Consider the following 72,089-nt stretch of genomic DNA (forward strand, 5'->3'; position numbering starts at 1 on the left):
CCTGGACTAAGTATTAGCGTGGTTAACGATCGTGGCCGACTCCCTCGCTGGGCTTCCGCTTGAAGGTTGCCGAGGTGCATGACGTGCACATGGCGATAAGTGGCGAGAGCGTGTATGAAGAAGTACACCCGTGCAGGGTTATGATCTATTCGAATAGCCGCGTCCGCGGATATGGACTACTTGGAAACATATGTTCTTCATAGATAACTATAATGGCTACTCATAAAATTGCCAAGATAAGCGTGAGTGTCGTGGACGGCTTTTCCGTAAGGAGATGGAACGATTCCACGATGGAGTATTGTTGTGGTGTTAGTGGACTCGTGTGCGACAAATATAGTTGTTAAAACTATTTAAAACTGCAAGTTGTCTAGCCAAGAGTCAAATGCTGGCTTTCCGCATGAAACCCCACACTTCCTTATTGATACATTGCATGAGTAGATAGATTATCCTAAAGTCTTGCTGAGTACTTTTGTACTCATGTTTGCTTAATAATTTGTTGCAGAGGTTGTTAATGACCCTAATGGAGGGTTCTATCTAGACGACAACGAAGACGAGTAGCTGGTATCCCAGCTATGATCTAGCCCTAGGTTGGGTCTGTAGATAGTCAGGCCATGTGCCTTTATCTTTCTATTTGTCTGTACTCAGACAGTTTTAAATCTTCCACTGGCTTGTAAGACTAGTGTGTATGAATTGTGATGATGGGTCGTGAGACCCCTATCTGTGTAATATTATGTGTGTGGTTCTTCCGAGCCTTGTAAATAAAGTTGTATGCTTATGGTTATGTTGTGATCCATCGATGTATCTATACATATCGGTATGCCATGCGTATGTGTGTTGTACTTGATATGTATGGGGTTTGGATACCTAGTCGTATGCCTTAGTAGCACTCCTTACGGGGAAATGCCCCTTTGTGATTCCATCGAGCCATGGTAGTTCACTACTGCCCTGGACACATTGGTTGATCGGCATGTGTCCTTCTTAGCTGCTGTGTCTATCCCTTTGGGGAAATGTCACGCGTATGTAATGGAGTCCTTGTAGCTTGCTACGACTCATCTACATTCGCTGATGTCTGACACCTGCTTTGCTGGGTCACGTATCCCTGTCCCTGTACGGAACTGCCGCTTGAGCTTATGACTAGACATGTCGATCCGGATTCTTTGACATTGGATTGCTAGCGACACAATTGCATACGCGAGTCAAAAGGCGCAAACGGTCCCGGCTAAGGTAAGGCTGCAGCCGTGGGGATAACCGTGCATGAGACCGCAAAGAGATGCGATGTGTTACAGGCTGGATTCCTATGGCTTAGGATCGGGGTCCCGACAACGTTGGTATCAGAGCCTAACTAACTGTAGGATTACTAAGCCAAACTGGTCGAAGTTGACTCTAGAATTGCTTTAGTTATACATAAGGGAATTGTTTGTGGAAGGGAACGTAAGACTCTTGCTTCTCTTCTGAAATTATTCTATTCTGGTCATCCTCGTTTTTTCTGCGGGGATTAAGAACTAGGTTACTTATCTTCTCTTAGGCTCGTGTTTTACTGATCGGTAGATTATAGGACAACGAGTAGAGAGTTACTTCGGGTTTCTTTAATTCCAAGGAAAAGAAAGTAAGTTTTGATGACCATGGAATTGAACTTGGTAGTTGAGTGGTTATGCTATCCTATTTTTATGGGTTGTCTCAAAATTGTTTTTGAGCATTTACACCCGTTATGCTGCCCAATTTTGTCTTCAGAGCTCTAATGCTTTTGCATTACTCTCAATTTTCAGATGCCTGGTCGTCCTTCTCGTCAGGTGGTCCGTCTAACTAGGTGCATTGATGTGCCGGGTCACACGAACATGCTAGTCAGGATGATGTCAGTATCCGGTTACCGCTGGTACCCAGAGTACACAGTAGAGGAGCAGTACCGGGATTTTAATCATAGTCAGTACCTCTGCACTGTTAGGGTATTCCCAGATTACCCTGGAGCTGAGGAGCCGATCCATTGGTCTTATGGATTGGGGGTCACTGTTGACATGGCAGTACAAGATGCTGCCGATTCAATGCTGACCATCATGAGGGCTAGACATGCACTGCTGCAGAATTCAGAGTTCTGCTATGTTCCTGCCTCTCAGCAAGGAGAAGAAGGATACCTCAGTGGGGTCTACTTTGATTCCTCTATGGAGGATCCGCTGCTGCAGTCCACCGCCGAGATGCTAGAGAATAGAGACACGGATGCTCGTGCCCTTCGTATGGAGCTCTATGCTACACGTGCCCGTCTGTGGACGGCTTTGACGCAGCTGGCACCTGTAGTCCAGACAGGGTATGGAGATATGGAGATGCTGAACCCTGTTAGGACCCATCTTCCGGCTCATGTTGACTGGCCTGCTATAGGAGGAGTCACCCCTCTTCGGGGACCCCTACTACCACCAGTCAGGGGACGAAGGCCACATCCGTGTCCTTACGGTTCCCAGGGGTCTCAGGCTGGAGTATTTCCTGATCCGCAGGTCGAGCTCCCAAGCCATGGAGGCAATCTTTATGAGATGTTCTATGTGGATGCCTGAACCCGTGAGTGGAAGGATAGTATGGTAGTAGTTATACTTCCACAATTCTGTGTGTCTTGTGGAGTATGCTTGTGTCGTGAGATAAATTCCGGAGGCATAGATAAATAATGTATAGGAAGCTTGGAAGCCTCCCATGAGTAGTTTCATGTTTTCAGTAGTTTGCTCTTCGGTTAAGGTTCTAATGAACTATGTAATGGTGTGTATGAACCATGGTGTATATATAGCAGTTGCTTGTTACCATGTTGTTCGGATGTTCATTTCCGCATTCCATGTGTTCAGTGCATTCTTAATCCATAGTTAGTGTTGATGTTGATATTGGTCTAAGCTGTGAGTTTGTTTGTCAGGATGGTGTTCACCAGGTTGAACCGTGCCCCTGCTCATGATTAGGGAGAAGGTAGTCAAGCATCGTAGGTGGAACTGCCTCACCCGCCCTCTCTGGTGGAAGTTATGCTTGAGGCAGAGAGAAACAAAAGAGAGACCAACCGTCTGTTAGAGCGTATTGAGCAAAAGACGGCTCGTCAGCCTAGGAATGCTGCAGTGTCCCTCAATGACTTCGTGAAGCTGAATCCTCCGAAGTTCCATCACTCCGTCGATCCCCTTGACGCTGATGACTGGTTGTGCAGTATATCGCGCAAGATTCACTCTGCAAATGTTTCTGAGGCCGACAAGGTGACCTTTGCGGCGTACTTTCTGGAAGGACCCGCCAATCTGTGGTGGGAGAACTTCGAAGCTATGCGTCCTGCTGCACCAGCAGCCACATGGGTAGACTTTAGTGCAGCCTTTCGTGTGCACCATATTCCAAAGGGCCTGATGGAAAGAAAGATAGGAGTTCTGTGCATTCACCCAGGGGAAATTGGCTGTGGATGCCTATAGCCACGATTTCGGTAACCTCGCCCGCTATGCAACTGAGGAGGTGTCTATTGACACCAAGAAGAAAGCAAGATTCCGTAAGGGTCTGAGCCCTGAACTTCGTCATGATTTGCGCCTCCATGAGTGTACAAGCTTTCAAGCTCTTGTCAACAGGGCGATCAGTGCCGAGACTGGTCATACTGATTATGAAGCCACAAAGAAGCACTCCCGTGACTCTGGCTCGTCATCTGGTTCTGCGTTCCCAAAACGTAGGTTGTGGGTTCCAAACAGTTCTCTGCTGCCAAGATACACCCCGAGGCCATCTTATGTAGCGCCTTAGACGAATCAGACCAACCCTCCAGCAAAAACCTATGGTGGTCCAGCTAGCAATGCTGCACCACGAGCCTATCAGGTGATCTGTTACAAGTGTGGAGAACCGGGGCACTATTCCCGAGAGTGTCCTCAGAATATGGGTGCCAAGCAACCCGGAAAGTCCGTTGGGAAAGGCAAGTCGGGCAAAGCTTACTATGTGAAGCCAACTCCTGCACGTGGCCGTGTGAACTATGTTTCAGCAGAAGAAGCTGCAGAGGATCCCGACGTCTTACTAGGTACGCTCCTTGTTAATCATCACCCAGCGTCTGTTCTTTTTGACACCGGATCATCTCATTCCTTCGTTTCAAAAAGTTATGCACAGTTGCATAACACGTTTTTCTATGATATGCCAATCCCATTGGTTGTCCAAACCCCTGGTAGTAAGTAGCAAACCTCCAGGATAACCTATGACAATGAAATTCTAGTAGACAGGCTAGTTTTTCTAGCATCTTTGATAGCTCTGACATCTTCGGATATCAATATCATCTTGGGTATGGACTGGATGTCAGCTCATTATGCCAAGATTGATACTCATGCTAGAAATGTTCAGCTTACCCATCCCTCGGGTGAGATAGTCAATGTCTCTACTCGAGTTGCCAAATGCCAACTCTATTCCCTCAATGCGAACCCTCTTTCGAAACTTGAAGACATTCCGGTAGTCCGTGATTTCCCGGATGTTTCTCCAGAGGAACTGCCAGGAATTCCACCTGACAGAGATGTAGAGTTTGTGATAGACCTTGTTCCGGGAACCGTTCCAATAGCCAGAAGACCTTATAAGATGGAACCCTTGGAGCTAGCCGAACTTAATAAGCAACTAGATGAGGCCTTGAATAAAGGTTTCATTCGTCCTAGCTCTTCTCCTTGGGCTTGTCCCGTCCTCTTCGTCAAGAAGAAAGACGGAACGGATAGGATGGTTGTAGATTACCCACCAGTTAACCTGGTCACCATAAAGAACAAGTATCCGCTCCCCAGGATCAACGACCTGTATGATTAGCTCGCTGGATCCTCAGTCTTATCCAAAATGGATTTTAGGTTGGGATACCATCAAATCAAGATCAAGAACGGGGACATTCCAAAAATGGCTTTTGTCACTCGTTATGGCCAATACGAGTACACCATCATGTCCTTCGGTTTAACCAATGCCCCAGCCACCTTCTCTCGCTTGATGAATTCAATCTTCATGGATTATTTGGATAAATTCGTCGTAGTATAACTCGATGATATTCTCATCTACTCGAAGAACGAACAAGAACATGCCGAGCATCTAAGGCTGGTATTGATGAAACTTCGAGAGCATCGCCTTTATGCCAAGTTTTCAAAATGTGAATTTCGGTTACCAGAAGTGACCTATCTTGGTCACGTAATCTCTGGTAAGGGTATTGTTGTCAATCCCGAGAGAGTTCAAGTTGTCCTTTATTGGACTCAACCTGAATCGGTTAAGCAAGTTAGGAGTTTTCTTGGTCTAGCGAGCTATTATCGCCGCTTTGTCGAGAATTTCTCCAAGGCTGCAAAGCCTCTAACTGAACTCCTCAAGAAAGATAAAAAGTTCGAGTGCACACCACAGTGTGAGCATAGTTTTCAGGAACTAAAAAGATGCCTGACTTCCGCACCTGTGTTGCTACCACGAGATTTCTCTAAGGACTTTGTTATCTACTGCGACGCCTCGCGACAAGGATTAGGTTGCATTCCCATGCAGGATCGTCATGTGATTGCATACGCATCTCGACAATTGCGTCCACATGAGGATAATTATCCCACACATGATCTTGAGCTTGCGGCAGTAGTCTATGCACTTAAAACCTGGCGACATTACCTTCTTGGTAATCGTTGCAAAATATTCACTGATCACCAAAGTCTGAAATATATCTTCACCCAGCCGGATTTGAATCTCAGGCTAAGACGGTGGGCTGAGTTGATCACGGATTACGACTTAGGGATAACTTAAACCCCGGGTAAGGCCAATGTTATGGCAGATGCACTAAGTCGTAAGTCTTATTGTAACAACCTGATGCTACAACGAGGTCAACCACATCTCTATGAGGAATTTCGGAAGTTAAATCTTCACATTGTTCCTCAAGGATTCCTTTCTAACCTGGTGGCGAACCCTACTCTTAGGGATCAAATGATAGCTGGCCAGAAGCGTGATAAGGGTATATCACGGATCAAGGAGAATATTATTAGCGGAAACGCTAAGGAATTCTCCATGAATGATCAAGGTGTTGTGTTCTTCCAGAATTGTCTAGTGGTTCCTAAGAATCCACATCTAAGGCAGTTAATCCTTAAGGAGGCTCATGATTCTCCTCTCACCATTCATCCTGGTAGTACTAAGATGTATCAGGACCTACGCCAGAGGTTTTGGTGGACTAGGATGAAGAGAGAAATTGCTAAGTTCGTTGCTAACTGTGACGTTTGTCGTCGAGTTAAGGCAGAACATCAAAGGCCTGTTGGCACCCTTCAACCTTTAGCTATTCCTGAATGGAAATGGGACAAAGTCAGTATGGATTTCATCACCGGATTTCCCAAGACCGAGAAAGGAAATAATGCTATCTTTGTGGTCATCGACCGTCTATCCAAAGTAGCTCATTTTCTTCCAGTTCGTGAGAGTATAACAGCTAGCCAGCTAGCAGAGTTATATCTCTCTTGAATAGTGTCTCTTCATGGTGTTCCTCTGGAGATTAACTCAGACCGTGGAAGTATCTTTACTTCTCGCTTCTAGGAGACTTTTCAGAATGCCATGGGGACTCACTTATCTTTTAGCACTGCTCTCCATCCTCAATCAAGTGGTCAAGTAGAAAGAGTGAACCAGGTCCTAGAAGATATGCTCCGAGCTTGTGTTATATCATTCGGTATGAATTGGGAGAAGTGCCTTCCATTCGCCGAATTTGGCTATAACAATAGTTATCAATCAAGCCTGGGCAAAGCTCCTTTTGAAGTTCTCTATGGACGAAGATGTCGAACACCTCTTAATTGGTCAGAAACCGGAGAGAGGCAACTCTTTGGTCCAGATATGATCCAGGATGTAGAAGAGCAAGTTCGCATTATTCGTGAAAAGTTGAAAACAACCCAGTCTCATCAAAAGAGCCGATATGATCGTCATCATAAGGCCGTGACCTTTGGAGTTAACGAGAAGGCTTACCTTCGCGTTACACCTTTGAAGGGTACCCATCGAGTCGGTATCAAGGGCAAGTCGGCTCCTCGTTACATTGGTCCTTTTAGCATTCTTGCCAAACGAGGATAAGTTGCTTACCAATTGGAACTTCCTCCGCATCTTTCCATGGTTTATGATGTATTCCACATCTCGCAACTCAGGCGTTGCTTCTCGGATCCTATCCGCGAAGTGGACCACGAAACACTTGATCTCCAAGATAACCTTTCATACCGAGAATACCCTGTGCGTATTCTTGATCAAGCTGAGCGTACCACTCGATGTCGAAACCTCAAGAGGAGGCAACATGGGAAAGATAGGATCGTCTCCGACTTGAGTATCCCACGCTATTCCCGACGACTTCCAAATCTTGGGACAAGATTCTTTTGAGTGGGGTTGAGTTGTCACATCCCTGGATTCCCTGTTAGGGTTTAGCAACTTGTGCTCATGTCTACTTTCATTGCATCCAAGAAATGGAAATGAACCCAAAGGAAGTGGAGAAATACAAAGCAAAACCTTAGCCACTTCTTATTCAAAAGAAATCCAACCATTGTCAAAATCAATGAATCCAAAATTGCCATAAGAAAATTTCAATATTTCTGATAAATGTTGAAAACAAAATATCAGAGATGAAACTTATTTTCAAACTACTTAGGCATTTTAAATTTAAGTTAAAAGCTACTGAAATCAATTATATATTCGATTTCAAATAATTCAAAGTTTCCAAAAATGTTGAAAACTTTATGAGTGGTTGGAAATATTCCAACTAACACTCTAGTATTTTTCAAACTATTTTAGGAATAATTTGGAGCCAAAAATAAAACAAAACAAATGTCAGAAAGAATAAAGAGAAAACAGAAAAGAAGGAAAATGGGAAGAGGCTTACCTGTCGCTCACGTGAAGCCCATCCCACCTAGCGCCGTCGTCTTCCTTTGCCAGTCGGAGCAGGAGGTGGCCGCCACGTTCCCCGGCGCGCCCACGCAGCTGCATGCGTGCCTGGCCGTCGTGTCGCGCTAGCGCAAACGGGGATAAGCTCCCCGAGGCCTCCCCGAGCTCATCCCCTCCCCATTCGCCCTGCTCTCTTCTCCCCCTCTCAGCCGCCATGACCGCAAGCTGAAGCTTGAGCTCGCCGTCGCTCCTTCCCCTCTCCCTCTCTCCTGAGCCGCGCAACAGCTTCACCGTGATCCCCTGAAGCTCTCCAGCTAGTCGCACGACGCTGATGTCTACTACGCAACCTTCTCCTTGTAGACGTTGTTGGGCCTCAAAGCGCAGAGGTTTGTAGGATAGTAGCAATTTCCCCTCAAGTGGGTGACCTAAGGTTTATCAATCCGCGGGAGGCATAGGATGAAGATGTTCTCTCTCAAGCAACCCTGCAACCAAATAACAAAGAGTCTCTTGTGTCCCCAACACACCCAATACAATGGTAAATTGTATAGGTGCACTAGTTCGGCAAAGAGATGGTGAAACAAGTGCAATATGGATGGTAGATATAGGTTTTTGTAATCTGAAATTACAAAAACAGCAAGGTAACTAGTAACATAAGTGAGCACGAACGGTATTGCAATGCATGGAAACAAGGCCTAGGGTTCATACTTTCACTAGTGAAGTTCTCTCAACAACGATAACATAATTGGATCATATAACTAGCCCTCAACATGCAAAAAAGAGTCACTCCAAAGTCACTAAGAGCGGAGAACAAACGAAGAGATTATTGTCGGGTACGAAACAACCACGAAGTTATTCTTTCTGATCGATCTATTCAAGAGTCCGTAGTAAAATAACACGAAGCTGTTCTTTCTATTCGATCCATCATAGAGTTCGTACTAGAATAACACCTTAAGATACATATCAACCAAGACCCTAATGTCACCTAGATACTCCATTATCACCTCAAGTATCGGTGGGCATGATTATACGATATGCATCACATAATATCAGAATCATCTATTCAACCAACACATAGAACTTCAAAGAGTGCCCCAAAGTTTCTACCGGAGAGTCAAAACGTGTGCCAACCCCTATGCATAGGTTCCCAATGTCATGAACCCACAAGTTGATCACCAAAACATACATCGAGTACTCACATGAATCAAACGTGTGCCAACCCATATGCATAGGTTCCAAATGTCACAAACCCGCAAGTTGATCACAGCAGATAGACACGTGCAAGACATACATCAAGTGTTCTCAAAGCCTCAATCCGATAAGATAACTCCAAAGGGGAAACTCAATTCATTACAAGAGGGAGAGGGGGAAGAACATCATAAGATCCAACTATAGTAGCAAAGCCCAAGGTACATCGAGATCAAGACATCTCAACAACACGAGAGAGAGAGAGATCAAACACATAGCTACGGGTACATACCCTCAGCTCCGAGGGAGAACTACTCCCTCCTTGTCATGGAGATCGCCGGGATGATTAAGATGGCCACCGGAGATGGATTCTCCCTCCGGCAAGGTGCCGGAATGGGCTCCAGATTGGTTTTTGGTGTCTACAAAGGCTTGTGGCGGCAGAACTCCCGATCTAGGTTTCTTTTTGGGGTTTCTGAATTTATAGGAATTTATGGTGGTGGAATTGCGTCAGTTGAGCCTATGAGGAGGCCACAAGCCTGCTCGCCACCACCGGGGGGGTGGTGGCGGCGTGATGGCTTGTGACTCCCTCGTGGCCCATCTGGCCTTCTTCCAAAGCTTCGGGGGTCTCTTTTGGTCCAGAAAATCATCGTAAAGTTTCATTCCATTTGGACTCGGTCTGAAAATGGGCCAAAACACGGAAAAAAACCGAAACTGGCACTTGGCACTGAGTTAATAGGTTAGTCCCCAAAAAGATATAAAATAGCATATTCATGCATATAAAACATCCAAAGTTGACAAGATAATAGCATGGAACCATCAAAAATTATATATACGTTGGAGACGTATCAAGCATCCCCAAGCTTAACTCCTGCTCGTCCTCGAGTAGGGAAGTGATAAAGAATGAATTTTTGAATGTTTCATGCTACCTAGCATAGATGTCCTTTGTAACTCCTCTTATGTGACATCAATGTTCAGATCCGTTAGATTCAAAACAATAGTTTGCTATTGATGTGGAGACAATAATACTTCAAGCAAACTAGCAAGGTAATCATGAACTTTCAAAATGACAAGGCCAAAAGAAAGTTATCCCTACAAAATCATATAGTCTGGCTATGCTCTATCATCCTTGCACAACGAATTTAAATCATGCACAACCCGGGTATTGGCCAAGTAATTGTTTTCACACCTTTACTTTCTCAAACCTTTTCAACTCTCACGCAATACATGGGTGTGAGCCATGGTTTTAGCACTATAAGTCGTGTGGAGTGTGGTGGAGGTTGCAAGACAAACAAGGAGAAGATGATCACATTAACTAGGCATATCAATGAGCTGTGGAGATGCTCATCAATAGATATCAATGTGAATGAGTAGGGATTGCCATACAAATGATGCACTAGAGTTAAGAGTATGTGAAAGCTCTTGAAGAAAACTAGTGGGTGTGCACCCAACTTGCTTGCTCACGAAGACCTAAGGCAAATTTGAGGAAGCCCATCATTGGAATATACAAGCCAAGTTATATAATGAAAAATTCCCACTAGCTATATGGTGGTGACAAAACGAGAGACTCTCAATCATGAAGATCATGGTGCTTAATAAGCACAAGTGTGGAAGGATAGTAGCATTGTCCCTTCTCTCTTTTTCTCTCATTTTTTTGGTGGGCTCTTTGGCCACTTTTTTTTATTATTATTTTGGTGGGCATATTTGGCCTCTTTTTGTATATGGGCTTCGCTGGCCTCTTTTATTTCCTCATATGGGACAATGCTCCATCAATGATTATCATCACACTTACAACTCAAAACTTAGAGCAACGATGACTCTATATGGAATGCCTTCGGTAGTGTACCGTGACAATGATCTAGCATGGCATAGACATTAATGGAAACATCATGCTAGCTATCTTACGATCATGGTTAAGAAAGCGGTAAGATAGCCCATCAGTGGTTTGCTAGGTTGAACAGGTTGAAGGTTTTCATAGCATTGTTGCGAGGCTGATATTTAACATGTGGTAGGTAACAAGACATAACGTCAGAAACGGTAAAACTAGCATGGCAATGATAGTAATGGTATCTGGGGAAATGGTCATCTTTCCTGAGATCCCGCTTGGAAGAAGAACGACTCCGTGAAGCAGACGAACCGATGTAGTCGAATAGGTCCTCACAATCCGACACGCTTGCGGAACTCTATCTAGACGAAGCAAACCGGAAACACAAATCAACACACGATGTTCACCGCATGATGCATAACACATATGATGCATGAGTAGCTGAATACATGCAAGTCACGGCATGACAATTCACGACAAACAAACACTACACATTAAGTGAAGTTCAATATGCAACGAGTTGCATATTGACGAAACTCCACATACAGATTATTTAGTTCTATCTCGATTAGGTACACGGCAATATTAAATGTTGTTAAACATGGCAAGAGGTGAAGCGCAAGTAATCTACCTATTACCTATCTAGGCATTTTAAGTGAGGTCGGAAATGACTTATAGCATCCCCGAGTCGACCTACCGTGTTAATTTACAATTCTGTCCAGATCTGAACTAACACCTTTAATTAGTTTTTAAACAGCAAAACAAATAGGTCCACGTGATTCTACGCGTCGTTACAAGCAGTTTACACATAGAGAACATCTCCAATGGAGCTATGGATCAAAAGATACGGACACCGCAAGATATGATAGCATGAATGCAAAATGTGTGCAACAACGGTCACGAGCACTTCAAAACATACAACAGAAAGAGAAAATGAAACTACACGAGATTCTAAGCAAGTTTCATATAGGACACGACCAAATCGTAGCTACGGTTCGACAACTACGAGCAAAACAAGAAATCACTACAATCTGCCAAAATCAGCCACATAGCATTTTCTACACCCCACAACTACGAGCTACACAACTCAAATATAATCAACCAAGGCATGACACGAAAGAGGGCAAGAATCACTACAACAAACAACTAACAACAACTAACATGGAAGCAAGGAACACTAGGAAAAGAAGACACAAGATGGCATCTAACACACTATTTCAGACTTAGTGAAAATAACACTTCATGGAAGTGCAGTTTTCGGTCTGAAGGCATATTGACAGCAGCAAAATCATAACCTACAGGACTCCAAATGGCATGAAAATTCACTGCATGCTAGAGAAACATAAATTCTACATCTAACTCCATTGCACCAACCTCAAAAGAGCTACAGATATGTAACAAATTTCAGACTTAGAAATATTTCAGCATCTCCAAATCAGCACTATTTCTAGCAACTTGAGAGAAAGCAAACCACACCTAAACATGCATTTCTATTGCAACCAAAAATACCAGGGGCTAGACTAAACATCAAATAGCAACTCTCTAGTTGACAACTCCGTCAAACAAAGCACGGAATAAATCCTACGAAAAACACAAGAGGGCAACATGGCAAAATATCGCGCGAACTAACTTGCTCTAATGCTAAAACTAATTGCACAGAAGAATCCATGGGATTTTTCTACCGGAAAACATATAAAATATGTTTGGTTGCACAAAAAAATAATGCCACTCGTAAATGCGAGATAATAACCTATACACGGAAAAATAAACTAGCGGGAATCCCTACACCCAAAATACCAATGTCTACTCTAAAATACATGGAAAAGGTGTTCCTAGAACGTGGACATTTCTACTACGGCATACAAGCAATCTGGTCTTGCACAAAAAATAAATATGGGCGTCTATCCTATTGGAACAACACGTTAATCTATGCATTTGGCACGACAAACCATGTCAAACAAATCTGCAAGTTTTATAATCGGATTCTACGCACAAAACTACACCAAATACATATACAACTCATCGTGATCCGACTAACGGTTTAAAAGATACGGACATTTAAATATTTAGCTAAAATCTGAAATAGAACTAATCCGAAAAATATACCCTAATTACCTAACAGGCCGAGCTGGCCACAAAACAACTAAGGAGCACTGGGGCGAGGGAGTGGCTCACCTTGGGCCAGCGGTTAGAGCTGCTCGAGATGGGCCGGGTCGGTGCAGAGCAGGCCCACGCAGCCAGGGCGAGTTGGCGACGCGGCCTAGGAGCGGAGCGAGGCAGGCCTCGGCCTAGCGGTCGCCACCTCCCGCATGGGCACAGGGAACCGGTGGCGGGACTGACGGCGGCGGCTCGTCGGTCCGACGAAGAGGGGCACAGGCGGCGGGGCTAACCGGAGGGATCCACCGGATCTGGCTGTGGGGAATCCATTCCCAGTGGTGGCGGACTGAGGCGTCGCTTGGGTGAGCAGATCGGCGGCGGGGGAAACCGGCGAGCTCCTGGCACGGCAGTGGCCATGGCGGCGAGCACGGGAGAGTCTCGGGCGGCGCAGGCATGGGGGAGCCCGGGAGCACATGCACGGGGAGGCAAGGCGGCGGGGTCGAGCAGCGGCTGCGGCGCGACGGCGGCGCTCCGGTTGCGAGCGAGGGAGCCGCTCCGGCGAGGGCTGGAGAGAAGCTCGGGAGGCAGATCGGGGGCGGCGGCGGCTTGGGTCCCGGGCGGGCCTGCAATGGGCTCGGCAGGCCCGCGGGGCTGGTGGGAGGCTGAGGGGAGAGAGTTAGGGCTAGGGTTTCGGGGGTAGGTGCGCGGATCCCGAGACAGAGGAGAGGGGCTGTCTAAAAATACCCAGGGGGTCTATTTATAGAGAAAAAGGGGGCTAGGTTAACCGGAATTCCGTTCCGAATCCAACCGTGCGGTCGGAATCAGACGATTCCGCACACAGGAACGAGTAAGTGGCTGTGAAGAGTGGTTTACCGGAGACGAGAGGGAAAACGGGCGGCGCGACAACGCGATTGAAAGTCCGATAACCGTCCGACCGTAAACCGAATACGATGTCGCTACGGTCGACCGTTCGGGTACCAGATGGACTCCGATTGCAACGAAACTTGACAGGCGGCCTACCTATAAATAATCACGACCGCATGCCAAGTTTCACCTCGATCAGAGAAAGTTTTCAACACACTTTTAAAACAGGGTTTTGACGATGCCGCGGGCGCGTGCGAGCGTGGTCGGGCTCAGAACGGACTACGACGTGAACCGACAACTAACAACGGATGCAAGTTTTGAAAACTGGCGGCAACGGGATGCCGATGCAATGCTGATGATGCGCATGATGCGATGATGATGCGACAAAACAAAATAGACACACGACGAAAACGGAATAGAAGGGGAATCTTCTGGAACATCGGCATCGGGCTGTCACAACTCTCCTACACTACAAGAGGATCTCGCCCCGAGATCCAACAATTAAAGGGGGAAGAGGATGAGAAACTAAGAGGTAAAAACTTAGTCGCTTCTTTGACAAACGAGTGAAACCAGCGATCCTTGAAGGTTGCAAAGAGATGAGGAATGATATGAGAAATAAGCAAGAATTCACGAGAAATTTCGGCACCACTTCGGTAGGAAAATGGGACAAAAAATTCGATAAGATGGAAGAATTAGACAATATTCATGAGAAACAACTAAATAGAACAAGTGAACGCCATGACATTGATAGAACAACATGTTAGACCCAAAAGAGCAACATCACAATGCCTCCAGAACAATAGAATAGGAACTAACTCATACGGAAGAAGAGAATGAAGAGAGAATGACAACTACTAACTCCAATGAACTTGGCAAGCATCCTTGCAAGACGAATTGGACGGAGTTGTTGGAAAAACAACAACGAAAGAACAAGATAGTCGTGGGCTTATGGAAATCAACTCAGCATAAATGAGGTGACAACCACCCACTAAAAGAAACAAGGATAGGTTGGGAGAAACAAGATATGAACAATTACTTACACCAAGAAGATACATTGAGAACTTGGATTAATGACAAGCACCATGATAGCACAATCCATAGGAAAAGCTTTAGGTGAAATGCAAACGAAGATAGCTCACTGAAGAAATCATGGGTTGAAAATATCTCATGATCATAGAATTGGTGGGTTTAATTATGTCATACTTGAAAGGAAATCTCTTCGAGACTCCTGCACTAACAAGAATGCTATAATACCACCTCAAAGGATAAAGGAGAGCAATTGCACATAGAAATGCAAGAGAAAGGATACTTGAGGTTCTCCAATAAGAATCTTGAAGAACACTTGAGAATGGATTGAAACCTTGATGAACCACCATGAAGGACCTCCGAATACAAATGAATGACGCAACGATATGAAGGTAGAAAAGAATAAGATTATGACCTTGCCAAAATTTAGATGAAGCCTCACAAAGAGATACTTACAAGAACTTGGAACTCTAGAAAAGAAAGATAAGCGCTTGAGAAAAGAATTGATATCTTGAGCCACTCCGGAAGACGAATTGAAACCACTATGGAGAAGAATAAGAATTATGTTATGCCTATCCTTCATCAAGTTCAATTGATGACAAGCAACGGATTTAGCGTACAACTTATACCTCTTGAAAGAATCTTGAAGAGACAGAGAGATAAGCACCACTTGAAACATAATTGAAGGAAGCACCGGAAAGAATTCACAATTGAATGGAAACACCACGAATTAATGGAGATACATGAGAATGAAGAGATCATGAGCCACCTGAGAGAAACTAGAACAAGGCTCCGGATAATCGAGAGACGAACGAAGAGACAACAATGGAGAAGAATTAGAGAATGAAAGCTGAAAGCTGAGAACGAAGAATCTTCTAAAATGATGGCCTTCGGAGGAACGAGAATGAAAACAACTCAGAAATGCACCGGATAGCAAGAAAGGGATTACTCACAATAGAAACAATTGAGAGGATAACACGAAGCTGAGATGACAATCTTCACAAGAATGGAGCAAGATTTGAGAGAAACACTCCTTCGAATTTGCAAGCTGAGAATGATGACGAGGAACAACACCAAGAATAGCTGAGACACTCCGGAATAAGAACAAGGAAAAAATTTAGCCAATGATGACAATAAATTTGAAGCGATCTTGAAGAAGGAATATGACTGATGAAATTCATACTTACGTCATAGTTGAAAAGAACAAGAGATCTCCGGAAAAGATTACAAGAGCCAGATAAGATCCTGGGAAAACCTGTGGGTTATGGGCCCACTCAAAGAAACCACCGTTCAAAAGATTACTGAGAAGAGAGATATTGCACCGGTATGAAGGGAACTAGATGAGATTAGCACCTCGAAATAATGAAAGAATTGAAAACAAGAAACTACTGGGATATCTTCAGCACTCCGGATGGAATAGAGAGAAATGACAATAAGAAGACTGATGAGAATTTCCAACATGGAAAAAAATACAAGGATGAATAGGATATAATGAACACGGATAATTAAATTAAATTTACCAGGAAAGAACAAAATGAAGAAATGATGAACTCGACTCCCGAGAATCTTCACAATGAATCACCGGATGAGACACGGAAGAAAAGATAGCGGAAGCATCAGTGGAGTGAAATGCACTTGGATGAAATCCAATCACTGAGGAAAACGGGCGGGAGGGCGGGGAAAAACAAAGACAACTTGGGACAGATGAGATGAACTCCGGAAAGAAATGAGAGGATGATCTTGCAAAAATTGGAGAGGATTGAATTCACTGAAGAGAAACACACTGGTTGGAAAAGAATTGATATGACGACTCCGATTGACAAGAAATTGAAAAGACAAATTGATTGAACAAAAAGATTAGCACTCTCATAAAATATGAGAAACCTGCTAGAAAAGATCTGAAATCACCATTTGACATCGAAGCAACTCGAATTACCATATTCCAACAAAACAAAGGGTGAGGCTTGCAAATTAGCCGGAACAAACTCATGAGAAAGATTTCCGATCAATATTTTCGTGGACAGGATCGCACGGGCTCGAACATTACAGTAGCCATCAAGTGCAAGGCAGTGCACCCGACATACGAAGTGTCCCCGAGTCGTAGCAAGCTAAAAGGACTCTTTAAGACACAACGAGAACCGCTGTAAGTCGGTCGTCAACAAACGGATCCACTAGATGTCGAACCCCAACCTAACATCAATAATTTGTTGGAAGATTGTCCTATAAGCAACTACTTGAATTCCCACCTAAGAATTCCCGAAATTATCTGGTCATGCAATCTGGTACACAGATACAAGGAGTAATATCACACAACTCCTATACTAACCCGTCACCTGTATCACATCCGTCAACACACAACCAGAATCTCGGACCTTCATCTACTACAGACCCTCGTGATCACAATGATACAAAGTATGGCAGTACTCTCGAACAATCTGCACCAGTACTGGGGACTTTGGGGCTAGCTCGCCACTACTAGTATTGAAGCAATTACGAACATCCTTCGTTCTGAGATATTAAGAAACCTGAGTGATAAGGATGTGCTCGAGAATCCCCTAGAGCTCAACTTCCCGGAAGAAATCAAGTCAGACAGGAGGCACCAAGACACAACTCCGTCACATCGGCATCATATAGATTCCAAGAATATCCGCGTGAACCTAAAAAAATTTTGAGTGAGAAGAGGAGTAGAATTAAATTAGTACGTCAAGATTCCTGACCAGAGCATAGAAGAGGAGAAAAAAGAATCCTACTCTCCGATATATAACTAGACTCAAAGTAGTTTTTCACTAGACACGACTCGGCCAAGTTCGATCAATCAAGGGGGCTCCTAGGTCGATACTGCTCTCATACCAACTTGTCACGCCCAAGATGCGACCCTGTCCTCAATTTGGCACGAAGGCCTCGTCAGGGATAGAAGTGCATCTCTTCGTGTCGCAAGAATGGATATCGTTACAAGTACATGTACTGAAAAGAAGATATATATATATATAGAATTAGCTTACACTCGCCACAAGCTACATGAGGGTCACAGCGGTACAATGCATAATCATCATGAAGAAGAGCAGGGTCCGACTACGGACAAAAACAAACGATAAAAGAAGAATGACGTCCATCCTTGCTATCCCAGGGTGCCGGCCTGGAACACATCCTAGATCGATGATGATGAAGAAGAAGAAGCAACTCCAAATGAACAAACAACACGCTCACATCGACTAATCTTTACCTGTACCTGCAACTAGTGTTTTAGTAATCTGTGAGCCACAGGGGACTCAGCAATCTCATTTCCAAAGGTATCAAGACTAGCAAAGCTTAATGGGTGAGCTAAGGTTAAGTGGTGAGGTTCCAGCAGCGGCTAAGCCTGTATTTGGTGGCTCACCTTACGAGTACAAGAAATAAGAGGGGGAAGATCTACGTATAGCGGACGTCAACTACTGTTGATCAAATGAATGATCCTGAACACCTACTTATGTTAGACATAACCCCACCGTGTCCTCGATCGGAGAAAGAACTCACGAAAGAGACAGTCACGGTTATGCACACAGTTGGCAAGTTTTAATTAAATTACTTCAAGTTATCTAGAACCACTGTTAAACAAAGTTTCCACGTTGCCACATCACCACGGGCATAGTTTCCGAAAGATTTAACCCTGCAGGGGTGCTCCAACTAGTCCATCACAAATTACCACAAGCCGCATAGAAATCCTCGATCACGACACTCGCGATCTCGTCGGATTCCTTAGTGGAAAACCTCAACTCTGAAATTAACCAAAGCATCACCGGAATCCCGATATCTCGTCAAAGGTAAAACTAATCCAGCAAGGCCGCCCGGCGTGTCGACGATCCCGATAGGAGCCGCGTATCTCGTTCTCAAGACACGACGGATAAGTTACGCGTACGGAGGCCTGATAGAAATCACCCAAGTTCCCCTGGGTTGGCCCCGCACAGTGCTCTGTTTTGGACCAGCACCATCAGCACTGGCCCCCTGTATTATGTAGAATTACTCCTCAGGTAGCGCTAACTCCCTATGCATTTCAGTTTAACAAAATTATTATGTTGGGCAAATAGCACCAATGTTGGGCCTTGCCAGACCAGCTTTAATCTAAAATGAATTATCAAGCGGGTCCCCATAACAACCCCGATCGTGTTAGGAGCGCTCTTTTATGGAACAAAACACCGGTAGCCGAAACTAAGGGGGCAAAGCTGGAACAAAACACCAGGCTAGAAAGGCCAAGACTTCCACCTTTTACCAAGTATATAGGTGCATTAAATTAAATAGCAATTAATATTGTGATATAACAGGGAACCCATGTTATCACATGGACGCAACTGCACCTGCAACTAGCAACGCTAACACATGGTTAAGCAATTGGTAAGATAGCCAATCAGTGGTTTGCTAGGTTGAACATGTTGAAGGTTTTCATGGCATTGTTGAGAGGCTGATATTTAACATGTGGTAGGTAACGAGACATAATGTCAGAAACGGTAAAAGTAGCATGGCAATGATAGTAATGGTATCTGGGGAAATGGTCATCTTGCCTGAGATCCTGCTTGGAAGAAGAACGACTCCGTGAAACAGACGGACCGATGTAGTCGAACGGGTCCTCACAATCCGACACGCTTGCGGAACTCTATCGAGACGAAGCAAACTGGAAACACAAATCAACACACGATGTTCACCACACGATGCATAACACATATGATGCATGAACAGCTGAATACATGCAAGTCACGACATGACAATTCACGACAAACAAACACTACACATTAAGTGAAGTTCAATATGCAACGAGTTGTATATTGACGAAACTCCACATACGGATTATTTAGTTCTATCTCGATTAGGTACACAGCAATATTAAATGTTGTTAAACATGGCAAGAGGTGAAGCGCGAGTAATCTACCTATCTAGGCATTTGAAATGTGGTCGGAAATGACTTATAGCATCCCCGAGTCGACCTCACGTGTTAATTTACAATTCTGTCCATATCTGAACTAACACCTTTAATTAGTTGTTAAACAGCAAAACAAATAGGTTCACGTGATTCTACGCGTCGTTACAAGCAGTTTACACATAGAGAACATCTCCAACGGAGCTACGGATCAAAAGATACGGACACCGCAAGATATGATGGCATGAATACAAAATGTGTGCAACGACGGTCACGAGCACTTCAAAACATACAACCAGCAAGAGAAAATAAAACTAAACGAGATTCTAAGCAAGTTTCATATAGGACACGATAAAATCGGAGCTACGGTTCAACAACTACGAGCAAAACAAGAAATCACTACAATCTGCCAAAATCAGCCACATAGCATTTTCTACACCCCACAACTACGAGCTACACAACTCAAATATAATCAACCAAGGCATGACACGAAAGAGAGCAAGAAGCACTACAACAAACAACTAACAACAACTAGCATGGCAGCAAGTAACACTAGGAAAAGAAGACACAAAATGGCATCTCACACACTATTTCAGACTTAGTGAAAATTAACACTTCATGGAAGTGCAGTTTTCGGTTTGAGGGCATATTGACAGCAGCAAAATCATAAGCTACAGGACTCCAAATTGAATGAAAATTAACAGCATGCTAGAGAAACATAAAGTCTACAACTAACTCCATTGCACCAACCTCAAAAGAGTTACATATCACAAGATAGAAGCAAAACAAAACAACAAGAAAATATAACAGATTTCAGACTTAGAAATATTTCAGCATCTCCAAATCAGCACTATTTCTAGCAACTTGAGAGCAAGGAAACCACACCTAAACATGCATTTCTATTGCAACCAAAAATACTAGGGGCTAGACTAAACATCAAAGAGCAACTCTCTAGTTGACAACTCCGTCAAACGAAGCACGGAATAAATCCTACAAAAAACACAAGAGGGCAACATGGAAAAATATCGCGCGAACTAACTTGGTCTAATGCTAAAACTAATTGCACAGAAAAATCCACCCCAAAAACATATAAAATTTGTGGGGTTGCACAACAAAAATAATGCCACTCGTAAATGCGAGATAATAACCTATACACGGAAAAATAAACTAGCGGCAATCCCTACACGCAAAAATACCAATGTCTACTCTAAAATGCATGGAAAAGGTGTTCCTAGAATGTGGACATTTCTACTACGGCATACGAGCAATCCGGTCTTGCGCGAAAAATAAATACGGGCGTCTATCCTATTGGAACAACACGTTAATCTATGCATTTGGCACGGCAAACCACGTCAATCAAATCTACAAGTTTTATAATCGGATTCTACGCGCAAAACTACACCAAATACATATACAACTCATCGCGATCCGACTAACGGTTTAAAAGATACGGACATTTAAATATTTAGCTAAAATCTGAAATACAACTAATCCAAAAAATATACCCTAAATACCTAACGGGCCGAGCTGGGCACAAAACAACTAAGGAGCGCTGGGGCGAGGGAGTGGCTCACCTTGGGCCGGCGGTTGGAGCTGCTGGAGATGGGTCCGGGTCGGTGGAGAGAAGGCCCACGCGGCTAGGGCGAGCTGGCGACGCGGCCCAGGAGCGGAGCGAGGCAGGCCACCGCCTAGCGGTCGCCTCCTCCCGCACGGTCACAGGAACCGGCGGCGGGACTGACCGCGGCATCTCGTCGGTCCGGCGAAGGGGGGCGCAGACGGCGGGGGTAACCGGCGGGATCCACCGGATCTGGCCGTGGGGAATCTATTCCCGGTGGTGGCGGACCGAGGCGTCGCTCGGGGGTAACCGGCGAGCTTCTGGCGCGGCAGTGGCCATGGCGGCGACCACGTGAGAGTCTGGGGCGGCGTGGGCACGGGGGAGCCCAGGAGCATGCGCACTGGGAGACAAGGCGGCGGGGTCGAGCTGCGGCTGCGACGCGGCGGCGGCGCTACAGCTGCCGGCGAGGGAGCTGCTCCGGTGAGGGCTGGAGAGAAGCTCTGGAGGCAGATCGGGGGCGGCGGCGGCTTGGGTCCCGGGCGGCCTGTGATGGGCTCGGCAGGCCCGCGGGGTTGGTGGGAGGCTGAGGGGAGAGAGTGAGGGCTAGGGTTTTGGGGGTAGCTGCGCGGATCCCGAGGTAGAGGAGAGGGGTTGTCTAAAAATACCGGGGGGGTTTATTTATAGAGAAAACGGGGGCTAGGTTAACCGAAATTCCGTTCCGGATGCAACCGTGCGGTTGGAATCGGACGATTCTGCACGCGGGAACGAGTAAGTGGCTGTGAAGAGTGGTTTACCAGAGACGAGAGGGAAACGGGCAGCGCGGCAACGCAATTGAAACTCCGATAACCGTTCGACGGTAAACCGAATACGGTGCCGCTACGGTCGACCGTTGGGGTACCAGACGTACTCCGATTGCGACGAAACTTGACAGGCAGCCTACCTATAACTAATCACGACCGCATGCCAAGTTTCACCTCGATCAGAGAAAGTTTTTAACACACTTTTAAAACAGGGTTTTGATGATGTCGCGGGCGCATGCGAGTGCGGTCGGGCTCAGAACGGACAACGACTTGAACCGACAACTAACAACGGATGCAAGTTTTGAAAACTTGCGGCAACGGGATGCTGATGCAATGATGCGCATGATGCGATGATGTTGCAACAAAATAAAATAGACACACGACGAAAACGGAATAGAAGGGGAATCTTCTGGAACGTCGGCATCGGGCTGTCACACTTGGTGAGTACTTTTGTACTCACGTTTGCTTAATAATTTGTTGCAGAGGTTGTTAATGACCCTAATGGAGGGTTCTATCTAGACGTCGACGACGACGAGTAGCTGGTATCCCAGCTACGATATGGCCCTAGGTTGGGTCTGTAGATAGTCAGGCCATGTGCCTTTATCTTTCCATCTGTCTGTACTCAGACAGTTTGAAATCTTCCGTTGGCTTGTAAGACTTGTGTGTACGAATTGTGATGATGGGTCGTGAGACCCCTATCTGTGTAATATTATGTGTGTGTGGCTCTTTCGAGCCTTCTAAATAAAGTTTTATGTTTATGGTTATGTTGTGATGCCATCGATGTATCTATACATATCGGTATGCCATGCATACGTGTGTTGTACTTGATATGTATGGGGTTCAAATACCTAGTCGTATGCCTTAGTAGCACTTCTTACGGGGAAATTCCCCTTTGTGATTCCATCGAGCCATGGTAGTTCACTACTGCTCTGGACACATTCGTTGACCGGCATGTGTCCTTCTTAGTTGCAGTGTCTGTCCCTTTGGGGAAATGTCACATGTATGTAATGGAGTCCTTGTACCTTGCTACGACTCGTCTACATTCGCTGATGACCGACACCTGCTTTGCTGGGTCACGTATGCCTGTCCCTGTACAGAACTGCCGCTTGAGCTTATGACTAGACATGTCGATCCGGGTTCTTTGAAATTGGATTGCTAGTGACACAATTGCATACGTGAGTCAAAAGGTGCAAATGGTCCCGGCTAAGGTAAGGCTGCAGCCGTGGGGATAACCGTGCGTGAGACTGCAAAGAGATGCGATGTGTTACAAGCTGGATTCCTATGGCTTAGGATCGGGGTCCTGACATCCCATTCATTTGCAATTCTTACCGGTAGCTTATTTAAGCATTTATCTAATCAAAACATGCTCGCTTTGTCCTCATGTAGCCCAGATCATTCATCTTATCCTCCTTTATTCCAAATTTTTACTGGTGGTTCCTTCAAGACTTCTTCAATTGTGTTCCTTATCTATGTCTCTTTTGTATTTTTAAGAAGAATAAGTGGTATGCTAAATCTGTTGCTTGTCATCAACTTAACTTGATGAAGGATAGGCACAACATAATTCTTATTCTTATTGCATCAGGTGATTTGAATTCTTCTTCCGGAGTGGCTCATGATATCAAATCCTTTATCCCAAGTGCTTCATCTTTCTTTTCTGGAGTTCAAGTTTTTCTCAAGTTTCTATTTGCGAAGATCCATCTAATTCTTTGCAAGGCCATAATCTTATTCATCATCCTTCATTTCTTTTCATCATTCTTTTGTTTCGGAGGTTCTTTATGGTGGTTCATCAAGGATGTAATTCTTTCTCAAGGTGTTCTTCAAGATTCTTGTGGTGGTACCTCTAGCATTCTTTATCTTGCATTTCAAAGTGCAATTCTTCCTCCTTTTCCTTTGAGGTGGTGTTATAGGATTCTTGTTAGTGGAGGAGTCTCGAAGGGAATTGCTTCAAGAATGAGATAATTAAACCCACCAATTCGTTCAATCATGAGATATTTTCAACCCATGATTTCTTTATTCAGCTATCTTGGAATGAATTTCACCTAAAGTTTTTCCTATGGATTGTTGCTATCATGGTGATTATCTTTGATCTAAGTTCTCAATGTATCCTCTTAGTGAAAGAAGTTGTGCATGTCTTGTTGCTCCCAAGCAATCTTTCTTTCTGTTAGTGGCTGGTTGTCAACTCATTATTTCAGATGGTTTTCATAAGTCCACTACAAGCTTCTTCTTGTCGTTGTTGATTTTCCAAAAACTCCATTTTATCCTCCTTTGGAAGGGTCTTCTTCAAACTCAATTGTGGTGGAAGTTGTCATTTTCTTATCCATTCTTTTCTTTCAAATGATCTAGTTTCTATTCTTTTGTTCTGGAGGCCTTGTGATGTTGCTCTCTTTTTCGTTATCTAGTTTTGTCAAGATTGTGTTCTTTCCTTTCTTATTCATTTAACCGGAGTGTTGTGTCTTCTTTGATGTTATTTCCTTGCATATCAATTTAGTTGGTTTGTTGTGAATCTTGTCAAGATCTTTCCATATTATCAAATTTTGTTCTCAATATCCTACCAAAGTACAGCCGAAATTTCTTGTGAATTCTTGCTTGTTCTTCATGTCATTCCTCAACCCCTTTGCAGCCTTCAAGGATCGTTGGTTTCACTCGTTTGTCAAGAAGCAACTAAGTTTACCTCTTACTTTCATCTTCCTCTTCCCCTTTCCTTCTTAGATGTCGGGTCAAGATCTCCTGTTAGTGTAGGAGAGTTGTAGCAGCCCGAGACCGACGCTCCAGAAGATTCCCCTTTTATTCTGTTGACGCCGTGTGATTAGATTGTTTGTCGCACTCATCATTCGCATCATATCCATTGCATCGGCACTCCGTTGCCGCCAATTTTCAAAACTTGCATCCGTTATTAGTTGCATGTTCTCTCCGCTTTCTCGTTGAGCATTTTGAGACCAACCACACATGCACGCGCCCGGGGCATCAATAAATATAATAATGTTTTAAAAAGTGTGTATAAAACATTCTCAGATTGGGTTGAAACATGGTGTGCGGTCTTCGTTTAATGTAGGTAGGCCGCCTGCCACATTTCATCGCAATCGGAGTTCGTTTGATACCCAGATTGTTAAACCTACAGCGACACTATAGTCGGTGAATTCTCTGACGTTTCAATATTTTAAACTTTGTCGCCGGGTTGCCCGTTCTCCCTCTCATCCTCGCCTAGCCCCTCTGCACAGTGCACCGACCTGTCCGCAACCAAGTCCGGTAACTTTCCCCGGACCCTAACTAGGCGGTCGTGACCATTTGATCCGGATCAACCTCGTTTTACCGCAAACCGTCATTGGTTTGTCCATTGGACTCCCTAGCCTATTCATTATCGACAGTATGATTTACATTGGAGGGTCCAGATGACCCTAGACCTAGCCAAACTTGTTGTATATAGTCCACCTAGTCTAACCCTAAACCAATCCCTAAAATTTCTCCCCCTATCCAATCACCACCGCCACACGCACCTGGTCTCCCCTCTTCCTCAGGATGAGGCTGACCAACCAGTCCTGCTCCTATCGACCCCCTTGACCCAGCCAACCCGCATAGTCCACCAGCGCCACCTCTCCTCGATCCCCATGCTCCCCTCGCTAGCTGCAGCCAGCCCGAGCCGCCCTGCTCGATGGATTAGGAGGATCCTAAGCTCCTCCAGCCGCTTTGCCTCGCGCCTCTCCGGCCGGACCCCAACGATCCGCCAACGATCGTGCTAGGAAATGGCCTTGGAGCTCCCGCCGCAGTGCAGTGCGCATGGGGCCCGCGATCCATTTCGCCGCCCTCCCGCTGTCTTGCCTCGCCGGAGGCTCCGCTGGCACCGATGACCATGTCATGCTCCTTCAGATCGAGCGTGCCAAGGATACGAGCATCCCAGTCGGCCTCGATTCTCTGCTGTCGGCCTCCCTTTCGCCGCCCCAACCCCACCGCTGTTGTGCCGACCAGCGGCCCGCAGGTGCATGTAACCACCGCGAAGCTCGTGCCATTGATCGGAGGCCCAACCCGTGCGCCCCTTGCCCACATCTTGCCGCCTCGGACCCGTTCCCAACGAGTCCCCGTCATCATGAGCCAAGACAGGTCGTAGCCGCCCCTGCGCTGTCAGCATTGCTTCGGTCTCGAGACGACCGAGCAGGTCATGCCGTGGATGTTGACTGCATGCCCACGTGTGGGGTCATGCTCCAGCGTCCAGGCCGGCCTAGCTCTCCCCCGCCTGGACCCACAGCTCCCGCGTCTGGCTCAGCACCGCCCACAGCCTAGCGGCCTCCTCAAGCCTCCACCGGCCTGCACCACCTCCGTCGTCTGTGGCTCTAGATTCGCCAAGATCCTCTCCAACCGTGTACGACTACCATCGCCGCGGAACAACCAAGACCGCGTGTACCACTACCGTCACCGAAGACCCTGGTACCACTACTTCAACTACAGTCACGAGTACCACTACTTCCACGACGTCCACAACAACGAATGTACATCTACACCACAACGACTCGATCCGCCTCGAATGCATGCTTCAAAGATTTAACCACCGTGATGACCACCCGTGGACCGAATGCATTGTTGTATGAGCTGCGAAGTTGTCCATTTCATAGATGCCATGTTAGCTGCACGTTGTCCCTCTTTCGCCGTGCCCCCGACATATGGCATTACACGCACATGCTCCCAATTCATTGGCACGAGTATCTCATCGAGTTATCAGGACTGGAACATTGCCGTGGCATCGTTTCCGTTTTGCCGTCATGGTTCCCTTTTGTTTGCCATGGCGACACATGCTTCATATCCTTCTTGCCACTGTTTTCATAAAATTGCATGCATGTTGCATTCATGGCATAATATCATGTGTTTCATGTATCTTTTAGCCGTAGCTCCGTTCAATGTTCTTATGTGTTAACCGACTAGAATGACGTGTAGAACAACATGCTTCACCTCTTGCCATGTTTAAACAACATTTAATATTGTCGTGTACATAAACGGGAGTGAAATAAATAATTCGTATGTGGAGTTTCGTCAATATGCAACTCGTTGCATATTGAGCTTCACTAAATGTGTAGTGTTGATTGTTGTGAATAGCCAAGCCATGCCTTGCATAATTGAAATGGACATGCATCATATTAGGTAGTGCATCATATCGTCCATGTGTCGTGGTGAATATCGTGTGTTGATTCTTATTTCCAGTTTTCTTCATCTCGATAGGATTCCGCAAGCATGTCAGAATGTGAGGATCCATTCGACTACATCGGTTCGTCTGTATCATGGGTTCGTTCTTCTTCTAAGCAGGATCACACGCAAGATGATCATTTCCCTAGATACCATTACTATCATTACCATGCTATTTGTCTCGTTACTTTCACTATGTCTCGCTGCCTACCACTTGTCTATACTACTAATAAACAAGCGAACATATTCTTCCCTAAACGCACCCGAAAACACGTACACGTGACATTCTAGATAAAATACCACCACACGATCCGGCCCACCTAATTAGATCTAACCGTTTACATGAAAAATAACCCCCACTGTGTACGCTTAGCAATTTAAGTGAGCGAACGAAACTCTTCCATCCGCGCATATTAAAAAAAACTCCCACGCACGACTCGAGCGTCTCCCACCCGTGCTTAGGCATCGCCCACCCGAGCCCCGGCCACCGCCTCGGCGTCGGCTGCCGGGCCCTCGCTCGGACGCCTGCCCCGCACAAGTCGCCGCCGCTCCTCGCGCTCTTCTTCGTCTCCATCCAAATGCTGCTCACCATACATATGCTGCTCACCACCGCCTCGGCGTCGGCTGTCGAGCCCTCACTTGGACGCCTGCCCCGCACCAGTCGCCGCCGATCCCCACGCTCTTCTTCGTCTTCATCCAAATGCTGCTCACCATCGATGTCGCCTCCTTCGTCGTCTTCGTGCGCCCCATCGTGCTCTTCTTCATCTCCTCCCCCGCCGGCTTCGGGCTCTAAATCTTCCTCGTCATCCTCCCGTTCATCGGTATGTCCCCTTCGTTACGTTTATACGACGCGCGCGCGATCTCAAATCAATCCTTCATTGGCATGCATGCTCTGTTTCCGTCGATGTGTGTGACTGAAGCTCACCGTGCCCGGTCGTGTATTTGGAAACGCAGTCCTGTGTCCTCTTTACTACTACTACCAGCGGCACCCGGTGAACCTGCTGCTGCTGGCGCTCTTCACAGTGGCCATCAGCTTCGCGGTGGGGTTCACCTGCGTCTTCACCAAGGGGGAGGTGATCTTGGAGTCGGCCATCCTGACGACGGTGGTGGTGGTGAGCCTGACGGCGTACACCTTCTGGGCGGCGAGCCACGGGCACAACTTCAACTTCCTGGGCCCGTTCCTGTTCGTGGCAGTGATGATCCTCATGGTATTCACGCTCAGCCAGGCATTCTTCCCGCTGGGCCGCATCTCGCTCATGGTGTACAGCTGGCTGGCGGCGCTCGTCTTCTACGGCTACATCATCTACGACACCGACAACCTCATCAAGCGCTACTCCTACGACGAGTACGTCTGGGCCGCCGTCGCGCTCTACCTCGATGTCATCAACCTCTTCCTCTCCCTGCTCACCCTCTTCAGGGCATCCGATTCCTAAAGTGCCTGGGCATAGCCACTCCTCTGTCCTAATCCTTCCCCTGCCATTACATCACGAATCTCCCTTGCTTGTGTGTGAAATAATTTGTTGTAAATTAATTTTGACCTTCAGTCTTCACCGACAGTGTAGTAGTTTGCATCCCGTGTTCCTTCTTAGTAGAGAATCATTTTGGGTATAGCATCGCATACTGGACTGATTGCGTACTGAGAAGACACCCAAACAGATTTATGCATGAACACACACAAAACATGATCCAGGCAAGGCCGAGTAAACAAGAATTGGCAATGAAAAAATACAACGCATCCAGCTGCAATATTTTCATATGTTTTTTGCGTAAAAAGGGCAAGGCTAAGAAGTGTCGGACAAAGGGATGTGTACGCCATACATGAGATGGCACACGCATGATATCTCATTCAAAAATCACCCTCAGCAACATACAACACTGAAGTCGCTATGGAGTTTAGCGCTCAGAGACTCTAATTTGTTGACTGCCTTCCAATCATGACTGCTACTCAAAAAACAGAGATTGACTATGGCAATCAGAAGAAGTGTAGCAAAAAATCAAAATCGAAAGTCATAAACCAGATAGCAAACACAAGGGGCCTCAGAGATACATTAGCAAATGTGGATCATCAAAGATATCAGATGGTACAGACAAATTTTTCACATCACAGGCCCCCAAAAAAGAGTAGATTGATGCTCAAGAGGGAATTCATGAAAGAGAAGGATGCACGAGGAGGAACTCATGATTGATACAGTTGTTTCTGCGGGCGATTAAACTCCAGCCTTTTCTGGAGTAGCTTCAGCCTAGAATGTCTCGGATGTACATATCAAAGAAAAACTGACATATTTCACCTTTCTTTTTACGAGCAGTTTTGTTAAAACACATCTAAATGTGAGATAAGTATTGCACATGTAAGTCCTATATCATTGATCTTGCATGAAGATTCATGTGGGTATTTTCTTTTTCTTTTTATGCTTGATTTAGTGATTTAGATGTGATCCTCTAATTATAGTGTAGGCCTACTTTTATGGTGATTATCTCACTATTCAAAATATTGGGTTTAATGCAGATCTTGATACAACTGGACATATCTTTGCTTTTATCTTTCTTTGTTTTTGTTGGACATGTGAGATCTACTTTCCTAAGTGAGATTTTTTTCTCAAACCAAGAAACATAGACAGACGTTGAGATATGGATATACGTGCGTGCACGTACACATTTACTAGTTTAATAAGCCTCTCAACATTGCCATGAATACTTTTAACCTTTCTACAACCTAGCAAACCACTATCTGGCTACGTTACTGCTTGCTCAGCCTTTTGATAGTGTTTCTTGTTGCAGGTGCATTTGCTTGCATGTGAAACATGGGTTCCTTTTTATATCACCCTATAATAGCTATTTAATTTAATCCACTTCTATACTTGGTAAAAGGTGGAAGGCTTGGCCTTCTAGCCTCATATTTTTTTCCACTTTTGCCGCCTTAGTTTCAGCTACCGGTGTTATATTCCATAACTCAGTGCTCCTAACACGCTCGGGGTTGTTATGGGGACCCCCTTGATAATTCGTCTTAGTTAAAGCTTGTCTAGCAAGGTCCAACTTTGGTACTACATTTGTCTAATAACTAATAAATTGCATAGGGACGTCCTGGAACACGCGGATATTAATCAACCCCCATGCGAGTGCTCCTCATGAGTGTTGGTCCAAACTAGAGCCGTTTGTGGGCGCAACCCGGGGCAACTCGAGAGATTTCTATCAGGCCACCGTACAATGTGCTTATCCATCGTGTCCTGAGAATGAGATACGCGGCTCCTATCGGGTTCGCCGACACGTCGGGCGACCTTGCTGCACTTGTTTTACCATTTATGAAATATCTTGTGCATCGGGATTCCGGTGATGCTTTGGGCTATCTCAGAGTTGAGGTTTTCCACTAAGGAATCCGAGGAGATCACGAGTTTCGTGATCGAGGCTTTGTATGCAGCTTTTGGTAATTTGTGATGGACTAGTTGGAGCACCCCTGCAGGGTTAAATCTTTCGGAAAGTCGTGCGCGCGGTTATGTGCCAACTTGGAAACTTCGTTTAACATATCGTTCTAGATAACTTGAAGTAAGCTTAATTAAAATATGCCAATTGTGTGTGTAACTGTGACTGTCTCTTCTCGTGAGTTTTGTATCCGGAAGAGGACGTGGTGGGGTTATGTCTGACGTAAGTAGGTGTTCAGGATCATTCATTTGATCATAAGTAGTTCACGTCCGCTATGCGTAGATCATTCCCCTCTTTTATTCTTGTACTCATAAGTTAGCCACCTCAAATAAATGCTTAGTCGCTTGTTGCAGACTCACCACTTAACCATACCTCAGCCATTAAGCTTTGCTAGTCTTGATACCTTTGGAAATGCGATTTTTGAGTCCCTATGGCTCACATATTAATACAACAACAATTGTAGGTATAGGTAAAGAGTTACTTTGACTTGAAAGCGAGGATTGTTCTATTTGGAGTTTCTTCTTCTTCATCATCGATCTAGGATGGGTTTCAGGCCGGCAGCATGGGATAGCAAGGATGGATGTAGTTCTTTTATCGTTTGCTTTCGCCCATAGTCGGACCCTGCTCTTCTACATGATGACTGCACGTTGTTGTAGTTATGTGATCTTGATGTATCTTGTGGCGAGTGTAAGCCAATTCCATGTACTCATATCTTCAGTACATGTACTTGTAACGATATCTGTTCTTGCAAAACGACGAGATGCGCTTCTATCCGTGTCGAGACCCTCGAGCCAAAATAAGGATAGGATCGCATCTTGGGCGTTTACAACCTTCTCTGTTGGTAGACAGAAGTCTTATGTGATTTTCATTAATGATTTTAGCAAATTCAGTTGGATCTACTTGATCAAAAATAAGTCTGATGTCTTTGAGAAGTTTCATAATTTTCAGCAACATGTTGAACGCCTCTTTGATCACAAAATTCTTACTATGCAAACTGACTGGGGTGGTGTGTAAGAGAAACTCAATTCCTTTTTTGAGCGAATTGGAATCACCCACCATGTCTCATGTCCACATACACATCAGTAAAATAGCACTGCCGAACGTAAACATAGACATATTGTCGAAGTTGGTCTATCCCTCCTTGCTCATGCTTTTATGCCACTAAAATTTTGGGATGAGGCGTTCCTGAGTGTTGTTTATCTTATAAATCATGTTCCTAGTACGATTATCCACAACCAAACCTCTCTAGAGCGTCTCTTTGGCACAAAACCAGATTACTCTTTTCTTCGTCTTTTTGGGTGTGTTGTGTGGCCCAACTTATGTACCTACAATAAGCATAAACTCGAATTTCGCTCCAAACAATGTGTTTACTTGGGGTACAGTTCCTTGCACAAGGGCTACAAGTGTCAAGATATTGCATCTGGTCGGGTCTATATCTCACGTGATGTGGTATTATGTGAGCATGTTTTTCCCTTCTACAAACTACACCCAAATGCCACCGCACAACTTTGCAAAGAACACATTCTCTTCCCATCTCATCTTGTGCCATCTCCCACTTTTCTATTATGGGGCTTTGATACTACTAATGATCACATGTCTTTGTCTCATGGTGATACTTTTGATGACAGTTTTGATGCAAGCTTGCAGGAAAATGGAAAAGAAACAAGCAAAAATGTCAATGATTTTATATTTGCACATGCCACAGCAGGCACAGATGATCCGGGATCCCTCTCGGGTGTAGATCCTGGTGCCCTCTCCTCGGGATCGGGCTCGACATGCGCTGCACGCGTGCATGGGTGATCTCCCGCGCGTCCGCGTTGGCCCGTGATTCGCCCGTCCGACATATAGGTGGGCCATGTGCCACACGCCACACACCTGTGGAGGGATCGGGCGGGTCCCCCGCATGTGCCTCTGATCGACCTGCTACCGCACCTGGTCATGACGGGGCCAGCTCAGCGGTTGGTGTCTCCCTCGGGCCATCCACACACAGTGATTAACGGGTGCGCGTCCCACCAGGTGCGTCGCTGCTGTCCTCCGCTTCACAGGTGCCATGTGACAGTTCTGATGATGGCGTGGATCCTGATGCTGCTTCCCCTCAACAGGAGTTGTTTGGTGGATCCTCTGCGGCTGATTCAGGGTCGGGTGTGTCTTCCTCGTCCAACTGGCTACATTAACAAATCACACAGCCAACACCACCTCCTCCTGAACGTGCACACACACGTTCCCAAGGAGGTATCATTAAGCCAAATATTTATAGAGATGAATGCATTCGTTGGGGCTCCTTTTGTGCCACAGGTGAACCACAGAACTTGCAAGAGGCTCTTCTGACACCCGAGTGGAAGCACGCCATGGATGAAGAGTACATGGCACTCCTGGCAAATAAAACATGGTGTCTCTTTCCACCTATCACGGGCAGAAATATAATTGACTCCAAGTGGGTCTATAAGGTAAAAAGAAAGTATGATGGTACTATTGACATATAAGGCACTCTTGGTGGCTAAAGGGTTCAATGAAAGGTATGGCATTGACTAAGATGGCACGTTTTGTCCGGTGGTCAAAGTTGCTCCCATTCGGTTAATTCTTTCAGTTGTAGTTTCCAGAAATTGGTGCATGAGATAGCTAGATGTGAAGAACGTGTTCTTGCATGGTGTTCTAGAAGAGGAAGTATTCATGCGACAACCTCCTGGGTATGGAAATCCAAACTTACCACATTCTCTCTGCAAACTTGATAAAGCATTGTACGGGTTGAAACAAGCACCTCGTACGTGGTATTCTCGGCTATCCACCAAACTTAAATCTCTTGGTTTTGTTCCTTCCAAGGGAGTTACCTCGTTGTTCTTTTATCGTAAGCATGTCACCATTATTTTTATGCTCATCTACGTTGATCATACAGTTGTGACAGGATCTTCATCCAAAGCAGTAGAAGCCCTCCTCAAAGATCTAGGCACGGAGTTTGCTCTCAAGGATCTTGGCAATCTACATTCCTTCCTTGGGATTGAGGTGAAGAGTGTTCCAAATTGAATTATCATGTCCCAAGAAAGAAAAATATGTGCAGGAAATACTTCAGAGAATGAGTACGCAAGGGTGTAAGCCATCTTCCACATCGTTGTCCACTTCAAAGAAATTATCTCTTCATGATGGAGAGGCCCTTGGGATGGAGGACTCAACCAGGTATTGTAGTATTGTGGGTGCACTAGAGTACTTCACATTAACTCGCCCAGACATTGCATATTCAGTTAATAAAGTATGCCAGTTTCTACATTCTCCCACTAGGTCACATTGGACAACAGTGAAACGAATTCTTAGATACCTCCAAGGAACAAAGGCCATGGATTCAGATTTGAGAAATCTGATTCAATACTTGTAAGTGCTTTCTATGATGCGGATTGGGCAAGTTGCCGTGATGACAGAAGGTCTACAGGTGGTTTTGCAGTATTTGTTGCAGGCAATATTGTTTCTTGGAGTGCACGCAAACAGCCCACCGTGTCTAGGTCTAGAACATAAGTTGAGTATAAAGCCTTAGCAAATGCACCTGCTGAAATAATCTGGGTTCAGAACTTGTTGACTGAGTTGGGTGTCTATCATCCAAAGGCAGCATCAATTTGCTATGATAACCTTGGCGCTACATATCTATCTCCTAACCATGTTTTCCATCCCAGGACAAATCATATTGAGATAGACTATCACTTTGTTCGCGAGCGAGTAGCTGAGAAGTTGTTGAATATCAGATTCATACCTACTGGTGATCAAGTTGCATATGGCTTCACTAAGCCTCTTACTCTTCGTCAGCTAGAGTCATTTAGACACAATCTCAACTTAGATAGTTGTGATTGAGGGGGAATGTTAAAAAACATGTATCTATTGTATTTTTATAAACCGTATTAGTTAGGTTTAAGTTACCAGGTTGTTGGCTGTTGAGATAGAATCCTTGTGGATTAATCCATCCAACTGACCATGTAAATCCTACGTGCAATCTTGGTGCCTTCGGCCTATATAACACGCAACGTGTCCCTGCAGATTTCATACACTTAAGCTACGTCTTTCACACCTACAGCTAGGTGAAAGCCACACTCCATCCAACTAACTGCAAAAATGACTCTCATCCAAAACTCAGATCTTACTTGTGTGGTGCATTCATTGTGCAAATGTTACCTGTACTTCCACTCACATCCACTCCTCAGTCTAAAGCAACAAGCGAGGGATAAGAGCCACTATGGATCTTTTAAAATGCCACATACCCAATCTTTACTTTAGGCTGAGGATATTTGAGGTCCCCGCTCCAAACCTTACTCGCATGCTGCTACTCGGCTGGGTGTGAAAAATTAGCGCGTGAAAAATCATAAGTACATGTATCATGTTAGATAGAAATCAAATTTCTCATAATTGTTTTGTACGTGAAAAATCATAAGTACATGTATCACCCAGAGCATGAAGGTAAGGGCACATAATAATTAGACTCACAAGCTACTAATAAACTGGATAATAATGAGATAATAAATATAGAGGAGAGATAGCATATGTCTCACACCATATGTCTCACACACAAAGCAAAGACAACCAACGAAGCAACGAAAGTTCAACAAATAAGGCAACAGCGAAAACAAGGAAACTCGCAAATCCTATGCTCTCTCCCCCTTTGGCATCGGGACACCAAAAAGGTAGAGAGGACACCTACGACACAGGTGGTAGCTTGAACTAGAGAGGACTCAGCCATCAGACCCCTCACCATACTCCTCATCAGTCACGTCTTCGATCTCCTCATCAGACTCCTTGTGAGACTTAGCCCACTATAGATTGTTCTTTTGCATTCACGCGGCCTCAGGAGTGATGTCTTGATCAGACCAGAGGGATATGTGCACGTCAAGCTTCCTCATAATTAGCTTGTCGTGCTAACGGCTGTCCTTCTAAGCAACATGCGTCATGTACTTCCCCTTCGCATGCATGCATAACAAGGTCTTCATCTGGTCCGTGAGCTTCTTGGCCCATGATGTCTCGGCAGAGGAAGGCACATATGACTCTAAAACGGCCTCATCCTCAATTGCAACCTCATCCTCATCAGAATCCCTAGTGGCAGCAGCGGGTGTAGTGGCGGTGTTGGCCCATTTGTCCTTCTGTCGCAGCTTGATAGGCTCATGGCGAATCCACATAGGAGCATGTAACTCAATAGCTGGGAATGCCTACGCCCACTTCTTCTTGATCAAGTAAAACAGATAAGGGTCATAGATTGGGACCTTATGGTGGAAGACTGCTGAGTGAAGCGTGCTCCACATGACGTGAGATACATCAAGTGGTCCAGAGGAATGAGTCTGCCCTTTCTGACACATCATAAGCATATACACCACGTATGAATGCGCCTGGCCCTTGTTGCCAACTAGCGGAAACAGTGTATTGTGTAATATATGATGCATGACATCAAGGAATGGGTTCATAACATGGGAGACCTCACCAGATGGGGATTCCTTCACAATATAGTACGACAGCAACTTGTCCTTAGCTGTAGCAAAAGGATTAGCGTGTGGGTGCAAGCCAACTAGGTGCTCAAGCCCCTCATCATGGATGTGCAGAAGGTCCATGAACTCCTTCCAGGTAGTAGACAATTGCTCCCCATTTGTCATCAAGGTCATAGTGCGGTCGCCATCAGGGTGATAGTGGACAGTAACAAAGAGTTGTGCAACTATATCGGGATCAAAATCATGATGAATTGTGATGAGCTCCTCAATCTGAAGTTGTTCCACCATGGCAATAGCTTCACCAAAGTATGCATGGTCTTTCTTTAGATGGTTCATATCAATCCACTGAACTGGTACATACATATTCTTCTTCGTCTTGATCACATCTTCAAAAATAAGAAACTGTTGCTGAGACCAGAACATGTCACCTACAGGGAACTGCACCCTAGCGCTGTCATAGGGGTTGACCTTGCAGTGAAGCTGAAACTCTACAAGTGGCATAACATCCCAATCTACATTGTTTGTCTTGTTCTTTTGAGTTGGCTTCATGAAATTGCGATTTGGAGCGTGTGAACCCTCGGGTACATGTGAAGAACGAGGTTGCTTGGAACTGGCATCCCGAGGTGGGTAAGAGCGCCAGGAGACACCACCTATAATACGCTACACGAACACAAGAAAACGACAAAGAAAGGTCAAGGCAAAGATCCAAGCAAACCAGAAAATCCCAGATAAAAGAGAGCTGGAAGGATAAAACATGTGTGCTCAGGCAACGGCGGTATTACCGCTGGTCGAGCGGTAGTAAAATTTTACTACCGCTCTAACACCGGCAGTAACGCATGGGCGACTAAGTGCCAGATCTGACCAGGGAACTTGCTGATCTGGTACTACCAGAGACCCAAACCCACATGTCGCACCCTACACAGAAAAGATCTACCACACAAGAACTCCCCAACCCTCCTAGCATGAAGATATGGTGCCATGATACGAAGAACGAACATACATGCCCCTATCCCTAGATTCAACAAAAACGATGCAAAACAAAGGGAACGAGGGGCAATACCAAGGTCCATGGCACGAGGGAGAGGAGGGAGACAATCCCACCATTGTTTGAGACAAATGGAATGACACCACGAAGAATTATCCTTGGGCTCATGACCACAGCTCGTTTTTGAAGCACAAGTGCCATCAAAAATGTTTAATGTGAAAGACATGATCAATTTATGCATAATGGGGGGGGGTTCATTGAGAGAACAACACTCCCCATATGTCCATGCCTACACCTAGAGCCAAATATAATGATAAGTGGGGTGTGGTGTGCCTAGTTTCAGTCCACATTACTTGAATCAATGATATTTAGATCATGCCTTAACTCACGAAACCTTGCTTCGGCTAGAGGTTTAGTGAAAATATTCGCAGGTTACTCTTGAGTGTTGATGAAGAGGACCTCGATATCTCCTTGCTTGATATGATGTCGAATGAAATGATGTCGAATATCAATATGATTGGTCTTGTTATGTTGCACCGAATTGAGAGATATCTTATGGCACTCTCATTCTCACACAGAAGAGGCACTTTGTCACAAGTGACACCGTAATCCTTTAAAGTTTGCATCATCCATCATAATTGACCACAACAACTTGCGGCAGCTACATACTCAGCCTCGATGGAAGAAAGTGACACACAGTTTTGTTTCTTCGAATACCAATTTACCAAAGAGCAACCAAGGAATTGGCATCCTCTAGAGGTCGACTTCCTGCTGACATAGTCTCCGGCCCAATCTGACTCAAAGTAACATACTAAACTAAAGCTTTATCCTTTGGGGTACCATAAGCCAAAGTTTGGGGTATGAGCCAAATTTCTAAAGATTCGTTTGACTGCCACAGAGTGGCTTTCCTTTGGTGCGGATTGAAACCGTGCACAAATTCCCACAGTCAGCATGATATCTGGTCTAGATGCACAAAGGTAAAGCAAGGATCCAATCATGGAGCGATATACCTTTTGATCCACTGCTTTACCATTGGGATCTTCGATATGTCCATTTTGCATCATGTTTTCATGTTGATACTTATCGCTTCTTCGGCTGTTATTTCACTTCACGGTACAACTCTTATGCCTTTTCTCTTTTATTTTTCAAGGTATACATGAAGAGGGAGAATGCCGGCAGCTGGAATTCTGGCCTGAAAGTGGAGCAAGTTTGAGATACCTATTCTGCGCAACTCCAAACGCCGTAAAAATCAACGAGGATTTTTTTCCGGATTTATAAAAAATACTGGGCCAAAGAAACGCCAGAGGGGCGCTAGGGGTTGGCCACAAGCCTGCACGGCGCGACCACCCCCCCAGGCCCCGCCATGAGGGCTTGTGGGCAACCTGCTGGTCCACTTGCCCCCCTCTTTTGCTATATGAAGGGTTTCCTCCAGGAAAAAATCAAGGAGGAGCTTTTTCGTGGTTTCGCCGCCGCCACGAGGCGGAACTTAAGCAGAACCAATCTAGAGCTCCGGTAGGACGATCCTGCCGGGGAAACTTCCCTCCCGGAGGGGGAAATCGTCGCCATCGTCATCACCAACACTCCTCTCCTCGGAGGGGACTCGTCACCATCAACATCTTCATCAGCACCATCTCATATCCAAACCCTAGTTCATCACTTGTAACCAATCTTCGTCTCGCGACTCTGATTGGTACTTGTAAGGTTGCTAGTAGTGTTGATTACTCTTTGTAGTTGATGCTAGCTGGATTACTTGGTGGAAGAGTTTACTCATTACCTCTCTGGTCATGAATATGATTATGCTTTGTGACTAGTTACTTTTGTTCTTGAGGACATGGGATAACTCATGCTAATAGTAGTCATGTGAATTTGGTATTCGTTCGGTATTTTTATATGGTCTATGTTGTTTTTCCTCTAGTGGTGTTATGTGAACGTCGACTACATAACACTTCACCATTATTTGGGCCTAGAGGAAGGCATTGGGAATTAGTAAGTAGATGATGGGTTGCTTGAGTGACAGAAGCTTAAACCCTAGTTTATGTGTTGCTTCGTAAGGGGCTGATTTGGATCCACTAGTTTAATGCTATGGTTAGACTTTGTCTTAATTCTTCTTTCGTAGTTGCGGATGCTTGCGAGAGGGTTTAATCATAAGTGGGATGCCTGTCCAAGTAAGGGCAGTACCCAAGCGCCGGTCCACCCACATATCAAACTATCAAAGTAACGAACGCGGATCATATGAACATGATGAAAACTAGCATGACAGAAATTCCCGTGTGTCCTCGGGAGCGTTTCTCCTCCTATAAGACTTTGTCCAGGCTTGTCCCTTGCTACAAAAGGGATTGGGCCACTTTGCTGCACCGTTTCTACTTTTGTTACTTGTTGCTTGCTACAAATCATCTCACCACACAATCACTTGTTACCAACAATTTCAGTGCCTGCAGATTTTACCTTGCTGAAAACCGCTTGTCAGATCCTTCTGCTTCTCGTTGGGTTCGACATTCTTACTTATCGAAAGGACTACAATTGATCCCCTATACTTGTGGGTCATCAATCATTGTTGAGCTTGCATTTGGTTGGCATGGGAAATTTGACAGGCTTGACGTCCTCGAGCTTGAACCTCTTGAGCATGTCTTGAGTGTACTTGGCTTGTTTGATGAAGGTCTCTTCTCTTCCTTCTTTGATTTCAAACCCGAGAAAGAACTTTAACTCTCCCATCATAGACATCTCAAACTTCTCGGTCATTAGTGCAGCAAATTCTTCATTGAAAGATTCGTTAGGAGAACCAAAAGTAATATCATCAACATATAGTTGGCATATGAACAAATCCCCTTTGACATTTTTGGTAAAAAGGGTGGGGTCAATTTTCCCAATCTCAAACCCACGATCTTGAAACAACTCAGTAAGGTACTCATACCACGCACGTGGGGCTTGTTTAAGGCCGTAGAGTGCCTTTTTGAGTTTGTATACATGAGTGGGGAGCTTGGGATCCTCGAATCTCGGGGGTTGTTTGACATATACCAACTCATTTAAAGGACCATTAAGAAAATCACTCTTCACATCCATTTCTTGCAATTTAAAATCATGATGAGAAGCAAATGCAAGCAACATGCGAATAGATTCAAGACGAGCGACGGGAGCAAAGGTTTCACTGTAGTCGATACCCTCGACTTGGGAGTAGCCTTGAGCCACCAGTCTTGCCTTGTTTCGAATGACAACACCATTTGCATCCTGCTTGTTCTAAAATATCCAGTTGGTTCCAATGATATTATGTTCCTCCGTTGGCCTTGGCAATAATTCTCAAACTTGATTGCTCTCAAAGTTGTTAAGTTCATCATGCATGGCTTCAAGACAGTCATCATCATCAATTGCATCATTTACCTTTTGGGGTTCAACACACTAAACAAACGCGTGATGCATACAAAAGTTTGATAATTGTTGAACAGTGGTTACCCCTTTATTGAATCTACCAAGCACGCTCTTGAAGACATGTTGTCGAACTTGGAGCTTGTTAGCTATCCTAGCAGCGCGGTGCTTTAAGACTTCCCTACTTGATAATTTAGGGGTTTCTTCTTCAACATCTTGAGCACCATCTTGAGCTTGCTCACTAGTTTTCCCTTGATCTTGTGGTTTCACTTGATCTTGAGATGACACGGAGTCTTGAGCATGATCTTGGACATCATTTGGTGCGACACCATCTTCATGAGGTTGATCTTGTCGTTGATCATTTTCATCGGGTTGAGGGACTTTACTTTGTTCTTCGGAAGCCTGTGGGTCTAGCGAGGGTGATGGCTCCACTTGAGTAGAGCATTGTCCTTCTCCTTCGGCCACAAGGGGTTCCTCAATGGGGATTATTTGACCAATCCCCATTCTTGTTATGGATTGAGGAGGAATTTCATCACCTACATCACAAAGACCACTTTGCTCCACTTGGGAGCCATTATTTTCATCAAACTCCACATTACACGTCTCCTCAATGAGTCCGGTGGACTTGTTGAGAACACGGTAAGCATGAGAGTTTGTAGCATAACCAACAAATATGCCCTCTTGAGTTCTAGCTTTGAATTTAGACAAACAAACACTTCTTGAGTATGAAACACTTACAACCAAACACCCGGAAGTACTTGAGATTGGGCTTGTTCCCGGTAAGAATCTCGTATGGAGTCTTGTTTAAGCCTTTGCGGAGGTAGAGACAATTGGATGCATGACATCCAGTGCTAATGGCTTCAGCCCAAAAGTAGTATGGAGATTTGAATTCCGCCATCTTGGTTCTTGCAGCATCCATCAACATATGGCTCTTCCTCTCTGCCACACTGTTCTCTTGAGAGTTATAGGGTGCTGAATATTGGTGCTTGATCCCCTCGTCACTAAGGAACTTATTCAAGGTGTAATTCTTTAACTCGATGCCGTTGTCACTTCTAATCATCAAAATATTTACTTCATGTTGACGTTGAGCTTCATTAGTAAAGTTGATGATGGTTTGTTTAGTCTCACTCTTCCTCTTGAAGAAGTATACCAAGTGTATCTTGAGTAGTCATCTACAACCACCAAGCAATACTTTCTTCCCCCAAGACTATCAAAAGATGGAGGACCAAAGAGATCCATGTGAAGAAACTCCAAAGGCCTTTTAGAGTAGATGATAGTAGTGGGACGGTGAGCTGTATCACGAAGCTTTCCTTCGATGCAAGCATGGTGTCTAGAAAAACTCACATTTGTTAGTCCACGAACATGGTCCCCTTTGAGGAGTCTTTTCAAAGATCTCATATTGACATGAGCTAGTCGGTGATGCCATAGCCAACCCACATCAACTTTAGCCATTAGACAAGTCGCGATCTTAGTAGGTCGCTCCGAGAAGTTTACCACATAAAGACCATTCTCGACATGTCCAACAAAGGCTACTTTAAGAGTTTTGTTCCACGAAAGGGCCACGGTATCAAGATTAAAGCATGTGCCAAAGCCCATAATTGCAAGCTGACGAACGGAAAGTAAATTGTATGCAAGGGACTCAACAAGCATGACCTTCCCTATAGATAAATCTTGAGAGATGACCACCTTACTAAATTCCATTACCTTACATGTTTAAGCATCAACAAATTGGACATGGGTGGGCATAGATGGAATTGGATGCACATCCACCACTAAATCCTTGCTCCCGGTCATATGATTTGTGGATCCACTATCAAGGAACCATGACATTCCACCAGAAGCAAACTCCTACAAGAGATCAATGCTTGGATTTAGGTACCCATTCTTGAATGGGTGCTTTGATGTTAGAAACAAGGGTCTTAGGAACCCAAATAGCCCATTCAATGTGCTCATAATAAGAACCAACAAATTTTTCATAAACATGCCCATCACTAGCACGACATAAAACATAAGAGGGGTTAAACTCGACGACTTTGTTGGTAGGGGTGGTTTTGCCCTTCTTGACATTGTCACCCCCTTCGGTGTTCTTCTTCTTCTTATGAGTACTCTCACCCTCTTTGACAAAGATGTCCTTGAGAGGGGGACAAAGCTTGGTCTTGTTCTTCTTTTTCTTCTTCGACTTGGGTGCAAACCCAAGTCCTTCCTTTCGTACCACTTCCTTTTGATTACTCAAAAGGTCATTGAGATTCGTCTCGCCTTGGATGCATGACACAAGTCCCTTTTTAAGTTGTTCTTTAAACTTGGCATTCTCATCCACGAGATGCATATACCCACAACAAGGGTTAGTAGCACAAGCATTATCAATTAGAACAAAAGGAGGACAAGTAGAAATCTCCTTGGTTAGTTTTACTTGGAGTTGATCATGACACTCCTTAAGAGAAGAATGAACACCTTTCAAGACCTTGTGGGCCTTGCCAAGTGTGTCGAATTCTTCCTTGAGTCTATCATGGCCAATCCCAAGTGCAACTTTCTCGGATTTAAGCACACGAGAAAGAACAATAGCATGATGAATATATTTTTGTAATTTAGCATGATCAACGTTGTGTGAATCCTCAAGAGACAAATGAAGACCACGCTCTTCTTCTAGAGCAATGGATAGATCTGCTATCTCATCGGCATAATCATGGCTATGTTCTTGCAACTTGGAGATAGCATCCTCATGAGTCTCAATGAGATCATTGGCCTCACCAAGTTGTTCCAAAAGAGCAACAATCTGCTTCTTGGTTTCACCTTTGATCTTACACATGAATTTGTCGAACTCATTCTCATCAAGCTCCACTACCTCACTATTATCAACAAAGTCTAACACAGAAGGACAGGTAGTGAGAGTGGTCTCGATGATGGGGGTTACCTTATCGATACCCTTGGCCATGAGGCACTTGGCAATACGTTTCTCATTGGTGGCGCCTGATGACACACAAGTATAGGGGATCTATCATAGTCCTTTCGATAAGTAAGAGTGTCGAACCCAACGAGGAGCAGAAGGATCTGACAAGTGGTTTTCAGCAAGGTAATATCTGCAAGCACTGAAATTACCGGTAACAAGTGATTGTGTGGTGAGATGATTCGTAGCAAGTAGCAAGTAACAAAAGTAGAAACGGTGCAACAAAGTGGCCCAATCCCTTTTGTAGAAAGGGACAAGCCTGGACAAAGTCTTATAGGAGCAAAAACGCTCCCGAGGACAGACGGGAATTTCTGTCATGCTAGTTTTCATCATGTTCATATGATTCGCGTCCGTTACCTTGATAGTTTGATATGTGGGTGGACCGGCGCTTGGGTACCGCCCTTACTTGGACAAGAATCCCACTTATGATTAACCCCTCTCGCAAGCATCCGCAACTATGAAAGAAGAATTAAGACAAAGTATAACCATAGCATTAAACTAGTGGATCCAAATCAGCCCCTTATGAAGCAACACATAAACTAGGGTTTAAGCTTCTGTCACTCTAGCAACCCATCATCTACTTACTACTTCCCAATGCCTTCCTCTAGGCCCAAATAATGGTGAAGTGTTATGTAGTCGACGTTCACATAACACCACTAGAGGAAAAACAACATTCAACACATCAAAATATCGAACGAATACCAAATTCACATGACAACTATTAGCATGACTTATCCCATGTCCTCGGGAACAAAAGTAACTACTCACAAAGCATAATCATATTCATGACCAGAGAGGTAATGAGTAGCATCAAAGATCTGAACATAAACTCTTCCACCAAGTAATCCAACTAGCATCAACTACAAGGAGTAATTAACACTACTAGCAACCTTACAAGTACCAATCGGAGTCGCGAGACGGAGATTGGTTACAAGTGATGAACTAGGGTTTGAAGATGAGATGGTGCTGATGAAGATGTTGATGGTGATGAGTCCCCTCCGATGAGAGGAGTGTTGGTGATGACGATGGCGACAATTTCCCCCTCCGGGAGGGAAGTTTCCCCGGCAGGATCGTCCTGTCGGAGCTCTAGATTGGTTCTGCTCAAGTTCCGCCTCGTGGCGGTGGCGAATCCACGAAAAAGACTCCCCTTGATTTTTTTCGGACAAAACCCTTCATATAGGAGAAGAGGGGGGCCAGTGGGCCAGCTGGGAGCCCACAAGCCCCCTAGGCGCGGCCAGGGGTTGGTCGCGCATAGCAGGCTTGTGGCCACCTGCTGGCGCCCCTATGGCACTTCTTCGGCCAAGTATTTTTTATACATCCAGAAAAAAATCATCGTTGATTTTTATGGCGTTTGGAGTTTCGTAGAATAGGTATCTCAAACTTGCTCCACTTTCAGGCCAGAATTCCAGCTGCCGGCATTCTCCCTCTTCATGTAACCTTGCAAAATAAGAGAGAAAAGGCATAAGAATTGAACCGTGAAGTGAAATAACAGCCCAAGAAGCGATAAATATCAACATGAAAACATGATGCAAAATGGACGTATCAACTCCCCCAAGCTTAGACCTTGCTTGTGCTCCAGCGAAAGCCTAGCTCAATAAATATGTCCACATGTTTAGGGAGAGAGGTGTCGACAAAACAAGAGACGAACATGCAGGCATAATGATCATGATCAGAAGAGCAATTCCAACATATAATCTCTCATGCTAAAGTGATAATTCCTTCACAAAGTAAAGTATGGATCAAGAACCTTACCGAGAAGTAACAACCGATAGCCTTTAGTCAATGAAGCAATTGCAATTTATCACAACATCAGAAAGAGTCAAATAAGAGCTTGTCAAGCAAATCCACATACTCAATCATCTTTTCATTCTCTACAATTGCTACAACTCACATGGTACTCATGAAATCAAAGTTTCAGCTCGACACACAGAAAGATAGGAGCTTGTAGTTTTGCCTCCCAACTGCTTACCTCAAGGGTAATGTCAACAATAATAGTTCATGAATACTTACTTCCAAGTTGACATATGAATATAGATCTTTCCCAAGCATATGGCGTTAGCCATGATAAAGGCGAAATAAGGAATTGGTGAAGATCACCATGACTCTTTCAGGGGCAAAAAGTAAAGGTACAAGATAGGCCCTTCGCAGAGGGAAGCAGAGGTTGTCATACACTTTTGAGGTTTGGATGCATGTCCTCTTAGTGCGGAGGAACGTCACTTTATATTTCCTCCAGTGATAAAAAACTTTATTATGCAGTCTATCGCTTTTATGTGTTCCTCATCACAGGGTCGTACAAAGCTTAATTTCCACACACTAATAGATCATACATATTAGGGAGCAATTTTTATTGCTTGCACTAATGACAACTTACTTGAGGGATCTTTTTCAATCCATAGGTAAGTATGGTGGACACTCACGGCAAAACTGGGTTGAAGGTTTATGGATGCACAAGTAGTATCTCTACTTGGTGTGGGAGTTTTGGCTAATATGAGGTGGAAGAAATCGTCACATGCTGAGGGATCTCTAATCATATAACATTATTCGGAACCAAGCAAACACAATTCATTATGTTGTCTTCCTTGTCCAACATCTACTTCAAGGCATGCAATAGTTTAGTGAGTATTCACAATCATAGATGGTGTCAAAGATGATATATTTATATGTGAACCTCTCCTTCTTTATCACTTCCTATTAATTGCAACAATGACCAAGGCCTACGTTTGTCTACCCTCAACAAGTTTCAATCATCATTCTTTTTATATGTGAAGCCATCACTTTCCATAAGATCATTACATGATATTTCATGATTTTATTCTTTCTCAATCTTTTGATCATGGCAAGAGGCAAAACCCTTCAACTAAGACAGTCTTTATTATATGGCTCACGAGCTCGAATACATCGGGGGTGACACAAAGCAAGACTCAAGACTAAAACACTAAGACCTTTATTCTACTAGAGAAAAAGAAAACTGAAAAGGAACAAACTGAAACAAAGGTAAAGGTAAAAGATGTGATGGTGATACGATACCGGGGCAACTCCCCCAAGCATGGCAAAAGCCAAGGGGATTGCCCATACCCATGCTCAGTTGTCTTCCTTTGGAGGTGATGGTGGTGAAGTTGTTGCAACATGGTTTTGATCCTCCGTCTCCCAAGGCATAGGTGCTCCATCATGGAAAGATGAACGAGTCTCCGGAATCCTCAAATCTGTAGCCAACCGTATTGATTTAAATCTATACTCATACTCACAATTTTGGTTCTGTGGGTCATAGATCTGGGCCTGGAGGTGATCAATCATGTGCTTGCTGGTGAACTCCGTGATCATCATGTGGTTGGCGTTGAGTCCACGCTCCACCATCCCCTGGCATTTGAAGACTTGTTGCTCCATTGCTTCGAGCTTCACCTCCATGCTTCCGGTCTTCTTGGGCCCCTCAACATCACGGATGTGCAACATCCCCTCACGCATCTCAATAGATTGAGGGTGTTGCATGATACGTCTCAAACGTATCTGTAATTTTTGATGGTTTCATGCTGTTATCTTGTCAACTTTGGATGTTTTATATACCTTTTTTATCTTTTTTGGGACTAACTTATTAATTCAGTGCCAAGTGCGAGTTCCTGTTTTTTCTGTGTTTTTGACTCTTTTCAGATATGATTTTGGAACGGAGTCCAAACGGAATAAAATCCCCGAAATAAATTTTTCCAGAACAAAAGAAGATCGGGGGACTTGAGGGCCAAGGCAGGGGGCCCACACGGAGCCCACAAGCCCTGTTGCCGCGGCCAGGGGAGCCCGCGGCGACCATGCTTGTGGCCTCCCTGGCGCTCCCCTGCCCTAGCTCTTTGGCCTATAAATTCCCTAAAATCCCAGAAAAAATCAGGGCATCCACGAAAACACTTTTCCACCGCCGCAAGCTTCCGTTTTCGCAAGATCTCATCTGGAGACCCTTCCCGGTGCCCTGCCGGAGGGGACTTTGGAGCTGGAGGGCTTCTACATCAACATCATCGCCCCTACAATGACTCGTGAGTAGTCCACTTCATACCTACGGGTCCGTAGTTAGTAGCTAGATGGCTTCTTCTCTCTCTTGGATCTTCAATACAAAGTTCTCCATGATCTTCGAGATATATCCGATGTAATCCTCATTGGCGGTGTGTTTGTCGAGATCCGATGAATTGTGGATTTGTGATCAGATTATCTATGATTTATATTTGAGTCTTTGCTGATTTCTTATATGCATGATTTGATATCCTTGTAAATCTCTCCGAGTCTTGGGTTTTGTTTGGCCAACTAGATCTATAATTCTTGCAATGGGAGAAATGCTTGGTTTTGGTTTCATACCGTGCGGTGACCTTTCCAAGTGACAGAAGGGGCAAAAATGCACGCATCATGTTGTTGCCTTCAAGGGTAACAAGATGGGCTTTCATCATAGATTTGAGATTGTCCATCTACATCATGTCATCTTTCTTAAGGCGTTACTCTGTTATTTGAACTCAATGCACTAGATGCATGTTGGATAGCGGTCGACGTGTGGAGTAATAGTAGTATATGCAGAAAGTATCGGTCTACTTGTTTTGGACGTGATGCCTATAGATATAATCATTGCCATAGAAAATGTCATGACTTTGCGCGGTTCTATCAATTGCTCGACAGTAATTCGTTCCCGTCTACTTGCTTTCATGAGAGAAGCCACTAGTGAACACTACGGCCCCCGGGTCTATTCACAACTATCGTCTCCACTTTCACTTTTACTTTGCTTTGTTTACTTTTTGCTTTCAGTTCTCACTTTGCAAACAATCTATAAGGGATTGACAACCCCTTCATAGCATTGGGTGCAAGCTCTTTGTGTTTGTGCATGTACTTGTGACTTGACGCGATCCTCCTACTGGATCGATACCTTGGTTCTCAAACTGAGGGAAATACTTACTGCTTCAGTGTGACATCACCCTTTCCTCTTCAAGGGAACACCAACGCAAGGCTCCAAGGCCGCGGGGGAATCCTTCGCATATTTGCCAAGGAAGTCCCTGTAGGCGTAGCCAGCAGCAGAAGGACCTCTGACGTCGTTGCCGGGGAAGGTCTTTTGTTGCCGTAGCAGAAGGATTTCTGGCGCCGTTTCCGGGGAGGAGAGATCAAGTCAAGATCTATCCAAGTAGGTGTCACAAACTCATCTCTTGCATTTACCTTTTTTGCCAGTTTCCTCTCGTTTTCCTCTCCCCCACTTCACATTTGCCGTTTTCATTTGCCTTTCTCCCTTGCCGTTTTCATTTGCCTTTTTGCCTTTCTCCTTTGCCGTTTTCTTTTGCCTTTTTGTCGTTCTCTTTTGCCCGTTTCACTCGCTTACTTCCTACTCGTTTGTGTGTGGGATAGTACATCAATGGCTAGACCCACCACTCCAAACGATACCCCTAAGAACGAAGTTCTCAATTTCAAGCAGAATGAGGAAGAAAATTTAAAGGACGCTTGGTACAGGATGTGCAATGCTCAAAGTAGATCTACTCGTAAGCAATCCACTACCGTTCTTCTTCGCAGTTTTTATGTTGGAATCTCTCCTTGGAATAGGTATATTCTTGATACCATCGTAGGCGGGATTTTTTTGGGGAGCCATACTGTTGACTCCTATGGAGCTATCATGAATTTGGTAGGCTCACCCCCACTCATGGTTAATGGAACTACCTTGACCTTGGAACACGTGATGCAAAGGCTTGACGCTATTGAATTTTTTTGCCACAATTGAACTTATTGAGGGTTTGGATAGAAAGATCCACTGTCAAATTACTCAGTACGGATCCAAAGTGGGAATGGTTTTGAAAAATTGAAGGGAGAAGGAACCTATAGTTAATGATTCCTCTAGAATTGGCAAACTAGAAGATGTCATAACCAACTTGGGTTCCGCTTTTGCCGCTGTGCAAAATACTCCAAATCTCACTATCAAAAAGACCGTCAAGTTTGTTTTTGTTCCTAAAGCTAGTGGTGAGTCATCCAATAAAGATGAAGATCTTAAGATGATAAGTGATCACACTACTTATGGGTTGAGCACCAAAGATGACTATACGTGATTCCATCACCTTATGCCTAGCTAAGGCGTTAAACAATAGCGCTTGTTGGGAGGCAACCCAACAAATCTATCCTTTTTCTTTCTGTTTTGTGTTTTCCACACTTTCATAATTCTGTTATGATTGTGTTTTTTGTGTTTCTTTTGCATTTGTGCCAAGTAAAACCGTTATGATTAGTCTTGGGAATGATCGTTTGGTCATGCTGGAAAAGACAGAAACTTTCTTCTCACGAAAAGAATTTTCAATTTTTTTCTGTAAGAGCTTTTGAGTTGATTATTTTTGCTGCAGATTGCTACACAAATTATACACACTGTTGTAATGTTTCAAAAAAATTGAAGTACCAGAAGTATACGAAGTATACAGATTGCTACAGACTGGTCTGCTGTTAACAGATTCTATTTTTCTTGAGTTGGTTGCTTATTTTGATGAAACTATGGATAGTATCGGGGGGTATTAGCCATGGAAGATTGAAAATACAGAAACCCAACATAAACATAAGTAGAATTTAAGTTTGCTACAGTACCTAAGGAAGTGGTGGTTTGCTTTCTTATACTAATGTTATCACGAGTTTTTGTTTAAGTTTCCTGTTGTGAAGTTTTCAAGTTTTGGGTAAAGTTCTTATGGACAAAGAGATAAAGAGTGGAAAGAGCTCAAGCTTGGGGATGCCCAAGGCACCCCAAATTGGTTTAAGGATGCCAAAAAAGCCTAAGCTTGGGGATGCCCCGAGAAGGCATCCCCTCTTTCGTCTTCAATCCATCGGTAACGTTACTTGGGGCTATATTTTTATTCACCACATGTTATGTGTTTTGCTTGGAGCGTCTTGTATCGTAGGAGTCTTTTATTTTTTTTTGTGTCACAATCTTCCTTGCTGCACACCTAGAGAGAGAGACATGCACTCACCGTGATTTTGTCGAGCTTCACTTATATCCTTTGGTTAGACAATTCAGCTCACATGTGCTTCACTTATATCTTTTGAGCTAGTTGATTTTGCTCTGTGTGCTTCACTTATATACTTTAGAGCTCAGCGGTGCGTGGCTTGGTAGTTGATCTATTCTATGAAAGTCGTCTCAAAAGGGGTAGTTATCCAAAGGATATGAAAACTTCCACCTTCATGTGCATTGAATAGTTAGAGAAGTTTGATTCATCTCAATTAGTTTTGAATTGTGGTTGTGGTAATATAGAAGTTACACTAGTAAGGTGTTGTGGATCGAGAAATACTTGTGTTGAACTTAGTGATTCCCGTAGGATGCACGTATGGTGAACCTCTATGTGATGAAGTCTGAGCATGATTAGTCTATTGATTGTCATCCTTTGTGTGGCGGTCGGGATCGAGTGATGGTTTATACCTACCAACCCTTCCCCTAGGAGTATGCATAGAATGCTTTGTTTCGATTACTACTAAAACTTTTGCAACAAGTATATGAGTTCTTCATGACTAATGTTGAGTCCATGGTTTAGATGCACTTTCACCTTCCACCATCACTATCTTCTTTAGTGTCGTGCAACTTTCGCCGGTGCATAAAACCCACCATATAGCCTCCCTCAAAACAGCCACCATACCTACCTACTATGGCATTTTCAAAGCCATTCCGAGATATATTGCCATGCAACTACCACCATGACATGTGCCACCACCTCTACATTGCCATTTCATGATCATAAGATAGCTAGCATGATGTTTCCATTACTGCATATGCTATGCTAGATCATTGTCACGGTACACTACCGAAGGCATCCCATACAGAGTCATCATTGCTCTAAGTTTTGAGTTGTAAGTGTGATGATCATTATTGATGGAGCATTGTCCCATGTGAGGAAATAAAAGAGGCCAGCGAAGCTCATCTACAAAAAGAGGCCAAAGATGCCCACCAAAAAAAGAGGTCAAAGAGCCCACCAAAAAAATGAGAGAAAAAGAGAGAAGGGACAATGCTACTATCTTTCCACACTTGTGCTTATTAAGCACCATGATTTTCATGATTGAGAGTCTCTCGTTTTGTCATCACCATATAGCTAGTGGGAAATTTTCATTATATAACTTGGCTTGTATATTCCAATGATAGGCTTCCTCAAAATTGCCTATAGCGACCCGACTCAAAACGAGTCAAGCCTCTGTGTTTCTGTGCCATCCCTGGATCAGTATGCTGGCACACAGTACATCAATGTATATATCAAAGTGCAATCACATGTAAATAGCGTAAAACTGATATATACCTTAAATATCTCAGCGGAAGCAGTCAAGGGAGTGGAGTCCCAATAAACACCAACGACAAGTTGAGTGTAGACCGTAACCCTGAATCGTACTCTTACTCGTCGAATAAAAATATCTGCAACATAAGATGTTGCAGCCGTGTAGGTCAGCATATTGAATATGCCGGCAAGTCACATAAGAGAGGGGTGAAAAGTAATCATCTATACTATATGCATATATGGCAGGTGGGGCTATAAGTTTTTAGCGAAAAGCAAGTTTTCTCCTACATCAAGACAGGGCTAAAAGCAAAATGTTACTACATTGTTGGTTGTTAACGAGATGGTTCCACCAACCAATTCTCGTACCCACGTTGTCAATAATACCCACATCAATATTATTATTTGTGTTGAGAATTTCAGATAACCTCAGTTCCTTTGGCTCAAGTTGTCCATGACAGTGGACACGGCTAATCGATTAGGTTTGAGTACTCTGCAGAGTTTTGCACACGTTCCCCACAAGATTTGATTGCCTCCGATTATGTCCTCGCACTTCAGGGTGTTTGAAGACCGGATGATCAAAACATGGTCTTTCAATGGGTCCCTCTGGTCCCTGTCGGTGCCCATCCAATCCTACCGTTCTTCTACATCTGCTAGCACCGCCTGTCCAGAGTCGCCGCGTTGTCCAACCAAGCCAGAGCCCATAATGACTTGTGGCTGTGCAGGTAAGCCTTGGGTCTTGAAAATATGCGTCCGTCTCTTTGAGACTGGGTGAAGCTTTCCGCAGCATGTCATGGCTGTCTCCAGCATCCCGGGTATTCCACTGGTTTCTCTAGGGAGCCGATCAACCGTCCTTCACCCAGAGTTGCATTGCATCACGAGGTCTTGAAAAGTCTTGACTTAACCGGTCTTGGTTATTAAAGTATCCTCGCATCACTCGTGATAAACTCTCAACCAGAATCCCGTCTACTCAAGCATAGCAATATGAAATTTGTCGTCCCGGGCCAAGTAACGGGGTTGTTGGGTGCCTACCACATGATACTACAATATGCAATTGGGCATGCAATTGGGCATAGGATGGTAGAACTACGATGCATAAAACATAGGTGATACATGATCAAATGACCTGCCTGGTGATGTTGACGATGAAGAATTTTCGTTCTCGAGGAATAACTTGATAGACTACTCGTCACTCTCCGATGAAATCTATATAACAACCATATCATTCACATAAGCACTCATACTAGCAATCATTCTAGCAATCAAAACAAAGAGAGAGCGAATAAGAATCCGAAGGAAACTTCAAATAAGACTAGGGAGTCTTCTACTACGTCAAACACTAAATAGTTTTTTTTTGTCTAACAAAAAATAAAATACTTAAATAACAGGGAACTAAGATATAAATTTAACTAATATAAAATAAAGTATTTTTCACAAAACTATTTGAAGGTATTTTCAAATGGGAGTTAAACTAATAGAGAAATCAATTGCAAGTTATTAGAGAACTAGAATTGATTTCATAATAACATATAAAAATAAAATCAAAACTTGTTGCAAACACACTGTTAACTAACAGAAACAAAACACAATCTAAAATAAAAATAATTTAAAAACAACAAAAGAAAGAAAATTAGTCACAATCCTAAAAGAGGTGAAACAGAAATTGTTTCACAAGAAACAATGAGTTAAAATGCTCAAACAATTTTGAACTTTTTACACTGTTAAATAAGATCACTAGTGATCAGTAGCAAAAATAATTAAATTAAAAGCTATTTTTAAACTCCCATAATAAGCAAAACAAGGTTTAAACTAAATCTGATCTAATTCAAATTTGAATATTTCAAACATATACAAATAATATGTTTTTGCAAACTACAGGAAAATTGTGATCTACTGGGAAAAGAATCAACCTCATTGGAGTTGTGGATCAAAAGTTATGAGCAAAAGAAAATTGAATCTGCCTCTGTTTTTGAATTAAACTAAAAATAGAGAAATCTAGTTTGTGAACAGGGGGTCCACGTGGTGCGTTGTGGTTGGCTCGGGGGTGTGAGCTGCTGAGGCTAACTAGCGAACGGACGCAAATTAAAGAAAATCTCTCTGGCTAAATAATAAGTGAAGAAAACTCGGTCGGTTTTATTTAAAAAAACCGAAGGGGTATGTTGATTCTAATCTACACCGTAGCTTAAAGATCTAACGGCTACCGGAGTTAAAACAAAAAGAGAGGAGGAGTTACCTGCTATAGAGGAGCTCCGGCTAGGTCGTGGCCGGCCGAGGCGGAGGTGGCAACGGCGAGGCCGGTTCGGTGGGTCTCCGGCGAGGCCGAGGGGTGGGGGCGACTGCGGCTTGCCTCCCGCATCCAATGGCGGCGGCGGCGAGTCGACGCGAGGCCGGGGGCGAACTACGGGGCGCCGGGGAGCTTCGGCCGGCTCGGCGAGCTCCGGCGAGGTGGCGACGGCGGCTGGGTGGCGAGGGGCTTGGGCTGGATGAGGAAACGGGGTGCGGCGGCGGTGGCGGAGCCTCTGGTGGCGTCGGGGGGGTTGGAGCGGCTAGGGGAGGCGGAGCAGGGTGTCGAGGAGCTTCGGAGGCTCGGCTCCGGCGAGGTGGTGCGGGCAGGGCGGCGGCCGAGGGGTGGGGCAGGGCGTCGGCGAGGAGGGGCAGAGCGGCGGCGAGGAGGGGCAGAGCGGCGGCGAGGAGGGGTAGAGCGGCGGCGAGGAGGGGGGCTCGGGGCCGGCCTTTATAGGGGAGAGGAGGGGCGCCGAGGGGAAGGGGAGGGATATCCGGCGGGGATTCCGGCGAGGGGGTCGGTCGGCTGAGAGAGAAGGAAGGGGAGGGCGAGGGGAAAGGAAAGAGACCGAGGGAGGGGATCGGGTCGGTGCGGGGCCCAGCGGCGAGGGAGAGAGAGGGGGAGGGAATCGGTCGGTTGACCGACCTGTAGAAGGAAGGTCCGGGCCAGGCGGGATCCGGCCCAGCAGCGCTATAAAACGCGTGAGGCGCTTTCCAATTTAAAAAAACATACCCGATTTTTATTTTTATTTTCAAAAAAACAGAAAGTAGAACAAATAAAAGGCAAGTAAATAAAATCCTAAAATAGGGGTATTATATACCAAAATTTTCAGAAAAAAAATCTCTATCCGTTTAACATTTTTCCAAGGCAAAAAATAAAAACTTTATAAAAATATATATTTTTGAGAAAAACCCCTTAGGCTTTATTTTCTTTTGGCAAAATACTTTCTCCATAAAACTTGGGTCTTCTTGGCTCAAAATATTTCAGAAATGCCTCACATTTTGGAGGGTCATTTTCCTCCGCTCTTTCTTGCATGCAAGAATTTTGTCGGGGCATTTTCTCGGCAAAGAAATATAGAAAGCAAGGGCAAATATTTTTGAAAGGATTCAAATGCAAACTCCATTCAAATTCTTTATAGTTGAAGATGTCATGTCATCTTCTCTCATTGCTTTGAATTTGAATTTACCGGAGAAGGGAAAGTCATTTTATTCCCTCTCATTCAAAAGTTTTGAAAAGTTCAAATTTCACTCAAGTTTCAATCACTCAATCAAACAAACAATCAATCTAATAATTATTTTAACATTCCAAAATTTGGGATGTTACATTCCCTTAGGTCTTCGTGAGCAAGCAAGTTGGATGCACACCCACTAGTTTTCTTTAAGAGCTTTCACATACTCTTAGCTCTAGCGCATAATTTGTATGGCAATCCCTACTCATTCACGTTGATATCTATTGATGAGCATCTCCATAGCTCATTGATATGCCTAGTCAATGTGACCATCTTCTCCTTGTTTGTCTTGCAACCTCCACCACACTCTACTCCACTTATAGTGCTAAAACCATGGCTCACGCTCATGTATTGCGTGAGAGTTGAAAAAGTTTGAGGACGTAAAGGTTTGAAAACAATTACTTGGCCAATACCGAGGTTGTTCATGATTTAAATTCGTTGTGCAAGGATGATAGAGCATAGCCAGACTATATGATTTTGTAGGGATAACTTTCTTTTGGCCTTGTTATTTTGAAAGTTCATGATTACCTTGCTAGTTTGCTTGAAGTTTTATTGTCTCCATGTCAATAACAAACTATTGTTTTGAATCTAATGGATCTGAACATTCACGGCACATAAGAGGAGTTACAAAGAACATCTATGCTAGGTAGCATCAAAGCATCAAAAATTCATTCTTTATCACTTCCCTACTCGAGGACGAGCAGGAGTTAAGCTTGGGGATGCTTGATATGTCTCAAACGTATCTATAATTTTTGATGGTTTCATGTTGTTATCTTGTCAACTTTGGATGTTTTATATACCTTTTTTTATCTTTTTTTGGACTAACTTATTAATTCAGTGCCAATTGACAGTTCCTGCTTTTTCTGTGTTTTTGACTCTTTTCAGATCTGATTTTGGAACGGAGTCCAAACGGAATAAAATCCCCGAAATATTTTTTTCCAGAACACAAGAAGATCGGGGGACTTGAGGGCCAAGGCACGGGGCCCACAGGGAGCCTACAAGTCCTGTTGCCGCGGCTAGGGGGGCCCGCGGCGGCCAGGCTTGTGGCCTCCCTGGCGCTCCCTTGCCCGAGCTCTTTGGCCTATAAATTCCCTAAAATCCTAGAAAAAATCAGGGCATCCACGAAAACACTTTTTTGCCGCCGCAAGCTTCCGTTTCCGCGAGATCTCATCTGGAGACCCTTCTCGGTGCCCTGCCGGAGGGGACTTTGGATCTGGAGGGCTGCTACATCAACATCATCGCCCCTCTAATGACTCGTGAGTAGTCCACTTCATACCTACGGGTCCGTAGTTAGTAGCTAGATGGCTTCTTCTCTCTCTTGGATCTTCAATACAAAGTTCTCCATGATCTTCATGGAGCTCTATCCGATGTAATCCTCTTTGGCGGTGTATTTGTCGAGATCGATGAATTGTGGATTTGTGATCAGATTATCTATGATTTATATTTGAGTCTTTGCTGATTTCTTATATGCATGATTTGATATCCTTGTAAGTCTCTCCAAGTCTTGGGTTTTTTTTGGCCAACTAGATCTATGATTCTTGCAATGGGAGAAGTGCTTGGTTTTGGGTTCATACCGTGCGGTGACCTTTCCCAGTGACAGAAGGGGCAGCAAGGCACGCATCGTGTTGTTGCCATCAAGGGTAAAAGATGGGCTTTCATCATAGATTTGAGATTGTCCATCTACATCATGTCATCTTGCTTAAGGCGTTACTCTGTTCTTTGAACTCAATACACTAGATGCATGCTGGATAGCGGTCAACGTGTGGAGTCATAGTAGTAGATGCAGAAAGTATCGGTCTACTAGTTTTGGACGTGATGCCTATAGATATGATCATTGCCATAGATAACGTCATGACTTTGCACGGTTCTATCAATTGCTCGACAGTAATTCATGAGAGAAGCCACTAGTGAACACTACGGCCCCCGGGTCTATTCTCAACTATCGTCTCCACTTTCACTTTTACTTTGCTTTGTTTACTTTTTGCTTTCAGGTCTCACTTTGCAAACAATCTATAAGGGATTGACAACTCCTTCATAGCGTTGGGTGCAAGCTCTTTGTGTTTGTGCAGGTACTTGTGACTTGACGCGATCCTCCTACTAGATCGATACCTTGGTTCTCAAACTGAGGGAAATACTTACTGCTTCAGTGCTACATCACCCTTTCCTCTTCAAGGGAACACCAACGCAAGGCTCCAAGGCCGCGGGGGAATCCTTTGCATATTTGCCAAGGATGTCCCTGTAGGCGTAGCAAGCAGCAGAAGGACCTCTGATGTCGTTGCCGGGGAAGGTCTTTTGTTGCCGTAGCATTGCAGCACTCCCACGAGGTAGGGAGTGATGACCTTCTCGAAGATCTGGTCCTTCGGAGCTTTTGGGGATGTCATAGCGATCTAGATCTGCAGCAAAAACAAGCTCGAAATGAAAACAGAGGAAATATGCGTGATACGAGGGTCAGATCAAATGGGAGAATATATAATGATTTTTTTAGACCGGAAGGAGTACTCCGCATGAAAACGGAGTCCGGCAGGGACATGAGGTGGCCACAAGCCCCCCAGGCGTGGCCAGGGGGTGGGCCCGCGCCTGGCAGGGTTGTCTCCTCCTTGCGCGCTTTCCGGACTACTTCCAATTTTTGTATTTATTCAAATATTCCAAAACGGAGGAAATTTCCTACTGGAAAAGTTTTGGAGTCTGTTTTCTTACCGAATCACATACCTCTTTGTTTTCGGAGTCTGAAACAGGCTTATAAATATCCCTTAGGTATTCTTCCGGAGTTATGGTATTGATGATATTGCTTTCAACATTTATGGGAGTACCTGAGATATAATGCTTGATTATCTGCCCATTTACAACTCTCGGACAATTACCTTCCGTGTTGTTGATCTTGATAGCACTGGAGCGATATACTTCCTCAACAACATAGGGACCTTCCCATTTAGAGAGAAGCTTGCGTGCAAAGAATCTTAAATGAGAATTATATAGCAAGACATAATCACCTACATTGAACTCACGCTTTTGTTCCTCTGATCATGCCACCTCTTAACCTTTTCTTTGAACAACTTGGCATTCTCATATGCCTGAGTTCTCCATTCATCAAGCGAGCTAATATCAAGTAACCTCTTCTCACCAACAAGTTTGAAATCAAAGTTGAGCTCTTTGATTGCCCAATAAGCCTTATGCTCTAGCTCAAGAGGTAACTGACATGCTTTACCGTACACCATTTTGTATGGAGACATGCCCATGGGATTCTTATAGGCGGTTCTATAAGCCCACAGTGCATCATCGAGATTCTTAGACCAATTCTTTCTAGACATGTTAACAGTCTTTTGCAGAATTAGTTTAATCTCTCTATTGCTTAGCTCTACTTGACCACTAGACTGAGGGTGGTAGGGGACACTATTCTATGGTTGACATCGTACTTAGCAAGCATTTTACGAAAAGCACCATGAATGAAATGTGAACTATCGTCAGTCATTAGATATCTAGGGACTCCAAATCTAGGGAAAATAACTTCTTTAAGCATCCTGATAGATGTGTTGTGATCAGCACTGCTAGTGGGGATATCTTCTACCCACTTAGTGATGTAATCAATAGCAACTAGGATATGAGTATACCCGTTGGATTTTCGAAAAGGTCCCATATAATCAAAGCCCCAAACATCAAATGGTTCAATGACAAGTGAATAGTTCATAGGCATTTCCTGACGTTTACTAATATTACCTATTCTTTGACATTCGTCACAAGACAAGACAAACTTACGGGCATCCTTGAAGAGAGTGGGCCAATAGAAACCTGATTGCAATACCTTGTGTGCAGTTCTATCTCCCGCATGGTGTCCTCCGTTGGCCTCGGAGTGACACTTCTGTAGGATCTGTCCATGTTCATGTTCAGGTAGACAATGTCTAATAACACTATCTACTCCTTCCTTATAAAGGTGAGGGTCATCCCAAAAGTAATGTCTCAAGTCAAAGAAGAATTTCTTCTTTTGCTGGTATGTGAAACTAGGTGGTATATATTTGGCAACGATATAGTTTGCATAATCAGCATACCACGGTGCACTACGTGAAGCATTGATGTCATTCAATTGCTCATCGGGAAAGCTATCATCAATAGGTTGTGGGTCATCAAGAACGTTCCCCAACCTAGACAAGTTATCTGCTACTGGGTTATCAGCACCCTTTCTGTCAACAACGTGCAAACCAAATTCTTGTAGCAAGAGAACCCATCTGATAAGTCTAGGTTTAGCGTCTTTCTTCTCCATGAGCTACTTGATAGCAGCATGATCAGTGTGAATAGTGACTTTGGAATCAACTATGTAAGACCTGAACTTTTCACATGCAAACACGACTGCTAAAAATTCCTTTTCCATAGTAGCATAGTTCCTTTGGGCACTTTCTAGAGTTTTACTAGCATAGTGAATAACATTCAACTTCTTATCAACTCTTTGCCCTAGAACAGCACCAACAACATAATCACTAGCATGACACGTGATTTCAAAAGGTAAGTTCCAATCAGGTGGTTGAACAATAGGTGCAGTTATCAAAGCCTTCTTAAGTATTTCGAAGGCTTCCTCACAATCATTGTCAAAGACAAAAGGAATATCCTTTTGCAAGAGATTTGTATGAGGCCTAGAAATCTTAGAGAAGTCTTTAATGAACCTTCTATAGAAACCAGCATGACCAAGGAAACTTCTTATACCTTTGATATCTGTGGGATATGGCATTTTCTCGATTGCATCAACCTTAGCCTTATCTACTTCAAGACCTCTTTCAGAAATTTTATGTCCTAAGACGATGCCTTCATTAACCATAACGTGGCACTTCTCCCAATTCAAGACAAGATTGGTGTATTTACATCTCTCCAAGACTCGATCAAGGTTGCTGAGGCAATCATCAAAAGAAGACCCATAAATAGAGAACTCATCCATGAAAACCTCAACAATCTTTTCACAAAAGTCAGAGAATATAGCCATCATACATCTTTCAAAGGGGGCAGGTGCATTACATAAGCGAAAGGGCATACGTCTATAAGCAAAGGTACCGAAAGGGCAGGTGAAAGTTGTTTTCTCCTGATTAGATTGTGCAACTGGTATTTGGGAGAAACCAGAATAACCGTCTAGAAAGCAGAAGTGTGTGTGTTTAGACAGTCTTTCTAGCATTTGGTCAATAAAAGGCAAAGGGTAATGATCTTTCCTAGTGGCTTTATACAATTTCCTAAAATCGATCACCATCCTATAGCCAGTAATAATCCTCTGTGGGATCAATTCATCCTTATCATTAGGGACAACGGTAATGCCTCCCTTCTTAGGAACGCAATGCACCGGACTCACCCAATCACTATGAGCAACAGGATGAATAGTACCTACTTCCAGGAGCTTTAGTATTTCTTTTCTTACTACTTCTTTCATATTAGGATTCAATCTCCTTTGATGATCAGCAACTGGTTTGGAATCAGGATCAGTTTTGATCTTGTGCTGGCATAGAGTGGGACTAATGCCCTTAAGATCATCAAGAGTATATCCAATAGCAGCACGGTGCTTCCTCAGAGTTTTTAGTAACTTCTTTTCTTCATGTTCTGAGAGGCTAGCACTAATTATAACCGGATATATCTCTTTTTCATCAAGATAAGCATACTTAAGAGTATCTGGCAACTATTTAAGCTCAAACACAGGATCACCCTTTGGTGGGGGTGGATCCCCAAGCAGTTCAACAGGCAAGTTATTCTTAAGAATAGGATATTGTTCTAAGACAACTCTATCTATCTCACCCCTTTCATCCATATGCATATCATTTTCATGCTCAAGCAAGTATTGCTCTAAAGGATCAGTAGGAGGCATGACAATAGAAGCTAAGGCAATAGTTTCATCCCTACTAGACAACTCTTTTTCATGAGGTTGTCTACCAAACTTGGAGAAATTGAACTCATGTGACACACCTTCAAAGCCAACAGTGACAATTTGCTTCTCACAGTCAATATGACCATTTACAGTATTGAGAAAAGGTCTACCAAATATGATGGGAAAGAAGCTATCTTGTGTGGTAACAAGAACGAGGAAATCAACAGGACAATTCATTTTACCGCACAAGACTTCAACATCCCTAACAATTCCCACTGGGCAGATAGTATCTCTATTGGCAAGCTGAATAGTGACATCAATAGGCTCTATCTCAATAGGTGCAATCTCATCTTTGATTTCATCATATAAGGATTGAGGTATTGCACTAACACTAGCACCCACGTCACATAAACCATGATAACAATGATCTCCTATCTTAACAGAAACAACACGCATGCCAACAACACACCTATGTTTGTCTCTAGCGTGAGGTTTAGCAATTCTAGCAGCATCTTCACAGAAGTGAATATTATGTCCCTCAACATCATCGGACAAGAGATCTTTGATAATACCAATACTATGTTCAACTCTAATTTGCTCAAGGGGTGTAGGTGTTCTAATGTAGCATCTACGTATCACAATTGAAGCTTTAGAATGATCCTTTATCCTAACAGGGAAAGGTGGTTTCTCAATGTAAGAACTGGGAACAACAGGATCATTATAAGCAATGAATTTCTCTTCAACTGGATTGGGTTTAACTACATTGACTTCTAAAGGAGGATGATATTTAAACCACTTCTCTTTGGGGAGATCAATATGAGCAGCAAAGGATTCACACAATGAAGCTACTATCTCAGAGTCAAGTCCATACTTAGCGCTAAAGTCACAAAAAGTATTTGTTTCAACAAAGGATTTAACGCAATCAAACTTGAAATTCATACCTGAATCCTTACCTTCTTCAAGCTCCCAATCTTCAGAGTTGCATTTAATTCTCTCCAATAAATTCCATCTGAAGTGAATATCTCTCTTCATAAAAGAACTGGTACAAGAAGTGCCAAGCATGGTGCGATCATCATGAGAAAGCCGAGCATAGAAGTTCTGAATGATAATTTCTCTCGAGAGCTCATGATTGGAGCATGAATATAACATTGATTTAAGCCTCCCCCAAGCTTGAGCGATGCTTTCTCTGTCACGAGGCCAAAAATTATAAATATAATTCCGATCACGATGTACTAAATGCATAGGATAAAACTTTTGATGAAATTCCAATTTCAACCGATTGTAGTCCCATGATCTAGTATCATCACATAGCCTATACCATGTCAACGCCTTATCCTTCAAAGATAAAGGAAATACCTTCTTCTTGACCTCATCCTCGGGCAAACCTGCAAGCTTAAATAAACCACAAACTTCATCTACATAGATTAGATAGAAGTTTCGATGTGATGTTCCATCTCCTGTAAAAGGATTAGCCAGCAGTTTCTCAAGCATACCCGAAGGAAATTCAAAGCAAATATTTTCAGTAGGTGTAGCAGGTTGAGGTGCAACTCTTTGTGCTTCTGTTCGAGGTGAAGATACCCCGAACAAGCACATCAAAGGATTAGTTTCCATAGTGACAAGTGACAATAAATTTCAGCACACTATATGAATGTTTCCTTACCGATTTCCACTTACCAAAGGCGCTTGACTCCCCGGCAACGGCGCCAGAAAAGAGTCTTGATGACCCACAAGTATAGGGGATCTATCGTAGTCCTTTCGATAAGTAAGAGTGTCGAACCCAACGAGGAGCAGAAGGATCTGACAAGTGGTTTTCAGCAAGGTAATATGTGCAAGCACTGAAATTATTGGTAACAAGTGATTGTGTGGTGAGATGATCCGTAGCAAGTAGCAAGTAACAAAAGTAGCAACGGTGCAGCAAAGTGGCCCAATCCCTTTTGTAGCAAGGTACAAGCCTAGACAAAGTCTTATCGGAGGAAAAACGCTCCCGAGGACACACGGGAATTTCTGTCATGCTAGTTTTCATCATGTTCATATGATTCGCGTTCGTTACTTTGATAGTTTGATATGTGGGTGGACCGACGCTTGGGTACTGCCCTTACTTGGACAAGAATCCCACTTATGATTAACCCCTCTCGCAAGCATCCGCAACTACGAAAGAAGAATTAAGACAAAGTCTAACCATAGCATTAAACTAGTGGATCCAAATCAGCCCCTTACGAAGCAACGCATAAACTAGGGTTTAAGCTTCTGTCACTCTAGCAACCCATCATCTACTTACTACTTCCCAATGCCTTCCTCTAGGCCCAAATAATGGTGAAGTGTCATGTAGTCGACGTTCACATAACACCACTAGAGGACAAACAACATACAACACATCAAAATATCGAACGAATACCAAATTCACATGACTACTATTAGCATGACTTATCTCATGTCCTCAGGAACAAAAGTAACTACTCACAAAGCATAGTCATATTAATGACCAGAGAGGTAATGAGTAGCATCAAAGATATGAACTTAAACTCTTCCACCAAGTAACCCAACTAGCATCAACTACAAGGAGTAATTAACACTACTAGCAACCTTACAAGTACCAATCGGAGTCGCGAGATGGAGATTGGTTACAAGTGATGAACTAGGGTTTGGAGATGAGATGGTGCTGATGAATATGTTGATGGTGATGAGTCCCGTCCGATGAGAGGAGTGTTGGTGATGACGATGGCGATGATTTCCCCCTCCGGGAAGGAAGTTTCCCCGGCAGGATCGTCCTGCCGGAGCTCTAGATTGGTTCTGCTCAAGTTCCACCTCGTGGCGGCGGCGAATCCACGAAAAAGCCCCCCCTTGATTTTTTTTCTGGACGAAACCCTTCATATAGCAGAAGAGGGGGGCAGTGGGCCAGCTGGGTGCCCACAAGCCCCCTAGGCGCGGCCAGGGGGGTGGTCGCGCCTAGCAGGCTTGTGGCCACCTGTTGGCGCCCCTCTGGCACTTCTTCGGCCCAGTATTTTTTATAAATCCAGAAAAAAATCATCGTTGATTTTTACGGCGTTTGGAGTTGCGCAGAATAGGTATCTCAAACTTGCTCCACTTTCAGGCGAGAATTCCAGCTGCCGGCATTCTCCCTCTTCATGTAAACCTTGCAAAATAAGAGAGAAAAGGCATAAGTATTGTACCGTGAAATGAAATAACAGCCCAAGAAGCGATAAATATCAACATTAAAACATGATGCAAAATGGACGTATCAGCGCCGAAGAGAGACACCTTGGGGGAGGAAGTGGCAATGGCCACAGTAGCCGTTGCCATCCCCTCACGGCTCGTATCATCTTCATCACCATAGGAGGTGTACTCTTCATGGGCCACCAAGCCCCTTGGAGGAGTCTTCTTGGTGAAGGTCTTCTTGCTTGGGAAACACTTGGCTCTGTACTTGCGAATGAGCTTGCCCCTGTTGTCTTCCCTCTTCTCATAAGGACAATCTGCCACAAAGTGACTCACGTTGCCACAGTTGTAGCATGTCCATACTCGTTGCTTATTCTTGAACCACTTGATTTGTCCTTGGAGAAGTTGGGCCTTGAGTTTCTCTTGTTGCCCCAAAGCTGCCTTGAAGCAAGAGCCATGTGCTCATGATAAGCATACTTTGTGTCTTCGGGCAGCCATCTTCTTCCTCTTCTTCTTCATCAACAATTGCCTTGGTTCTCAAAGCAAGGTTGGGTGATGTTGTCTTCGATCGGACACGCGGAAGAGCATTGTCGGCGGTCTTATTCATGATATCCATAGTAATGAACTCATCCAACACTTTGCCTGAGGTCAAGGTGTGGAAATCTGGTCTTTGACGAATGACGGAAGACATGGCTTTGTTGAATGGCATGATGGTCTTGAGAAACTTGCGCTTGATCCAAGTGTCATATGTATCTTTGCTGACATGGTCTTGGAGAGCAACGGCAAGTGCAGTTACCCTTCGATAGAGATCATGGGGGTCCTCATCTTCTAGCGTCACAAACTCATCGGCGTGATCAAGAACCACTTCAAAGTTAGACCGTTGAATGCTTGAGCTCCCCTTCTACAGCACCATGATGTGCTCCCAACAATCCTTTGCATGGGATAAACGGTGCAGGTGAGGTAGATCTTCTAGAGGAACCGCGGATTAAAGGATGAACAATGCGGAATGATTGTATTGGTTGTCCGCCTCTTCTCTTGGAGTGAGGTTCCTTGGATCATTAGGGTAATAGCCTTGTTCGATGTTTCTCCAAACATTTGTTGAGCTGTGATTCAAATGAGACTTGATGGAGAAGACCTAATTAGGGAAATCACCTTTAACAAGTTTAGGAGGAGGATCTAGGTTATTAATATGCGGTGTAGGGACCGGTACTCCATAGATCGGGGGAGGAGGAACTGAGGCAAAGGTTCCCATCCCATTCTTGTCAAGAGGGGAAGAAGTTCAAGTACCTTTAGCCGCTTCCTTGTCGGAATTGGCCTCCGACTCCTATGAGGTGGGTTTAACCACAAGCAACGGGTCGGGAGAATTCTTCATCCCCTCGGGTAATTCTTTAAGCATGGATTTGACTTCAGTCTTCATGGACGTCTTGAGTGAAGCCATGGCCTCATTCAATTCGTCTCGTGGGACCGAAACCAACTCCACGGCCTCGGACCCTTCGTCCCAAACCTCACCATCGTCAAGCATACTCTTCGGGTGGTGAAACCCTTAATAAAGAGACTTGGCTCTGATACCAATTGAAAGGATCGATATGGTTGACTAGAGGGGGTTGAATAGGCAACTACCAATTTTTAGCTTGTCTTAAAAAATTAGGTTTAGCAACAAAAGGTTCTTCATATGAACAGCTAGGTGAGCAACCTATATGATGCTAACAACAAAGACAACAAGTGCAAGCAAGGAATACACCATAACAATAATAAGTACAAAGTAAAGGTAAAAGATAAACCCAAGTGGAACCGGTGGAGACGAGGATGAGTTACCGAAGTTCCTTCCCTTTAACAGGAAGTACGTCTCTGTTGGAGCGGTGTGGAGGCACAATGCTCCCCAAGAAGCCACCAGGGCCACCGTATTCTCCTCACGCCCTCACATAATGCAATATGTCGTGATTCCACTATTGGTGCCCTTGAAGGCAGCGACCGAACCTTTACAAACAAGGTTGGGGCTATATCCACACAAAGCTTGGAGGCTCCCAACAAGACCACGAAGCTTCACCACAATGGAATGTGGCTCTCAGGTGACCTCAACCGTCTAGGGTGCTGAAACACCCAAGAGTAACAAGATCTGCAAGGGATTAGTGGGGGAATCAAATATCTCTTGGTGGAAGTGTGTATCAAGGCCTTCTCAAGCAATCCCTAGGAAATCAACAAGTTTGATTGGCTAGGTAGAGAGATCGGTCAAGAATGAGCTATGGAGCTACAATTGAGCTTGGGGAGGTAAGAGGTAAGCTTCTCAGGGAAGAAGACACCTTTATATAGTGGGTGGTACAATCCAACCGTTACCCACCCACCTACTGCACTAGCTAAGCGGTACTACCGCTGCTAGGAGCGGTGCTATCGCTACTAGGAGCGGTACTAGCACCTGGCAGCTCACCAACCACGGTAGTAAGAAAATACTACTCTGTCTACCACTATAGAGGGAAAAGGATGCGCAAAAAGTCTGATGGAGCGGTAGTAAAAAAACTACTACCGCCTAGAGAGTGGTACTACCACCCATGGAGCGGTAGTAAAAAAATTACTACCACCCCTAGGGCGGTACTACCGCTGGCCCTTTTGGACATACATGGAAAACAAGGTTGGATCTCCATTTGTATCAAGGGAAAGGTGGTGCAAATAGAAATGTGTACGTGATGATTCCACCCAAACCTTTCCGATGCGGACCCCCTCTTAATAGTACGGTTTTCCTACGACTCAAATCCACCAAAGAGAAACGTAGAAACCAACCGTCTTAGAAATACTCTGAGGGGCATCGAATCGTCTTGTGCCTAGTCATGAATTTTATGGAATGCTCAATGCACACGATTAGTCCGCACAAGTATTGTCATCAATCACTAAAACCACTTAGGGAGAAATATGCCCTAACAGTATTACATGTTTGTAATAGGGATAGGGTTTAGTGTTAATGCCATTTCTGTATTGATGACCTATCTCAATGCCGGTTATCGGTATAATGTTCATATTACATTAAAATGAATCATGTACTGTGATGAAAATACAACACAAACAGTAACCCGCACCATCTTCAAGAAAGGATACCATCTAATTTGTTAGTACCACATAGAACAACCATTATAAATGTTGCCACATGAACTGTAATTGAAATTAACTCAATCAGTACTCTGTGATATTATAAAGGAGGTCTGCAATAACTCACCCAAAGCCCAGTTGAATTAAGGCAACTAAAATTGTATTTCCAAACTAGTAAAATAGACAAAAATTCAATAAAGTATTGAGTGAACATATATGTGAGGGCTATGCATGTTTCGAGCATATGATTCACCTTAACTCTTCCTAAAAGTAACAAACTACCACTCACTCATGGTGTGGGGACCCCGACTTATGAGTCGAGATCGCTGAATGAACGTGCTCAATGATCCCAGAGATCAATGCTCACCAAACACACAGATAGTGAATAATAAGAGTCTTACATCCAAGTACCGAATTATTACATCACAGGACCGAATGGTCAAGTTCACAAGGTAGGGCCTAAGGCCAAATCATATTGATAAAACTAATAGCGGAAATCATAGGGCTAAGCGGGTGCCCATGCCATCAAGCCTACACCGACTGGCATTCTGAGTGGGAAGCGTCCTAGTTCGCAGGGGCGTCTCCGAAGATGTACTCATCTCCAAACTCTGGTCCTTCCATGTTTGGTCAATAATATAACCAGTGGCAAGCCAATGAGTACTTTGAATGTACTCACAAACAGCCCATGATATGAACAATGAAAGTGAAGGATAACAATAACATGCATCTTTGGTGGAATTCTTCTTGGTGGTAAGTAACCATGAATATGCATCAAGTTACAGATATCAATATATCTGTCATGGGCTGAACCTTCCGGGTTCACCCTATATGCCAAGTGACCAAACTTGGTCATATCCACTGTTTCATAAAACATGATGTAACACATACTCACACACACTTGGTTTATGCGGAAACGACTGGACGTAGGTTAAGCAGCACCACCCAACTGTCCTTGATCGTGGACACGGCTATTCGAATAGTTTTACACTCTGCAGAGGTAGTACGCTGGACCCACGAGATCGAGGAAACTTCCGTGTCATTCACGACTCGAGGTATATAACATACCCGAGGTAAGTACCCGATCAATGCCTTTCCCCTGACGATACTAGCCAAAGAGGTCCACTCGATTGGTACCCAACCCACATGTTGTACGTGTTATGATCACCGACTCTGGATAGTATCAACCATGCGGGGACCATCGGTGTGCCTGGAACACGTAAAAATGGCATAGTCGCCCTACCTGGCACGACCCCATCACGAGAGTGATCACAAATCACTCCCGCCACTAGTAATGTGGCTCTTTGCTAGCACCAACCAGAGTAATCAACACAGCACTGTCCCATAAGGGGTAACGTGGTCATACATGTAGGGTTGGGATGGTCGACACATCAAATCTAATCCCATATCCGAAACCATACACACACAAATACCCGGTGCACCACTTCACCAAAAGTGGCCACCTAACTCATCATCACCCTCGGGCATTAGTGGCACCCGACGGGGTTTTCATAACCTTTGATTTATACCAACAACATGCTCATGCTACTGTTACTCTAGCTTTACTTGTCAACATGATACTAGCATGACCCTCATAGGTGGTAGGATCAAGCTTAATGCATGTGCTCCAGAGGAGCCATCGGTAACATCACTTCAATGATTTATCGGCACTTATGATCATATGCAACGGAAATATTTTCTATTCTAACATGCAATATAACATATGCTCAGTCATGGTTAAAGGGATGCTTGCCTTGGTCAGCTAGGTATCCGGGGTCTTCGAGGTCTTCCGCTCCGATTCCCTCATCACACGGATTTTCTATCGTCGTAAAAAGAATAAATAAGAAATAGCTCACTCAAAAATAGATCACAAAGTCATTTGAGAAATGTAGGTTATTTCTGATAAATCTAAGTTGTTATTTAAAAAAATATTTGCCTCTAATCCCAATGAAGGAATATTTTTAAAATCAACTAAACAAAAGCAAAACTATTCCAATTTAATACTTTTTTATTATAATAAAACAGAATAGTTGCTGAAAAAATTCAACCAATGGTCCTATTAAATACTACATATTTTTAGAAGAATATTAGTGGAAAAATATTTTTTTACACTAGTTAAATCTTTTTATAAAAATCTTTGAAAATCCAGTTTTGAAACAAAAGAAAAATGGGCTATAGCCCCTCGCCTGGCTTGGCCTGGAACTGGGTCGGCCCAAAGGCCAGCCAACTAGCCTGCCCAGGCGCGTGCGCCATCAGGTTTGAACCTGACGCGCGGGCCCACGTGGTCAGCGGCTGTGGCAGCGAGGGAGAGGGGGTTGGGCCACCAATAGGTGGAGCACACCTGTCGGGGTCATCTCCTACCTCTGTGCAGAGAGGAGGAGGAGCATGCCGGCGAGGTTGCCGACGTCCTCGGGCCCCAACGAAGACGGAAATGGATCTGGCTCGTCGCCGCCTACCTGCTGGTGGTCGGAACAATGACGGAGAGGCTCAGGTTCACCGGCGACGAGGAGGCCGCGGCGGAGGAGTTTCAGGATATGGTCGGGAGGGTATCTAGGGGCATAGATAAGCTTGGAAAAGTTGGGGAAAAGCTCCCTGAGGTCATCAGGAGTGGTTTGGTGGGTCGAGGGATGCAGGAGCCGTCGTGTAGCCGAAGATCGACCGGAGCTCCGAGGCAGAGGGGCCTCGGTCGATCTCGAGCACCGGGGCTCTACTGGCTTGCTGAGGTGGGTAGGGAGGTGCTAGTGGTTGCGGCGATGCTGTTTGAGGGGTGCTGGAGCGAGGGGGAGGGCTATATATAGGCCCGCGATGGTGAGCCGACTCGGGAGCGCCGGTGACTTACCATGGCACGCATGAGGGTGCAGAGAGGAGCTCGGGTTGAAACCACGGTCCCAGGACGTGGTTTTGGACTGCCAGAACCATCTGCAATAGAGGGAGAGAGAGGGTAGTCGAGCATCAGTGGTCGCGCAACTCTGGACGGTACTGGTGCGCGTGGGGCACACGTCGCACAAGCTCTAGCGCAAGAGAGGAGGGGCCCTGATGGTCGCTTAATGCGGAGGGGTTGTTGGGGAAGAGGTTGGACACCCCGGGGGAGGCTGGAACTGGCCGAGAGCGTCGCCCCCACCTCGGTGGCTTCCTGAAGCGCACCTAGAGCATAGTTTTGGCATGCCACGGCATGCTGGTGCGCTCTGAGGTGCTTTGGACGTGTCTAACATGTCCTGGGCACTGGCTGGGATGAGGCTAGTCGTTGAAGTCCCGTGGGAGCTTCAGCTGGTCAAGGGAGACAAGAGAAACAGGTGTTGTCAGCTTTGAGTTGAAGCTTAGATTGGGGTTTTTGGCATTTCTACTTTGAACCAGAGAGGGGCCAGTTGTCTGGGGCTGGGCATTGATACTGGCCACCTAATCTGTGAGTTTGGAGCAAAGGGGTTGGGTTTAGATATGGTTTAAAGGGGCATTTACCCATCGGTCAGAAGGTGCTCGATAGTGGTTTCGGGTGGTTTCACCCCACCACTAGATCTGCAACTGAACATGTTTGGATTTGGTGCTAAAACATGGGGTTTCACCAAGTTTCAGCCCCATAGGACAAGTTTAGCTTTGTAAATATGAAAACTTCACCATTTGACCAGATATGTCCCTTCCAAAGAGAGTGTGGGTAAATTTAGTCCCACAAATCCCATTTTTGGTGTGGAACCCTCATTTGAGGTATTAGGCACTCCTGCAAAGTTTCAACATCATTGCACAAACTTTGATATGTAGAGTTGCTCTAACTTCAATCTGGACACAAGGGGTTTTACATTTATTTGGGGTCCTTAATCACCTTGGATCTAGGTGAAACTTTATGTGGACACCAAATATGGCTTAGGGATACCACTGGAATTTTCTAGGATTTTATTGAGATTATTTCCTTTCGAAATATTTCAAAAGGTAAAAACAGACAGAAATGGTTTTCACGGTTTTACTCAAATAATAATAATATAAATAGGAGTTAAAATCTTATGTATGGAAAATATATGTCCTTCTGATCATCTCCAAATTTAATCAGATTTTTCTAAGGCAGAAAAGTATTTTTCCATGTAGGAGTACCATTTCTGGCCTCACAAATGGACATGCAAATAAATTAAGAAAACTATTTGTAAAATAATTATTTTGTGGTTTCGGAGCACTAAAATAAAGCTAAAATCAGATCACCCACTTTGGGTGATAACACTCCTTGTCATCACGGGCATGTGGTGCAACTCAAAGTAGGGTTTTACCTTGATCAGAAAGAAGAAAGGTTTTGGAAACAATTCAATATTGTGAAACATGGTTTTTTATAATCACATGATCCAACAAACAAGCGTACAATGACAATCATGGCACTCACAACATTAGTTTTGAAAAAGTTTTAACAAGCTCATATTTTTGCATTACAGAGAAAGTGCTAGTGAAAACAGGTATGACACATGGAGAATGAATATTGTATGGAGCAGGATAGAAGTCGTACATTAACATAGTTATAATCGGTATATAGTGTCCAATATGTAAACGCAACCAAAATGAAAAAGAAGTTGCATCATCCAAGCAATAGGTATATATAAGACAAAAGGTGCAATAAGAGAACCCATCATAGTAACCTTAGGAGCGGATGCTCGCTTAAGCTTGCACTCACTAATTAACCCACGGTTCAATACTATGCACAATGAAAGATATGACTGTAAGATGCTATCATGCTAGAACTTAACTTTGTATACTATTAATTTAATGCATAAGTCTAAGCTTTGGAGGTTTTAGTCTTAATTTCATAAATTATTAATCTATGGGGATAATTCCTACTGGCCTGGCACCAACAGCAAAGGCATGTGTACGTGAAAATCTTATAAATATAAATTAAGCATCTCGCGATTTCTTCTTCCGTTTTGGAGAAAATTGCACATTGATTTGTCGTAGGACACAAATGAT

At 44.2% G+C, this 72,089-nt stretch overlaps 1 non-coding gene and 1 pseudogene across 1 annotated transcript; one reads left to right on the plus strand and one right to left on the minus strand.

The window, feature by feature from the left end:
• Nucleotides 1-26,184: 26,184 nt before the first annotated feature.
• LOC123396637 lies at nucleotides 26,185-28,633 on the plus strand (annotated as a pseudogene).
• A 599-nt stretch (nucleotides 28,634-29,232) lies between these two features.
• LOC123400614 lies at nucleotides 29,233-29,310 on the minus strand. Its single transcript, XR_006610834.1, has one exon. It is a non-coding gene; the product is annotated as a small nucleolar RNA snoR117 (small nucleolar RNA).
• Between the last annotated feature and the right edge of the window lie 42,779 nt (nucleotides 29,311-72,089).

The sequence above is a fragment of the Hordeum vulgare genome, chromosome 5H (genome assembly GCF_904849725.1).
Source record: "Hordeum vulgare subsp. vulgare chromosome 5H, MorexV3_pseudomolecules_assembly, whole genome shotgun sequence".
NCBI classification, from domain to species: Eukaryota; Viridiplantae; Streptophyta; class Magnoliopsida; order Poales; family Poaceae; genus Hordeum; species Hordeum vulgare.